At 45.0% G+C, this 72,089-nt stretch overlaps 2 protein-coding genes across 3 annotated transcripts in view; both read right to left on the bottom strand.

Annotated features, from left to right (window-relative positions):
- The window catches only part of LOC110510930, a 20,685-nt gene extending 11,558 nt beyond the window's left edge, over window positions 1-9,127 (bottom strand). The window contains exon 1 of the mRNA XM_021592081.2: window positions 8,961-9,127. Within this exon, the coding sequence (XP_021447756.1) occupies window positions 8,961-9,059 (99 nt within the window). The 5' untranslated portion in view covers window positions 9,060-9,127. The remainder of the gene's footprint in view (window positions 1-8,960) is intronic.
- Window positions 9,128-19,949: 10,822 nt separating this feature from the next.
- On the bottom strand, window positions 19,950-55,382 carry LOC110516815 (synaptophysin-like). Of its 2 annotated transcripts, none has more exons than XM_036947802.1 (7): window positions 55,326-55,382; window positions 39,237-39,302; window positions 28,610-28,734; window positions 28,234-28,432; window positions 24,294-24,485; window positions 20,673-20,987; window positions 19,950-20,090 (listed from the first exon to the last, which is right to left on the bottom strand). In XM_036947802.1, exons 1-6 carry the CDS (start codon window positions 55,341-55,343, stop codon window positions 20,715-20,717), a joined length of 873 nt encoding a protein of 290 aa, XP_036803697.1. In that variant the 5' UTR covers window positions 55,344-55,382; the 3' UTR covers window positions 19,950-20,090; window positions 20,673-20,714. The 2 variants fall into 2 exon arrangements, with proteins under 2 accessions (XP_036803697.1, XP_036803696.1); XM_036947801.1 differs by having other exon boundaries at window positions 20,719-20,987.
- Window positions 55,383-72,089: the final 16,707 nt, after the last annotated feature.

The following is a 72,089-nucleotide window of genomic DNA, read 5'->3' as shown; positions in this document are numbered from 1 at the left end:
AACACAGCAGGAAAGGGTGGCCACAGCACTGAAGGGAGTGATTGAAAAAGCTTCTTCTACTTTCCCCAACAAGTGGTTATCTCCACCCTGCTACCACAAAAGCAACCCAACGTACATGTGGTTATTTCCACCCTGCTACCACAAAAGCAACCCAACGCACATGTGGTTATCTCCACCCTGCTACCACAAAAGACTTCCACCCTGCTACCTACCATACTGCGGGTAAACGCAAGTATTTCCCATGACTGTGCCTCAGAACCAAATGTTTTCCTGGCCCACCACTCCACCCCGGACAGCCTTTATGACCAGGTCCACCTCTACAAGGCAGCAGTGCCCACCTTCGCTCGGACCCTAAAGGACATCGCTCTCAAACGCAGCCCCAACACTTCACACAGGAGCAACAGATCAATAGCCACCCCGCCCAGACCAGCGAGACACTCTCCCAGACCTGCTGGACGCCCCCCTCCCCAGACCCACGCCGAAAGGACCTACATCCAGACCACAACACCACCAGCCACATCCGCACCCCAACCAATCAACACCCCCCCCAAGTCAACCATGCCCACACGCCATTTAGGCCCCCTCAGATCAGACCTATGCCCCTCCTGCCCACCCCATGCACCCCACCCCCGCAAAGAGGGCCCCAACATGGAAGTCACACATATGCCCAGGTAGTGAGAGGCTTCGAGGGGACTCCTATGGTAGGTACACCTATAGCTCATCTCTTGGCAGTAGTACTGTAGACTATTTTATCACTGACCTCAACCCAGAGTCTCTCAGATCGGTCACAGTCAGCCCACTGACACCCCTATCAGACCCCAGCAAAATCACACTCTACTTGAACAGAGCAATACTCAATCATGAGGCATCAAAGCCAAAGGAACTGAGTAATATTAAGAAATGCTATAGATGGAAGGAATGCAGTTTGGAAACCTACCAAAAAACTATTAGGCAGCAACAAATTCAATCCCTATTAGACAACTTCCTGGACAAAACGTTCCACAGTCATAGTGAAGGTGTAAACTTGGCAGTAGAAACCTAAACAGTATATTTGACCTCTCAGCTTCCCTATCAAATCTAAAAATGTCAAACAGAAAATCGAAGAAAATGAACAACCATCACAAATGGTTTGACGAAGAAGAATGCAAAAACATAAGAAAGAAGTTGAGAAACCTGTCCAACCAAAAACATAGAGACCCAGAAAACCTGAGTCTTCGCCTTCACTATGATGAATCACTAAAACAATACAGAAATACACTACGGAAAAAGAAGGAACAGCACGTTAGAAATCAGCTGAATGTAATTGAAGAATCCATAGACTCGAACCACTTCTGGGAAAATTGGAAAACACTAAACAAACAACAACACGAAGAATTATCTATCCAAAATGGAGATGTATGGGTAAACCACTTCTCCAATCTTTGTGGCTCTATAACAAAGAACAAACAGCAAAAACATATACATATACAAGTCTGCAAAAATATCCTCCATGTACAATTTAAAACACCAAATAATGCATGCAGAGCAGAATTAGGCCGATACCCACTAATTATCCAAATCCACAAAAGAGCCGTTAACTTCAACAACCACCTAAAAGGAAGCGATTCCCAAACCTTCCATAACAAAGCCATCACCTACAGAGAGATGAACCTGGAGAAGAGTCCCCTAAGCAAGCTGGTCCTGGGGCTCTGTTCACAAACACACCCTACAGAGCCCCAGGACAGCAGCACAATTAGACCCAACCAAATCATGAGAAAACAAAAAGATAATTACTTGACACATTGGAAAGAATTAACAAAAAAACAGAGCAAACTAGAATGCTATTTGGCCCTAAACAGGGAGTACACAGTGCCAGAATACCTGACCACTGTGACTGACCCAAACTTAAGGAAAGCTTTGACTCAGTGATCATAGCCTTGCTATTGAGAAAGGCCATCGTAGGCAGGCCTGGCTCTCAAGAGAAGACAAGGCTATGTGCACACTGCCCACAAAATGAGGTGGAAACTGAGCTGCACTTCCTTGCCTCCTGCCAAATGTATGACCATATTAGAGAGACATATTTCCCTCAGATTACACAGATCCACAAAGAATTCCAAAAGAAACCCAATTTTGATAAACTTCCAAATCTACTGGGTGAAATTCCACAGTGTGCCATCACAGCAGCAAGATTTGGGACCTGTTGCCACAAGACAAGGGCAACCAGTGAGAACAAACGCCATTGTTCATTTTTTTTGTTTATTTCACTTTGTATATTATCTACTTCACTTGCTTTGGCAATGTTAACATATGTTTCCCATGCCAATAAATTGAATTGAATTGTGAGAGAGAGGGACAGAAAGCCAGAGAGAGAGACAGAGAGAGAGAGAGAGAGAGAGACAGAGAGCCAGAGAGAGAGATGGAGAGAGAGCCAGAGAGAGAAAGGGAGAGAGAGAGAGCCAGAGAGAGAGAGAGAGGGATGGAGGGCCAAAGAGAGAGAGAGGGATGGAGAGCCAGACAGAGAGAGAGAGAGCCAGAGAGAGGGATGGAGAGACAGAGAGCCAGAGAGAGAGAGGGATGGAGAGACAGAAAGAGAGAGAGAGAGAGAGAGAGAGAGAGAGAGAGAGAGAGAGAGAGAGAGAGAGAGCGACAGAGAGAGAGAGAGTGCCAGAGGGAGAGCGACAGAGCCAGAGAGAGAGAGACAGAGAGCCAGAGATAATGTGTGAGTGTGTGTGTGTGTGTGTGTGTGTGTTTGTGTGTGTGTGTTGTATTTTACAGTGATGGACAAAGCCTGCGCCCTCAGAAGCCTGTTGCCATAGCAGCTAGCTCCTCTTCCCAGCAGCAGTAGGTTCTGCTAATTAGATTGTGTGCCGCACCATCTATTGATTCTATTGAACCACGTATTACCAAGCTGAGGTAGCGTAGCTAACGTTACCTAGCTAACTATCTAGCTAGAGAACTACATTTGTTTATGGAAACCAAGCACCTTTCATAATACACTGCCTTAATCATCAGCATCCGGGGAGCAGTTGTTTGGGGTTTAACTGCATTGCTGAAGAGAAGAACAGCAGATTTTTCCACCTTGCGGGCTCAGGGATTCAAACTGGTGACCTTTCGGCTACTGGCTCAACGCTCTTAACCGCTAGGCTACCTGCCGCATGATGATGTAGTTGATGGGAGATGGTCTTCTAGAATCTACATGATGATGTAGTTGGTGGGAGATGGTGTTCTAGAATCTACACGATGATGTAGTTGGTGGGAGATGGTGTTCTAGAATCTACACGATGATGTAGTTGGTGGGAGATGGTGTTCTAGAATCTACACGATGATGTATTTAAGTGTGCAAGACCCTAAATAAGGCAATGTAATGTCAATAACCTGAAAAGCCAGGATCCTAACTAGCAGTCGTAACTGAATGATGCATGTTTATGCGATGCAAGCCAAATAGGTCACATTTTGTGCCAACTCGGATTCATGCCACTTGGAAAACTTGAATAGTTGTCTGGTTTGTGCGCCTCTCATCCCCCACCACCAGTGTTTTACCCCCATAAAGACAGGGCCACGTCCAGTAAAACCTGGACGTGTTTCTCTCATTGAGAATGGTGCACGTCCCTCACTGGAGGCAGAAACTAAAAGGCATCTGCATTTCCTGTGCATCATTTCCAAGAGGCTTCGGTGTTAACAGGAGCAATGACGCACTCTCATCCCTGCGTTAGGCAGGTGGACATCTTGTGTGATGAACATCTTGTGTGATGAACATCTTGCGTGATGAACATCTTGCGTGATGAACATCTTGTGTGATGAACATCTTGCGTGATGAACATCTTGTGTGATGAACATCTTGTGTGATGAACATCTTGCGTGATGAACATCTTGTGTGACATCTTGTGTGATGAACATCTTGTGTGATGAACATCTTGTGTGACATCTTGTGTGATGAACATCTTGTGTGATGAACATCTTGTGTGATGAACATCTTGTGTGACATCTTGTGTGATGAACATCTTGTGTGATGAACATCTTGTGTGACATCTTGTGTGATGAACATCTTGTGTGATGAACATCTTGTGTGATGAACATCTTGTGTGACATCTTGTGTGATGAACATCTTGTGTGATGAACATCTTGTGTGATGAACATCTTGTGTGACATCTTGTGTGATGAACATCTTGTGTGATGAACATCTTGTGTGACATCTTGTGTGATGAACATCTTGTGTGATGAACATCTTGTGTGATGAACATCTTGTGTGATGAACATCTTGTGTGACATCTTGTGTGATGAACATCTTGTGTGATGAACATCTTGTGTGATGAACATCTTGTGTGACATCTTGTGTGATGAACATCTTGTGTGATGAACATCTTGTGTGACATCTTGTGTGATGAACATCTTGTGTGATGAACATCTTGTGTGATGAACATCTTGTGTGACATCTTGTGTGATGAACATCTTGTGTGACGAACATCTTGTGTGACATCTTGTGTGATGAACATCTTGTGTGACATCTTGTGTGATGAACATCTTGTGTGATGAACATCTTGTGTGACATCTTGTGTGATGAACATCTTGTGTGATGAACATCTTGTGTGATGAACATCTTGTGTGATGAACATCTTGTGTGATGAACATCTTGCGTGATGAACATCTTGTGTGATGGACATCTTGTGTGGTGAACATCTTGTGTGATGAACATCTTGTGTGATGAACATCTTGTGTGATGAACATCTTGCGTGATGAACATCTTGCGTGACATCTTGTGTGATGAACATCTTGTGTGACATCTTGTGTGATGAACATCTTGTGTGATGAACATCTTGTGTGACATCTTGTGTGGTGAACATCTTGTGTGATGAACATCTTGTGTGATGAACATCTTGTGTGATGAACATCTTGTGTGATGAACATCTTGTGTGACATCTTGTGTGATGAACATCTTGTGTGATGAACATTTTGTGTGACATCTTGTGTGATGAACATCTTGTGTGACATCTTGTGTGATGAACATCTTGTGTGATGAACATCTTGTGTGACATCTTGTGTGATGAACATCTTGTGTGATGAACATCTTGTGTGATGAACATCTTGCGTGATGAACATCTTGCGTCATGAACATCTTGTGTGATGAACATCTTTTGTGGTGAACATCTTGTGTGGTGAACATCTTGTGTGGTGAACATCTTGTGTGATGAACATCTTGCGTCATGAACATCTTGCGTCATGAACATCTTGTGTGGTGAACATCTTGTGTGATGAACATCTTGTGTGATGAACATCTTGTGTGGTGAACATCTTGTGTGGTGAACATCTTGTGTGGTGAACATCTTGTGTGGTGAACATCTTGTGTGATGAACATCTTGCGTCATGAACATCTTGTGTGGTGAACATCTTGTGTGGTGAACATCTTGTGTGATGAACATCTTGTGTGGTGAACATCTTGTGTGGTGAACATCTTGTGTGATGAACATCTTGCGTCATGAACATCTTGTGTGATGAACATCTTGCGTCATGAACATCTTGTGTGGTGAACATCTTTTGTGATGAACATCTTGCGTCATGAACATCTTGTGTGATGAACATCTTGCGTCATGAACATCTTGTGTGGTGAACATCTTGTGTGATGAACATCTTGCGTGATGAACATCTTGCGTGATGAACATCTTGTGTGATGAACATCTTGCGTGATGAACATCTTGCGTGATGAACATCTTGTGTGATGAACATCTTGCGTGATGAACATCTTGTGTGATGAACATCTTGCGTCATGAACATCTTGTGTGATGGACATCTTGTGTGATGAACATCTTGTGTGATGAACATCTTGTGTGATGAACATCTTGCGTGATGAACATCTTGTGTGACATCTTGCGTCATGAACATCTTGCGTGATGAACATCTTGTGTGATGAACATCTTGTGTGATGAACATCTTGTGTGATGAACATCTTGCGTGATGAACATCTTGTGTGATGAACATCTTGCGTGATGAACATCTTGCGTGATGGACATCTTGTGTGATGAACATCTTGTGTGATGAACATCTTGCGTGATGAACATATTGTGTGATGAACATCTTGTGTGATGAACATCTTGTGTAATGAACATCTTGTGTGATGAACATCTTGTGTGACATCTTGTGTGATGAACATCTTGTGTGATGAACATCTTGTGTGATGAACATCTTGTGTGATGAACATCTTGTGTGATGAACATCTTGTGTGATGAACATCTTGCGTGATGAACATCTTGTGTGATGAACATCTTGTGTGATGGACATCTTGTGTGATGAACATCTTGTGTGATGAACATCTTGCGTGATGAACATCTTGCGTCATGAACATCTTGTGTGATGGACATCTTGTGTGATGAACATCTTGTGTGATGAACATCTTGTGTGATGAACATCTTGTGTGATGAACATCTTGCGTGATGAACATCTTGTGTGATGAACATCTTGTGTGATGAACATCTTGCGTCATGAACATCTTGTGTGATGAACATCTTGTGTGATGAACATCTTGTGTGATGAACATCTTGTGTGATGAACATCTTGCGTGATGAACATCTTGTGTGATGAACATCTTGCGTGATGAACATCTTGCGTGATGGACATCTTGTGTGATGAACATCTTGTGTGATGAACATCTTGCGTGATGAACATATTGTGTGATGAACATCTTGTGTGATGAACATCTTGTGTAATGAACATCTTGTGTGATGAACATCTTGTGTGACATCTTGTGTGATGAACATCTTGTGTGATGAACATCTTGTGTGATGAACATCTTGTGTGATGAACATCTTGTGTGATGAACATCTTGTGTGATGAACATCTTGCGTGATGAACATCTTGTGTGATGAACATCTTGTGTGATGAACATCTTGCGTGATGAACATCTTGCGTGATGAACATCTTGCGTGATGAACATCTTGTGTGATGAACATCTTGTGTGATGAACATCTTGTGTGATGAACATCTTGCGTGATGAACATCTTGTGTGATGAACATCTTGCATGATGAACATCTTGCGTGATGAACATCTTGTGTGATGAACATCTTGTGTGATGAACATCTTGTGTGATGAACATATTGTGTGATGAACATCTTGCGTGATGAACATCTTGCGTGATGAACATCTTTTGTGATGAACATCTTGCGTGATGAACATCTTGCGTGATGAACATCTTGTGTGATGAACATCTTGTGTGATGAACATCTTGTGTGATGAACATCTTGCGTGATGAACATCTTGCGTGATGAACATCTTGCGTGATGAACATCTTGCGTGATGAACATCTTGTGTGATGAACATCTTGTGTGATGAACATCTTGCGTGATGAACATCTTGCGTGATGAACATCTTGTGTGATGAACATCTTGCGTGATGAACATCTTGCGTGATGAACATCTTGCGTGATGAACATCTTGCGTGATGAACATCTTGGGTGATGAACATCTTGTGTGATGAACATCTTGCGTGATGAACATCTTGCGTGATGAACATCTTGGGTGATGAACATCTTGTGTGATGAACATCTTGTGTGATGAACATCTTGTGTGATGAACATCTTGCGTGATGAACATCTTGTGTGATGAACATCTTGCGTGATGAACATCTTGTGTGATGAACATCTTGTGTGATGAACATCTTGTGTGATGAACATCTTGCGTGATGAACATCTTGTGTGACGTAGTCAACCAGGCACAGATAGATGGTTTAAAGTGGTTCTGGCTCCATTTTCATAACAAAGAAATAACATTTTGCGTTGACAACACGTTCACCTAGAAATTATAGAATTGCCAGTAATAATCACAATTTTAAGCATTTCATTAACTAAATATAATTACATTTAGGCTGCAATGTTATTGGTCAAGCGGGTCTGTAATGGTAGCCTAGATAAGGAGAAGAGAGGACCCAATCAAAAATCTGAGGGAACGGATAAACAAACTGGGGGAACGGAGAAACAAACTGAGGGAACGGATAAACAAACTGGGGGAACGGAGAAACAAACTGGGGGAACGGATAAACAAACTGAGGGAACGGATAAACACACTGAGGGAACGGATAAACAAACTGGGGGAACGGATAAACAAACTGGGGGAACGGATAAACAAACTGGGGGAACGGATAAACAAACTGGGGGAACGGATAAACAAACTGGGGGAACGGATAAACAAACTGGGGGAACGGATAAACAAACTGAGGGAACGGATAAACAAACTGGGGGAACGGATAAACAAACTGGGGGAACGGATAAACACACTGAGGGAACGGATAAACAAACTGAGAGAACGGATAAACACACTGGGGGAACGGATAAACAAACTGGGGGAACGGATAAACACACTGGGGGAACGGATAAACCTGACTGTTTTTTCTTCTTCGCCATCACCCCTAAGGGGCTAATTAGCAAAAAAAATAAAGTAGGTTAGCAAAAAAAAATACTAAAAAAATGCAACAACAAAACACTTAAAAGTTAAAAACATGTAGCAATGTCTGCAATATTTACAGAGCTCTGTGTCAAGGATTCCTCACGGCACCATGGCAACTACAGAATAATCAGTTAGCTTATTGATGACTCATCATCCCTGACACGCAACAAACGGAGAAAAACATGCCTCCAAGGATCAACAGCGCATTCAAACAACATAACCCAGCCACAGGAGGCTGGTGAAGGGAGGACTGCTCATCATAACGTCCGGAACGGAGCGAATGGAATGGTATCAAACACATGAAAACCATGTTTTTTTTTATGTATTTGATACCATTCCACTAATTTCGCTCCAGCCATTACCACGAGCCCGTCCTCCTCAATTCAGGTGCCACCAGCCTCCTGTGAACCCAACAATACATAAATATATGTGTCAAGGGTGGTAACGCTGATTCCAACAGAATCTAATAGAATTATGTGATGTGATTATGAGCTGTTGGTGATGCTAGCGTGTCTCGGACTGTCTCTGTGAGTCCATCTCTCTTTTCTTACCTTAGCGTCCAGCCGCAGCGGTGGGAGGAGGACCACGGAGAGAGACAGCAGGAAGAGCACAGAGCTAAAGCTGCAGCTGTTAGTCAGAGGGCCCGACATCCTTCAGGAGAGATGAGGCTGCCCCAACGAGGAGAAAACCAACACTGACTGTCACCCTGTGAGCAAGGAGAGATGAACACAGGAGGGAGGGAGGACACGAGAAAGAGAGGGCGGGGGGAGGAGCTTAGCATACAGAGAGAAGGGGAGGGACATGAGAAAGAGAGGGCGGCGGGAGGAGAGAAAAGGAGAGAGGGATAATGAGAGCACAGAGATGGTGAAGAATACGTGAGGAATATAATAAATGAGTGTCTGAAGAAACACAGATGCTGGATGCCCTATTTGTGTAGGATGGAAACACCATGACAATGCTGTTCCACAGCAGGCAGTGAAATCCATTACGTAGAATCATCGTCTAGACAACCACGAGTCAATCTAATATGTGTACAAGGAGACATACAGCAGATAGGGGAGTGCATGACATCGATAAACGATGAGGAAATGTATGGTTTCGGCGTGCGTGAAAGCTATATTACGGTTTTGACGCCAGGCCTTTGTGAAACTAACAACCACATGTTAAACCACAAACGAGACAGGCACTTCTCTCATGGTTCTGTAAAGGTTCTATAATGGTTCTGTAAAGGTTCTGTGATGTTCTGTAAAGGTTATGTTATGGTTCTGTAAAGGTTCTGTGATGTTCTGTAAAGGTTCTGTGATGTTCTGTAAAGGTTATGTTATGGTTCTGTAAAGGTTCTGTGATGTTCTGTAAAGGTTCTGTGATGTTCTGTAAAGGTTATGTTATGGTTCTGTAAAGGTTCTGTGATATTCTGTAAAGGTTATGTGATGTTCTGTAAAGGTTCTGTGATGTTCTGTAAAAGGTTCTGTGATGTTCTGTAAAGGTTCTGTTATGGTTCTGTAAAGGTTCTGTGATGTTCTGTAAAGGTTCTGTTATGGTTCTGTAAAGGTTATATAATGGTTCTGTAAAGGTTCTATGATGGTTCTGTAAAGGTTCTGTTATGGTTCTGTAAAGGTTCTGTGATGTTCTGTAAAGGTTCTGTGATGTTCTGTAAAGGTTCTGTAAAGGTTATGTGATGTTCTGTAAAGGTTCTGTGATGGTTCTGTAAAGGTTCTGTGATGGTTGATGATTCTGTGAAGATGATGATAAAACTCAACTGAGCCACTACTGCCACCATGTGTCACTATAATATCCAACTGCATACTGCATACTGCATACAAACAGCAAATAACCACAACGTGATTATTAATATTTTATAATTAAGGGCCAATTACATACATTACACCAAATATGCTATAGCTAAAAATAGAGAAAGAGATGGAGAGAAAGAGAGACTGTCATATATATATATATATATACAGTGGGGCAAAAAAGTATTTAGTCAGCCACCAATTGTGCAAGTTCTCCCACTTGAAAAGATGAGGGAGGCCTGTAATTTTCATCATAGGTACACTTCAACTATGACAGACAAAATGAGAAAAAAAATCCAGAAAATCACATTGTAGGATTTTTAATGAATTTATTTGCAAATTATGGTGGAACACAAGTATTTGGTCACCTACAAACAAGCAAGATTTCTGGCTCTCACAGACCTGTAACTTCTTTAAGAGGCTCCTCTGTCCTCCACTCGTTACCTGTATTAATGGCACCTGTTTGAACTTGTTATCAGTATAAAAGACACCTGTCCACAACCTCAAACAGTCACACTCCAAACTCCACTACTAGTTTTTTCCCCTCATCAATCTTCACACAATACCACATAATACGCCATAATGACATCACAATACACCATAATGACATCACAATACGCCATTATGACATCACAATACACCATAATGACATCACAATACTCCATAATGAAACAGTTTAGTTAGATTTTAGAAATGTTTGCAAATGTATAAAAAAAAAAGAAATATTACATTTACATTAGTATTCAGACCCTTTACTCAGTACTTTGTTGAAGCACCTTTGGCAGCGATTACAGCCTTGAGTCTTCTTGGGTATGATGCTACAAGTTTGGCACACCTGTATTTGGGGAGTTTCTCTCAAGCTCTGTCAGGTTGGATGGGGAGCGTCACTTCATAGCTATTTTCAGGTCTCCAGAGATTTTCGATCGGGTTCAAGTCCGTGCTCTGACTGGGCCACTCAAGGACATTCAGAGACTTGTCCTGAAGCCATTCATGTGTTGTCTTGGCTGTGTGCTTAGGGTTGTTGTCCTGTTGGAAGGTGAACCTTCTCCCCAGTCTGAGGTCCTGAGCGTTTTTCATCAAGGATCTCTCTGTACTTTGCTCTGTTCATCTTTCCCTCGATCCTGACTAGTCTCCCAGTCCCTGCCGCTGAAAAACATCCCCACAGCATGATGCTGCAGCACCACCATGATGCTGCCACCACCACAGCATGATGCTGCCACCACCACAGCATGATGCTGCCACCAGCGCCAGGTTTCCTTCAAACATTACGCTTGGCATTCATCAGACAAGATAATCTTGTTTCTCATAGTCTGAGTCCTTTAGGTGCCTTTTGGCAAACTCCAAGCTGGCTGTCATGTGCCTTTTACTGAGGAGTGGCTTCTGTCTGGCCACTCTAGCATAAAGGCCTGATTGGTGGAGTGCTGCAGAGAGATTTGGGTTGGCAGGGTAGCCTAGTGGTTAGAGCATTGGACAAGCAGCCGAAAGGTTGCAAGTTCAAATCCCCGAGCTGACACCAATCTACCAATCTGTCATTCTGCTCCTGAACAAGGCAGTTAACCCACATTCCTAAGCCATCATTGAAAATAAGAATTTGTTGTTAAATATATATATGTTTTTTTGAAGAGTGTCCTTCTGGAAGATTCTCCCATCTCCACAGAGAAACTCTGAACGCTTGGCCGGGCTGCCAGCTCGAGGAAGCGTCTTGGTTGTTTCAAACTTCTTCAATTTAAGAATGATGGAGGCCACTGTGTTCTTGGGGACCTTCAATGTAGCAGAAATGTGCCTCGACACAATCCTGTCTCTGAGCTCTATTCCTTCAACCTCATGACTTGGTTTTTGCTCTGACATGCACTGTCAACTGTGGGACCTTATATAGACAGGTGTGTACCTTTCCAAATCATGTCCAATCAATTGAATTTACCACAGGTGGACTCCAATTAAGTTGTAGAAACATCTCAAGGATGATAAATGGAAACAGGATGCACCTGAACTCAATTTTGAGTCTCATAGCAAAGGGTCTGAATACAAATATGAACATTTGTAGAAACCTGTTTTCGCTTGTGTGTAGATTGATGAAGAAATGTCTTAATTTGATCACTTTTAGAATAAGGTTGTGACGTAACAAAAGGTCAAAAGGTCAAAGGCTTTGAATACTTTCCGGATTCACTGTTATTATCACTGTAAGGTAGTAGTTTCCAGATGTACCGGTTTGTGTCAGGGAATAGGAAACGAGTCTAGAACTAGAAATATTGGGTATTCTGAGAACATTGTAACCGTGTTCGACATTTAGGGAATGTTTTCCTAACTCTTAACACAAAAAAAACACGCAAAATAAGTTCTCAATATGTTTTTAAAAAAAAACAGAACAGTACCAGTCAAAAGTTTGGACACATCTACTCATTCAAGGACAGGTTTCTCAGGGACATATAGAGCGGCAGGTAGCCTCGCGGTTAGAGGTCGCTAGTTCAAATCACTGAGCCGACAAGGTGAAAAGAAATCTGTCGATGTGCCCCTGAGCAAGGCACTTAGCCCTAATTGTTCCAAGGTTTCTGTTGATAGAGAGGACTGCAGTGTGAAGGTAAGAGGACAGGACGGAGAGAGGAGGAGAGAGGAGAGGACTGGCCAGATGAGAGTGGAGAGGATGGTAAAGGGGAGAAGAGGAAAGAGGAGGGGAGAGGACTGGAGAGAGAGGACTGGAGAGAGGAATGGATAGGAGGGGACTGGGGAGAGGAGGGGAGAGAACTGGATAAAGGAGGGGACTGGAGAGAGGAGGGGAGAGGAGAGGACTGGAGTGAGGAGGGGAAAGGAGAAGACGGGAGAGAGGACAGAGAGAGGAGAGGACTGGAGAGAAATGAGGAGAGAGGAGAGGACGGGAGAGGACTGGAGAGAGATGATGATGATGACTGCTAGCTAAGATTTTGAAAGTCTGATGTTGACATGATCAGTCCAATCAATGCTACGGCAGATATAACGTGATTTGACGTAATTCTATCTGTGGCCAATGACCTTGAGCCTTCTTGGATGGGCACTTATAATGTAACTCTAACCCACAGAGCTTGAATGTTAAAGCTCTCCCCGTAGATTTTGCAGTGACGCAGTGTCCCCATGAGTGACAGAACACTGAGCCAATCACGGAGCGACTAGAGAACATTACCAACCCCTTCGCTCTGTATTTCCCGATGGCTGCCCCTCCACCACAGAAAGCACTGAGCTGAAACACCTGCCTTTTGTAGCTGCTTTACTCAAGAAAACAAAACAAGAGACCATGTTTAAATGCCGCTTTATTAACTCAATGATTAAAAAACAACAACATTGTATGCAAACGGTTGTGACACGTATTAATGCCATATCTGGATCAGTATTGGTCTTTTAGGAAATTTTTAGGAAATGGCTACTGTTGACATGGATACTGCAACTGTTATGACTGTTTCTATGGAGACGGTTATCAAAGAGCAAGGTCGGCCTCCCTTGGTGTCATGGCAACACATCCCTGGCGGAAACATCAAATCCACATCCATTTCTGGTTAGTACTAGATTTTAGTTGTAAACCCAACATACCTTCAACTTGAAATGAACCAACCATAAAGTACATTACACTAACCAATGATCAAAGTTGATGAGATGTTGGCCTGAGTGTCTGTATGTTTGTGCTATCATGCAGTCACTCATTGTCATGGCAAACTGGTTAGCTTAACATTGACAATGACAGCAAGAAATTGAGTTGTCAAGGGCACAACAGATTTAGGACCAGGTTAATAAGAGAACAACAGATTTAGGTCCAGGTTGATAAGAGAACAACAGATTTAGGACCAGGTTGATAAGAGAACAACAGATTTAGGTCGAGGTTGATAAGAGAACAACAGATTTAGGACCAGGTTGATAAGAGAACAACAGATTTAGGACCAGGACCAAGAGAACAACAGATTTAGGTCCAGGTTAATAAGAGAACAACAGATTTAGGACCAGGTTGATAAGAGAACAACAGATTTAGGTCCAGGTTAATAAGAGAACAACAGATTTAGGTCCAGGTTAACAAGAGAACAACAGATTTAGGACCAGGTTGATAAGAGAACAACAGATTTAGGTCCAGGTTGATAAGAGAACAACAGATTTAGGACCAGGTTGATAAGAGAACAACAGATTTAGGACCAGGTTAATAAGAGAACAACAGATTTAGGACCAGGTTAATAAGAGAACAACAGATTTAGGTCCAGGTTAATAAGAGAACAACAGATTTAGGTCCAGGTTGATAAGAGAACAACAGATTTAGGACCAGGTTAATAAGAGAACAACAGATTTAGGTCCAGGTTGATAAGAGAACAACAGATTTAGGACCAGGTTAATAAGAGAACAACAGATTTAGGACCAGGTTGATAAGAGAACAACAGATTTAGGACCAGGTTAATAAGAGAACAACAGATTTAGGACCAGGTTAATAAGAGAACAACAGATTTAGGTTCAGGTTGAGGTTGATAAGAGAACAACAGATTTAGGTCCAGGTTGATAAGAGAACAACAGATTTAGGACCAGGATAATAAGAGAACAACAGATTTAGGACCAGGTTAATAAGAGAACAACAGATTTAGGACCAGGTTAATAAGAGAACAACAGATTTAGGACCAGGTTAATAAGATAACAACAGATTTAGGACCAGGTTGATAAGAGAACAACAGATTTAGGACCAGGTTAATAAGAGAACAACAGATTTAGGTCCAGGTTAATAAGAGAACAACAGATTTAGGTCCAGGTTAATAAGAGAACAACAGATTTAGGTCCAGGTTAATAAGAGAACAACAGATTTAGGACCAGGTTAATAAGAGAACAACAGATTTAGGATCAGGTTGATAAGAGAACAACAGATTTAGGTCCAGGTTAATAAGAGAACAACAGATTTAGGACCAGGTTAATAAGAGAACAACAGATTTAGGACCAGGATAATAAGAGAACAACAGATTTAGGACCAGGTTAATAAGAGAACAACAGATTTAGGACCAGGTTGATAAGAGAATAACAGATTTAGGTCCAGGTTGATAAGAGAACAACAGATTTAGGACCAGGACCAATAGAACAACAGATTTAGGTCCAGGTTGATAAGAGAACAACAGATTTAGGACCAGGTTAATAAGAGAACAACAGATTTAGGTCCAGGTTGATAAGAGAACAACAGATTTAGGACCAGGTTAATAAGAGAACAACAGATTTAGGACCAGGTTAATAAGAGAACAACAGATTTAGGTCCAGGTTGATAAGAGAACAACAGATTTAGGACCAGGTTAATAAGAGAACAACAGATTTAGGACCAGGTTAATAAGAAAACAACAGATTTAGGACCAGGTTAATAAGAGAACAACAGATTTAGGACCAGGTTAATAAGATAACAACAGATTTAGGACCAGGTTGATAAGAGAACAACAGATTTAGGACCAGGTTAATAAGAGAACAACAGATTTAGGTCCAGGTTGATAAGAGAACAACAGATTTAGGACCAGGTTAATAAGAGAACAACAGATTTAGGACCAGGTTAATAAGAGAACAACAGATTTAGGACCAGGTTAATAAGAGAACAACAGATTTAGGACCAGGTTAATAAGAGAACAACAGATTTAGGACCAGGTTAATAAGAGAACAACAGATTTAGGACCAGGTTGATAAGAGAACAACAGATTTAGGACCAGGTTAATAAGAGAACAACAGATTTAGGACCAGGTTAATAAGAGAACAACAGATTTAGGACCAGGTTAATAAGATAACAACAGATTTAGGACCAGGTTGATAAGAGAACAACAGATTTAGGTCCAGGTTAATAAGAGAACAACAGATTTAGGACCAGGTTAATAAGAGAACAACAGATTTAGGTCCAGGTTGATAAGAGAACAACAGATTTAGGACCAGGTTAATAAGAGAACAACAGATTTAGGACCAGGTTAATAAGAGAACAACAGATTTAGGACCAGGTTAATAAGAGAACAACAGATTTAGGACCAGGTTGATAAGAGAACAACAGATTTAGGACCAGGTTAATAAGAGAACAACAGATTTAGGACCAGGTTAATAAGAGAACAACAGATTTAGGACCAGGTTGATAAGAGAACAACAGATTTAGGACCAGGTTGATAAGAGAACAACAGATTTAGGACCAGGTTAATAAGAGAACAACAGATTTAGGACCAGGTTAATAAGAGAACAACAGATTTAGGACCAGGTTAATAAGAGAACAATAGATTTAGGACCAGGTTAATAAGAGAACAACAGATTTAGGACCAGGTTAATAAGAGAACAACAGATTTAGGACCAGGTTAATAAGATAACAACAGATTTAGGACCAGGTTGATAAGAGAACAACAGATTTAGGACCAGGTTGATAAGAGAACAACAGATTTAGGACCAGGTTAATAAGAGAACAACAGATTTAGGACCAGGTTAATAAGAGAACAACAGATTTAGGACCAGGTTAATAAGAGAACAACAGATTTAGGACCAGGTTGATAAGAGAACAACAGATTTAGGACCAGGTTGATAAGAGAACAACAGATTTAGGACCAGGTTGATAAGAGAACAACAGATTTAGGACCAGGTTAATAAGAGAACAACAGATTTAGGACCAGGTTAATAAGAGAACAACAGATTTAGGACCAGGTTAATAAGAGAACAACAGATTTAGGACCAGGTTGATAAGATGTCACTGGATTGTTATTTTAAGGCTCAAAACAAAAATACTCATGACAGGGATCAATCCGATCACGTGTTGTAGACAATGTCTTTTAAAGGTTCCTGCGTTCGCCGAGATCACATTTACGGTAAACGCTGCATAAGTCCGCTCAATTAGAAATGACCTGTAAAATGACAACGGTGGCTACAACGCGCGACAGGATTGAATAACGACCCCATAGTCTGGAGGACTCAGGAGACTGAGAAGAGGAAGGGGAAAGAAGAATGACAACCGTTCCCATGACAACATCCTCTTTATTGAAAGTTTGATTCCATAGAAGAAAACAACAACATTTGAATGATTATTTTTGGTCAACCTGTTGTTTTCTCCATAGTCATCTTCATCATCATCATCATCATCACCGATGCTAAATATATATCATATACAAGAAATACAGCACAACCCAAAGGCATTGAGAGTAACACAGGACACATCAAACACCAACAACAGAGTGTCAGAATAGCATATTTAAGAAAAGAGACACTTACGTGGGGCAGAACATTGTGTGAGAGAGAGAGAGAGAGAGAGAGAGAGAGAGAGAGAGAGAGAGAGAGAGAGAGAGAGAAAGATAAAGAGAGAGGGAGAGAGAGAGAAAGGGAGAGGGAGAGAGGGGGGGGAAGTGAGAGGGGGAGAGAGAGAGAGAGAGAGAGAGAGAGAGAGAGGGAGGGAGAGGGAGAGGGGGAGAGAGAGAGAGAGAGGGTGGAGAGACAGAGAGAGAGAGGAGTGAGGGAGAGAGAGAGACAGCGAGAGAGAGAGAGAGAGAGAGAGAGAGAGAGAGAGAGAGAGATAGCGAGAGAGAGAGAGAGAAAGAAACTAACATAACCATCTGCCCAAACATCATCTCAACGCACAGCTGATTATCTCAGTCTGGGTCACACTCATAACCAACCAACTTGCATAAAATACCAATTTAACATGAACAGGAGGGGCATAGTACTAGACGGAACACTCAACCATGCTTCTCTAGTAGCTCATACTGTATTCCTACTGGGATGCATGGAATTTACTGTATTCCTACTGGGATGCATGGAATTTACTGTATTCCTACTGGGATGCATGGATTTGACTGTATTCCTACTGGGATGCATGGAATTTACTGTATTCCTACTGGGATGCATGGAATTTACTGTATTCCTACTGGGATGCATGGATTTGACTGTATTCCTACTGGGATGCATGGAATTTACTGTATTCCTACTGGGATGCATGGATTTTACTGTATTCCTACTGGGATGCATGGAATTTACTGTATTCCTACTGGGATGCATGGAATTTCCTGTATTCCTACTGGGATGCATGGATTTGACTGTATTCCTACTGGGATGCATGGAATTTACTGTATTCCTACTGGGATGCATGGAATTTACTGTATTCCTACTGGAATGTATGGACTTTACTGTATTCCTAGTGGGATGAATGGATTTTACTGTATTCCTACTGGGATGTATGGACTTTACATGTTCAACACCGTTCTTATAGCTTTAGACTGAGGAAAGAAACCTATTGGTCTACTGTTTGATTTATTTCACAGTGAGAGATAGAGTGAGAGATAGAGTGAGAGATAGAGTGAGAGATAGAGTGAGCGATAGAGTGAGAGATAGAGTGAGAGATAGAGTGAGCGATAGAGTGAGAGATAGAGTGAGCGATAGAGTGAGAGATAGAGTGAGAGATAGAGTGAGAGATAGAGTGAGAGATGGAGTGAGAGATAGAGTGAGAGATAGAGTGAGCGATAGAGTGAGAGATAGAGTGAGAGATAGAGTGAGCGATAGAGTGAGAGATAGAGTGAGAGATAGAGTGAGGGATAGAGTGAGCGATAGAGTGAGAGATAGAGTGAGAGATAGAGTGAGAGATGGAGTGAGAGATAGAGTGAGAGATAGAGTGAGCGATAGAGTGAGAGATAGAGTGAGAGATAGAGTGAGCGATAGAGTGAGAGATAGAGTGAGAGATAGAGTGAGAGATAGAGTGAGAGATAGAGTGAGAGATAGAGTGAGCGATAGAGTGAGAGATAGAGTGAGAGATAGAGTGAGAGATAGAGTGAGCGATAGAGTGAGAGATAGAGTGAGAGATAGAGTGAGAGATGGAGTGAGAGATAGAGTGAGAGATAGAGTGAGCGATAGAGTGAGAGATAGAGTGAGAGATAGAGTGAGAGATAGAGTGAGCGATAGAGTGAGAGATAGAGTGAGAGATAGAGAGAGAGATGGAGTGAGAGATAGAGTGAGAGATAGAGTGAGCGATAGAGTGAGAGATAGAGTGAGAGATAGAGTGAGCGATAGAGTGAGAGATAGAGTGAGAGATAGAGTGAGAGATAGAGTGAGAGATAGAGTGAGAGATAGAGTGAGAGATAGAGTGAGCGATAGAGTGAGAGATAGAGTGAGAGATAGAGTGAGAGATAGAGTGAGCGATAGAGTGAGAGATAGAGTGAGAGATAGAGTGAGAGATAGAGTGAGAGATAGAGTGAGAGATAGAGTGAGCGATAGAGTGAGAGATAGAGTGAGAGATAGAGTGAGAGATAGAGTGAGCGATAGAGTGAGAGATAGAGTGAGAGATAGAGTGAGAGATGGAGTGAGAGATAGAGTGAGAGATAGAGTGAGCGATAGAGTGAGAGATAGAGTGAGAGATAGAGTGACAAAACCAAGCGAGAACACAACAGAACAAGCAGATGAATAAAATACAATTGTAACGAAACATATATTTTTAAGTTGTTGCACGGAGGAGGAATTGGAGTTTGTCAGAATTATTGTTTACGAATGATTTATTTACTAAACTCTGAATCTGAACATTAGAATAGTTCCATACATAACATTACAAAATGTTTGTCTATTTAGTTGTTCATAGTGATATCTATACAGCACATACGTTCTCTCAACAATCTAATATTACTATTGTCAACATTATAATCCATTTTTAAATAGATGTGTTTTTTATAATAACATTTTCCATATGGTACTATGTTCAAGTTTATATTCATATGTACTCTTTTTTTTCACCACAATAACTAACATCTAATCTCTCCCCCTCCCTGTTCCCTCACTTCTTTTTGTTTAGGTAACTCTCCCCCCGTCCCCCATTTACTCAGCACACAGATAGATGCGCAAACAGACACACAGGAAGGAGTGCGGCATTGTGGGTACTGTAGTTTCCAGGCACCACACTCCTCCCCCCGTCACTCTGCTGACTCTCTGTGGAGAGGAAAAGAAGACAGGAAACATTAAGAGAGAGGGGTGTTTTAAATCTGACCCTACGAGGTCCGCTGTACTGTTCTACCTGATAACTAATTGCATCCACCGGTGTCCCAGGTCTAAATCAGTGTCTGATTACAGGGGAACAATGGGAGAGAGAGAAAAAAGCAGTGGCACTGGCTTGTAGGTCCAGATTGTGAATTTGAGAGTTAAAGGAGATGAGCTGCAACGCCACCAACACTCCATTCTAACCTCCTGTTGCTCCTGACTGAGTGGAACTAAACACGTGGAGGTAGTGAACAAAACTAAATAATGGAGAATCCTATTTGGGTTCACATACAGTATATATTTATTATGCTAAAGCTTTAAATGAAAACCAAATCAACTGAGTTTAAAGTAAAAAAATAAATCAGTATATATATATGAATATATAATAATATAATATATAAAATAAATATAAAATATTATTCATAACATCTCATAATAATTCCTCATAATATCAGTAAGGCTGTCTAATAAAATATATTAAAGTAAAATAATTATAATAAAATAACAATGTGAAAACAATATAATGTGACTCGCCAGCCGTCAGCCGCCTCCACACTTCCTATTTCCTCCTCGCCCTCACATCTGATTGGCGAAGGAGGTGGGTGTGTGTCCATACTCTCCGCCCTCCTGGTTGTAGCCCTGCTGCTGCTGGTTGTATTCTGGCTTGTAGTCCCCCTGGGCGCTGGCGTAAGGGTCCTGCTCGTACCCCGCCTGCTGGCCGTACGAGTCTGGGGCGGGCTGCTTCTCCTGGGGAGGAGGGGCGCGCATGAAGGGGGCGATGATGCCGGTCTCCTTAAAGACGAACCACAGGTTTCCTCCCCACAAGACCAGGTTCATGAAGCCAAAACACTTGTGGGAGAGAGAGAAGGCAGCCAGAGAGAGAGAGAGAGGGGCAGTGAGAGAGGCAGAGAGAGAGAGAGGCAGAGAGCGATAGGCAGAGAGAGAGAGAGAGAGAGAGAGAAAGAGAGAGAGAGAAAGAGAGAGAGAGAGAGAGAGAGAGAGGTAGAGAGAGAGAGGCAGAGAGAGAGAGAGGCAAAGACAGAAAGAGGTAGAGAGAGACAGAAAGAAAGGGAGGCAGAGAGAGAGAGAGAGAGAGAGAGAAAGAAAGAGTGAGAGCGGGGGTCAGTTATATTACTATTAGATATATAAGACTAGATATGTGGGGGACGGGGACATTCTGAAATTGCATTTTTGTGCCCCCCAGTTTTATAATTGGAATGCGATACACAACGAGGCAACGGTGTGCTTTAGGACCATGCGGACGCCTCCAAGCAGTCGGGGAAGCTGTTTGGAGTGTTTATCCGACTGGATAAAAATAATAATAAAAATAAGTTACGTCCCCCCCCAATTCTAAAACCAATGTTGCGACCCTGGGTCTAGATACTGGATGGGAAGGAGAGGAAGGGAGGAGAGGAAGGGAGGAGAGGAAGAGAGGAGAGGAAGGGAGGAGAGGAAGGGAGAGAGAGGAAGGGAGAGAGAGAGAGGAAGGGAGAGAGAGAGGAAGGGAGGGAGGAGAGGAAGGGAGGAGAGGAAGGGAGGAGAGGAAGAGAGAAAGGAAGGGAGGAGAGGAAGCGAGGAAACGTAGGGAGGAGAGGAAGGGAGGAGAGGAAGGGAGGAGAGGAAGAGAGGAAGAGAGAGAGGAAGGGAGAGAGGAAGAGAGGAGAGGAAGGGAGGAGAGGAAGAGAGAGAGGAAGGGAGAGAGAGAGGAAGGGAGGAGAGGAAGGGAGGAGAGGAAGAGAGAGAGGAAGGGAGAGAGGAAGAGAGGAGAGGAAGAGAGAGAGGAAGGGAGAGAGGAAGAGAGGAGAGGAAGGGAGGAGAGGAAGCGAGGAAATGTAGGGAGGACAGGAAGGTAGTAGAGAAAGGGAGGAGAGGAAGAGAGGAGTGGAAGAGAGAGAGGAAGGGAGAGAGAGAGGAAGGGAGGAGAGGAAGCGAGGAAACGTAGGGAGGAGAGGAAGAGAGGAGAGGAAGAGACATAGGAAGGGAGGAGAGGAAGGGAGGGGAGGAGAGGCAAGGACAAGGGGAGATCTCTCATGACATTAACAGGGATCCAGGGAGATCTCTCATGACATTAACAGGGATCCAGGGAGATCTCTCAGGACATTAACAAGGATCCAGGGAGATCTCTCAGGACATTAACAAGGATCCAGGGAGATCTCTCAGGACATTAACAAGGATCCAGGGAGATCTCTCATGACATTAACAAGGATCCAGGGAGATCTGTCAGGACATTAACAAGGATCCAGGGAGATCTCTCAGGACATTAACAAGGATCCAGGGAGATCTCTCATGACGTTAACAAGGCTCCAGGGAGATCTCTCAGGACATTAACAAGGATCCAGGGAGATCTCTCATGACGTTAACAAGGATCCAGGGAGATCTCTCATGACGTTAACAAGGCTCCAGGGAGATCTCTCAGGACATTAACAAGGATCCAGGGAGATCTCTCATGACGTTAACAAGGATCCAGGGAGATCTCTCATGACGTTAACAAGGATCCAGGGAGATCTCTCAGGACATTAACAAGGATCCAGGGAGATCTCTCAGGACATTAACAAGGATCCAGGGAGATCTCTCATGATGTTAACAGGGATCCAGGGAGATCTCTCAGGACATTAACAAGGATCCAGGGAGATCTCTCATGACGTTAACAAGGATCCAGGGAGATCTCTCATGACGTTAACAAGGCTCCAGGGAGATCTTTCAGGACATTAACAAGGATCCAGGGAGATCTCTCATGACGTTAACAAGGATCCAGGGAGATCTCTCATGACGTTAACAAGGATCCAGGGAGATCTCTCAGGACATTAACAAGGATCCAGGGAGATCTCTCAGGACATTAACAAGGATCCAGGGAGATCTCTCATGACGTTAACAGGGATCCAGGGAGATCTCTCATGACGTTAACAGGGATCCAGGGAGATCTCTCAGGACATTAACAAGGCTCCAGGATCCAGGGAGATCTCTCATTACGTTAACAAGGATCCAGGGAGATCTCTCAGGACATTAACAAGGATCCAGGGAGATCTCTCATGACGTTAACAGGGATCCAGGGAGATCTCTCAGGACATTAACAGGGATCCAGGATCCAGGGAGATCTCTCATGATGTTAACAGGGATCCAGGGAGATCTCTCAGGACATTAACAAGGCTCCAGGATCCAGGGAGATCTCTCATTACGTTAACAAGGATCCAGGGAGATCTCAAAGGACATTAACAGGGATCCAGGATCCAGGGAGATCTCTCATGATGTTAACAAGGATCCAGGGAGATCTTTCAGGACATTAACAACGATCCAGGATCCAGGGAGATCTCTCATGACGTTAACAAGGATCCAGGGAGATCTCTCAGGACATTAACAGGGATCCAGGATCCAGGGAGATCTCTCATGACGTTAACAATGATCCAGAGAGATCTCTCAGGACATTAACAAGGATCCAGGATCCAGGGAGATCTCTCATGACGTTAACAAGGATCCAGGGATATCTCAAAGGACATTAACAGGGATCCAGGGAGATCTCTCAGGACATTAACAAGGATCCAGGGAGATCTCTCAGGACATTAACAGGGATCCAGGGAGATCTCTCAGGACATTAACAAGGATCCAGGGAGATCTCCCAGGAAATTAACAGGGATCCAGGATCCAGGGAGATCTCTCAGGACATTAAGAAGGATCCAGGGAGATCTCTCATGACATTAACAAGGATCCAGGATCCAGGGAGATCTCTCAGGACATTAACAAGGATCCAGGGAGAGCTCTCATGACGTTAACAAGGATCCAGGATCCAGGGAGATCTCTCATGACATTAACAAGGATCCAGGATCCAGGGAGATCTCTCATGACATTAACAAGGCTCCAGGATCCAGGGAGATCTCTCATGACATTAACAGGGATCCAGGGAGATCAAAAAGACATGGGAGAAGTCAACAGTGATTGATTGCAGATCAATCATTAATATCTCACTTCAATTAATATAATGTAAGATCTCTGTTACAATGAATGCCTATGGAAAGGTATTGCTTTGACAGAGTGATCGCCCACCGGAACTATTAATAAGTAGACAATATTATTGTAATGCAACCGAACACAGCAGAGACACTCACATTGTAAAATCCCTGCTACAATAAACTGTTATAGTGAGCCAAAGCAGACACTCACAACGGAGGTGTTGAGTCCAGACATGACAGGGTCGTGAACTTCACGACAGAGGTTCCCCTCCTCATCGCAGGCTGAGATCATATCCACCACCTTCTCAGGGTCCGTGGACGCCTTGACATCCGACAGGCCCTTAGCCCACGCAGCGGAGCTGACCAACCACATGAAGGTGAACACACACGTCACGCCAAAATCCTGCGGTAAACGGGGAATGAGAGATCAAACTCATAGAATGACATATTGAACACCTGACCAAGATGGCCACCGTTATCCTTCTAGAGCTATGCAGTTCTATGACATCAGACCCTTTATAGAACACCTGACCAAGATGGCCACCGTTATCCTTCTAGAGCTATGCAAGTCTATGACATCATTCCCTTTATAGAACACCTGACCAAGATGGCCACCGTTATCCTTCTAGAGCTATGTGGGCTATGACATCAGATCCTCAAGAGAACACCTGACCAAGATGGCCACCGTTATCATTCTAGAACTATGCAGGTCTATGACATCAGACCCTCTAGTGAATTACAACACACAGGAAGACCGAGAGGGTGTTAAATGATAAATGATGTCAACTGCTAAAATAGATGGCAGAAGGCCACAGACTGTTCAGCAGGCATGTGTTTAAGATGAAAAAAGGGCACCCACTGGCGTACCCCCGCCCCATCGAAAATTCATAACACACTAACTACCTCTACTTGGAATGATCATAGGCCTATTTATTTTGAACTATATTGTGGTTAGCTAAGGTCTACACTACCTGTGTTGCTGCTGCACTTGACACATATGTACAACTAGGGGGTAGGGGGTGGGGTAGGGGGAGGGGTAGGGTAGGGGGTGGGGTAGGGGGTGGGGTAGAGGGTGGGGTAGGGGGTGGGGTAGGGGGAGGGGTAGGGTAGGGGGTGGGGTAGGGGGTGGGGTAGGGGGTGGGGTAGGGGGTGGGGTAGGGGGTGGGGTAGAGGGTGGGGTAGGGGGAGGGGTAGGGTAGGGGGTGGGGTAGGGGGTGGGGTAGAGGGTGGGGTAGGGGGTGGGGTAGGGGGAGGGGTAGGGTAGGGGGTGGGGTAGGGGGTGGGGTAGAGGGTGGGGTAGGGGGTGGGGTAGGGGGAGGGGTAGGGTAGGGGGTGGGGTAGGGGGAGGGGTAGGGGGTGGGGTAGGGGGTGGGGTAGGGGGTGGGGTAGAGGGTGGGGTAGGGGGAGGGGTAGGGGGTGGGGTAGGGGGTGGGGTAGGGGGTGGGGTAGGGGGTGGGGTAGAGGGTGGGGTAGGGGGAGGGGTAGGGTAGGGGGTGGGGTAGGGGGAGGGGTAGGGTAGGGGGTGGGGTAGGGGTAGGGGGAGGGGTAGGGGGAGGGGCAGGGTAGGGGGTAGGGTAGGGGGAGGGGTAGGGGGAGGGGTAGGGTAGGGGGTGGGGTAGGGGGTGGGGTAGAGGGTGGGGTAGGGGGTGGGGTAGGGGGAGGGGTAGGGTAGGGGGTGGGGTAGGGGGAGGGGTAGGGTAGGGGGTGGGGTAGGGGGTAGGGGGAGGGGTAGGGTAGGGGGTGGGGTAGGGGGAGGGGTAGGGTAGGGGGTGGGGTAGGGGGTGGGGTAGAGGGTGGGGTAGGGGGTGGGGTAGGGGGAGGGGTAGGGTAGGGGGTGGGGTAGGGGGTGGGGTAGAGGGTGGGGTAGGGGGTGGGGTAGGGGGAGGGGTAGAGGGTGGGGTAGGGGTGGGGTAGGGGGTGGGGTAGGGGTAGGGTAGGGGGTGGGGTAGGGGGTGGGGTAGAGGGTGGGGTAGGGGGTGGGGTAGGGGGTGGGGTAGGGGGTGGGGTAGAGGGTGGGGTAGGGGGTGGGGTAGGGGGTGGGGTAGTGTAGGGGGTGGGGTAGAGGGTGGGGTAGGGGTAGGGGGCGGGGTAGGGGGTGGCGAACTTGACGATGTTACCACGACTTGCGGGCAGAACAATAACGACAAAGACGGTATATACACTGAACACAAACATTTGCAACAATTACAGTTCATATGAGGAAATCTATTGAAATACATTCATTAAGCCCTAATCCATGGATTTCACATGACTGAGAATACAGATATACATCTGTTAGTCGCTGATACCTTTAAAAAAAGGTAGGGGCGTGGATCACAAAACCAGTCAGTATCTGGTGTGACCACCGTTTGCCTCATGCAGCGTGACACATCTCCTTCGCATACAGTTGATCAGGCTGTTGATTGTGGCCTGTGGAAACTTGGAATGTTGTCCCACTCCTCTTCAATGGTTGTGTGAAGTTGCTGGGAACTGGAACACCCTGTGTTACACGTTGATCCAGAGCATCCCAAACATGCTCAATGGGTGACATATCTGATGGGTATGCAGGCCATGGAAGAACGGAGACATGTTCAGCATCCAGGAATTGTGTACAGATCCTAACGACACGGGGCCGTGCGTTATCACGCTGAAACATGATGGCGGCGGATGAATGGCACGACAATGGGCCTCAAGATCTCGTCATGATTTCTCTGTGCATTAAAAATTGCCATCGATAAAATGCATTTGTGTGAATTTTCCGTAGCTTATGCCAGTCCATAGCACAGGAGGCTGAGAAAGGCTCATAATAATATCCGGAATGGAGCAAATGGAATGGTAGCAAACACCTGGAAACCATGGAAACCATGTGTTTGATGTATTTGATACCATTCCACCTATTCCGCTCCAGGCATTACCACGAGCCCGCTCTCCCCAATTAAGATGCCACCAACCTCCTGTGGCCCATACCATAACCCCACCATGGGGCTCTCTGTTCACAACACTGACATCAGCAAACCGCTCGCCCACACAACGCCATACACGCTGTCTGCCATCTGCCCAGCACAGTTGAAACAGGGATTCATCCGTGAAGAGTACACTTCTCCAGCGTGCCAGTGGCCATCGAAGGTGAGCATTTGCCCACTGAATTTGGTTACAACACCGAGCTGCGGTCAGGTCACGACCCTGGTGAGGATGACAAGCACACAGATGAGAGTCCCAGTGACTGTTTCTGGAAGTTTCTGCAGAAATTCTTTGGTTGTGAAAACCCACAGTTTCAACAGCTGTCCGGGAAGCTGGTTTCAGATGATCCGCAGGTGAAGAAGCCGGATGTGAAGGTCCTGGGCCAAATTCTCTAAACTGACATTGGAGGCGGCTTATGGTAGAGAAATTAACATTAAGTTCTCTGGCAACAGCTCTGTTGGACATTCCTGCAGTGAACATGCCAATTGCAATCTCCCTCAACTTGAGACATCTGTGGCATTGTGTTGTGTGACAAAACTGCACATTTTAGAGTGGCCCAGCACAAGGTTTACTTGTGTAATGATCACGCTGTTTAATCAGCTTCCTGATATGCCACACCTGTCAGGTGGTTGGATTATCTTGGCAAAGGAGAAATACTCAGTAACAGGGATGTAAACACATTTTTGCACAACATTTTAGAGAAATAAGTTTTTTTTTAAACTTTTTCTTCCCAACTTCATGGTATCCAATTGTTAGTAGTTACTATCTTGTCTCATCGCTACAACTCCAATACCGGCTCAGGAGAGACGAAGGTCTGGTTAACCTTGGTTAGCGTGCACTGCGCCCGGCACGCCACAGGAGTCGCTAGTGCGCGATGAGACAAGGATAACCCTCCCTAGCCCGGACGATGCTAGGCCAATTATCCTCCCGGTCGTGGCCGGCTGCGACAGAGCCTGGGCGAGCGCCTCAGTGCAGTGCCTTAGACCACTGCGCCACCCGGGAGGCCAAATAAGCTTTTTTTTTGTGCTTATTTCAAACATGGGACCAACACTGTTGCGTTTATATATTTTTTCAGTATATATATTTAAAAACAAATTCATTCACCACCCAAAGGGCACCTGGTGAATGGGAGTGCAAGGGGCAGCAGCTCTTATCTGTCTTGTCTTATCATGCCTGTACACACTATTCCCTTGGGACTCTCCCCCACTCACGATGAGTGGTCCCTTGTTGTTCTCTCGGTACTTCTCCAGGGCGAAGACGTAGACGCTGAGCGCAGCCATGGAGTAGAGGAAGGCAAACACACCGATGGTGACGAAGAACTCTGCTGAGGAAGAGTAGTCACCAACCAGGAAGAGACGCTCGGGTGGACCCCCTTTACAGGTTGGGGCGTCAAAGTATACTTGATGAAGCCTGAAGAAAGAGAGGAGCAGGAGGATAGTCACGGACCTTGTGATATGGAATAGTGTTTTGGAGGAAGTTCCATCATTAACCATACTCGCATGATGAACAATCCTTGAGTCTATAAGTCAGCAGGCCATAACAGTCCTGTTCCTGATCAACAGAGAGAACAGAGAAACCTTGACTAACCTGAAAGGATACTCAAATTCCACCCATATACTCAGGTCGCTCTCGGTCCTGTTTTTACACTCCACACTCATCTTGAACATCCCGGAGTAACTCCCACATGTTGAGAATGCAAAGATGGCAAAGATCTGCAGGAAAGGAGAGAATAGAAGAGATAAGAGGATAGGAGAGGAGGAGTGAAGAAAATAGAGAAGGAAAGGAGAGGCGACGCGAGGAGAGGAGAGGAGAGGCGAGGCGAGGAGAGGAGAGGAGAGGAGAGGAGAGATAAGAAGAGGATAGGAGAAGAGAGGAGAGAAGAGAGAAGAAGAGGATAGGAGAGGAGAGAAGAGAGAAGAAGAGGATAGGAGAGGAGAGAAGAGAGAAGAAGAGGAGGGAAGAGAGAAGAAGAGGATAGGAGAGGAGAGAAGAGAGAAGAAGAGAATAGGAGAAGAGAGAGAAGAAGCGGATAGGAGAGGAGAGGAGAAAGAAGAAGAGGATAGGAGGAGAGAGAAGAAGAGGATAGGAGAGGAAAGAGAAGAAGAGGATAGAAGAGGAGAGGAGAGGAGAGAAGAGAGAAGAAGAGGAGGGAAGAGAAAAGAGAAGAAGAGGAGAGGAGAGGAGGAAAGAGAGAAGAAGATGAGGAGAGGGGAAGAGAAGAAAAACTCAGGGCCAGGAGAATAAAGAATAACAGTGTGATTTCAACACTCAGAGACACTGAGGGACTGATATGTGCAGTGTGAAAGCCAAGTTAACACTCTCCAAGTTCAACACACTTCAATTCATTTGAAAGTTATGGTTGACTAATTGACAATAAAACTCACAAACAAGGGATCAACAACACCACACAACACAAAAAAACATACCTTCACAAGTACAACTGTCTCTTTCACTTTTGATTCTAACATAAACTCAGCAAAAAAAGAAATGTCCTCTCACTGTCAACTGCGTTTATTTTCAGCAAACTTTAATTAACATCTGTAAATGTTTGTATGAACATAACAAGATTCAACAACTGGGACATAAACTGAACAAGTTCCACAGACATGTGACTAACAGAAATGTAATAATGTATCCCTGAAAAAAGGGGGGGTTCAAAATTAAAAGTAACAGTCAGTATCTGCTGTGGCCACCAGCTGCATTAAGTACTGCAGTGCATCTTCTCCTCATGGACTGCACCAGATTTGCCAGTTCTTGCTGTGAGATGTTACCCCACTCTTCCACCAAGGCACCTGCAAGTTCCCGGACATTTCTGGGGGGAATGGCCCTAGCCCTCACCCTCCGATTCAACAGGTCCCAGACGTGCTCAATGGGATTGAGATCCGGGCTCTTCTCTGTCCATGGCAGAACACTGACATTCCTGTCTTGCAGGAAATCGCGCACAGAACAAGCAGTATGGCTGGTGGCATTGTCATGCTGGAGGGTCATGTCAGCATGAGCCTGTAGGATACCACATGAGGGAGGAGGAAGTCTTCCCTGTAACGCACAGCGTTGAGATTGCCTGCAATGACAACAGGCTCAGTGTGATGATGCTGTGACACACCGCCCCAGACTATGACGGACCCTGCACCTCCAAATCGATCCCGCTCCAGAGTACAGGCCTCGGTGTAACGTGCAATCCAAGATGGCGTAGCAGTGCAGACGTGTTTTGTCGTTGTCCTGTGTAAATATTTTTTTGTTGTTTTTGTATATATTTCAATATTTTTCAATATCTTTTCCATTTTAAAATTCAATATACCTTCCGGCAACCCGCCTCACCCAATGTGCTATTTTTAGACCTTATAGCTAGAACCTCCATCAGAAGCTAGCCACCAGATGCTAACCAGCTAATTAGCTACTAGCTATTTAGTCATTGTTAGCCACTCTTAGCGGCCTTTACCTTTAGCTCAGACACCAGCCGCTTTTAGCCTGGATAATACCCGCCAGTCTGCACAGAGCGATATCAACGGGACGGCTTTTCTCCACTACATCACCAGATTCCTGCCGTAAGCGCTGGACCATTACTCCAGATCATCGCAGCTAGCTAGCTGCCCCGAAGCTAGCCTTCAGCCAGGCCCATTCTCCCAGCCTGCTCAGTGGACACTATGATCACTCGGCTACACAGCTGATGCCTCCCAGACTCTTCACTAACACGACTAGAAGCCACTACATCACCGGATTCCTGCCGTAAGCTCTGGGCCTTTGCATCGGATCATCGCAGCTAGCTAGCGATAGTGGCTAACACCCTTTTCCGAAGCTAGCACCAGTTAGCCTCGAGCCAGGCGCATCTCCCGGCTAGCAAACAAAATGACTCCAGCTACAATACCTCTTTTGCCAATTGGCCTGGACCCTTTGTCTACACGGAGCCCTGCCGATCCGTCACGACTAGTCTGCCAACGTAACTCCGTCTGATGTGTCCTCAACCGGCCTTTGTCGGACGTCGGTGAAGTAGCTTCTGCTAGCCCCAGCCTGCTAACTTTATGAACACTGTGTCTCCCACATGCCTAGCGTAGTAACGACTACCCAGCGGCTTCCCTGTTTCATCTACTGCTGACCCCTGGACCCTATGATCACTTGGCCACATAGCTGATGCCTGCTGGACTGTTCATTAATCACAGTACTCCATTTTTGTTTATTTTGTTTATCTGTCGGCCGCAGCCTCGAACTCAGGCCCTGTGTGTAGTTAACCAACCCTCTCTGTCCATTCATCACCATTTTACCTGTGTGTTGTCTTAGCTGATTAGCTGTTGTTGTCTTTCCCATTGTTGTCTTAGCTAGCTCTCCCAATCAACACCTGTGATTGCTTTATGCCTCGCTTTATGTCTCTCTCTAATGTCAATATGCCTTGAATACTGTTGTTTAGGGTAGTTATCATTGTTTTATTTTACTGGGGAGCCCCTAGTCCCACTCAACATGGCTCAGAGGGCTCTTTTGTCCCACCTCCCACACATGCAGTGACCTCACCCAGCATAACTACTGCCTCCAGAGATGCAACCTCTCTTATCGCCACTCAATGCCTAGGTTTACCTCCACTGTACCTGCACCCCACCATACCCCTGTCTGCACATTATGCTCTGAATCGATTCTACCATGTCCAGAAATCTGCTCCTTTTATTCTCTGCCCCAACGCACTAGACGACCAGTTTCGATAGCCTTTAGCCGTACCCTCATCCTACTCCTCCTCTGTTCCTCTAGTGATGTAGAGGTTAACCCAGGCCCTGTGTGTCCCCAGGCGCTCTCATTGGTTGACTTCTGTAACCGTAAAAGCCTTGGGTTCACGCATGTTAACATCAGAAGCCTACTCCCTAAGTTTGTTTTACTCACTGCTTTAGCACACTCTGCCAACCCTGATGTCCTTGCCGTGTCTGAATCCTGGCTTAGGAAGGCCACCAAATATTCTGAGATTTCCATCCCCAACTACAAAATTTTCGGTCAAGATATAACTGCTAAAGGGGGAGGAGTTGCAATCTACTGCAGAGATGGCCTGCAAAGTTCTGTCATACTTTCCAGGTCTATGCCGAAACAGTTTGAGCTTCTATTTAAAAAAATGAATCTCTCCAGAAATAAGTCTCTCACTGATGTCGCCTGTTATAGGCCCCCCTCAGTTCCCAGCTGTGCCCTGGACACCATATGTTAATTGATTGCCCCCCCATCTATCTTCAGAGTTCGTTCTGTTAGGTGACCTAAACTGGGATAACCGGCCATCCTACAATCTAAGCTAGATGCCCTCAATCTCACACAAACCCACCAGGTACAACCCTAAGTCCGTAAACAAGGAACCTACCAGGTAAAACCCTAAATCCGTAAACATGGGCACCCTCATAGATATTATCCTGACCAACTTGCCCTCTAAATACACCTCTGCTGTCTTCAACCAGGATTTCAGCGATCACTGACTCATTGCCTGCATCCATTATGGGTCCGCGGTCAAATGACCAGCCCTCATCACTGTCAAACACTCCCTAAAACACTTCTGTGAGAGGGCCTTTCTAATCAACCTGGCCCGGGTATCCTGGAAGGATATTGACCTCATCCCGTCAGTAGAGGATGCCTGGTTGTTCTTTAAAAGCGATTTCCTCACCATCTTAAATAAGCATGCCCCATTAAAAAAAATTGAACTAAGAACAGATATAGCCCGTGGTTCACTCCAGATGTGACTGCCCTCGACCAGCACAAAAACATCCTGTGGCAGACTGCAATAGCATCAAATAGTCCCCGCGATATGCAACTTTTTAGGGAAGTCAAGAACCAATATACACAGTCAGAAAACTTAAGGCTAGCTTTTTCAAACATAAATTTGCATCCTGCAGCACTAATTCCATAAAGTTCTGGGTACTGTAAAGTCCATGGAGAATAAGAGCACCTCCTTCTGTGACACTGTAAAGTCCATGGAGAATAAGAGCACCTCCTTCTGGGACACTGTAAAGTCCATGGAAAATAAGAGCACCTCCTCCTGGGACACTGTAAAGTCCATGCTAGCTCTGAGGCTAGGAAACAATGTCACCACTGATAAATCCACGATAATCGAAAGTTTCAAGAAGCATTTCTCTACGGCTGGCCATGCTTTACTCCTGGCTACCCCAAACCCGGCCAACAGCTCCGCACCCCCTGCAGCTACTTGCCCAAGCCTCCCCAGCTTCTCCTTCACCTAAATCCAGATAGCAGATGTTCTGAAAGAGCTGCAAAACCTGGACCCGTACAAATCAGCTGGGCTAGACAATCTGGACCCTCTCTTTCTAAAATTATCCGCTGCCATTGTTGCCACCCCTATTATTAGTCTGTTCAACCTCTCTTTCGTATCGTCCGATATTCATAAAGATGGGAAAGCTGCCGCGGTCGTCCCCCTCTTCAAAGGGGGGACACTTTAGACCCAAACTGTTACCGACCTATATCTATCCTAGCCTGTCTTTCTAAAGTCTTCGAAAGCCAAGTTAAAAAACAGATCACTGACCATTTCGAATCCCACCGTACCTTCTCCGCTGTGCAATCTGGTTTCCGAGCTGGTCACGGGTGCACCTCAGCTACACTCAATGTACTAAACAATATCATAACCGCCATCGATAAAAGACAATACTGTGCAGCCGTCTTCATCGACCTGGCCAAGGCTTTTGACTCTGTCAATCACAACATTCTTATCGGCAGACTCGACAGCCTTGGTTTCTCAAATGACTGCCTCGCCTGGATCACCAACTACTTCTCAGATAGAGTTCAGTGTGTCAAATCGGAGGGCCTGTTGTCCGGACCAACAATTATCGGGCCGACTCTCTTCTTTGTACACATCAATGATGTCGCTCTTCCTGCGGGTGATTCCTTGATCCACCTCTACGCAGACGAGACCATTCTGTACACATCTGGCCCTTCTTTCTCTATACTTCTGGCCATTCTTTGGACACTGTGTTAACTAACCTCCAAACGAGCTTCAATGCCATACAACTCTCCTTCCGTGGCCTCCAACTGCTCTTAAATACGAGTAAAACTAAATGCATGCTCTTCAACCGATCGCTGCCCGCATCCACCCGCCCGACTAGCATCACTACTCTGGAAGGTTCTGACTTAGAATATGTGGACAACTACAAATACCTAGGTGTCTGGCTAGACTGTAAACTCTCCTTCCAGACTCATATTAGGCATCTCCAATCCAAAATTAAATCTAGAATTGGCTTCCTATTTCGCAACAAAGCATCCTTCACTAACGCTGCCAAACATACCCTCGTAAAACTGACTATCCTACCAATCCTCGACTTCGGCGATGTCATTTACAAAATAGCCTCCAACACTCTACTCAGCAAACTGGATGCAGTCTATCACAGTGCCATCCATTTTGTCACCAAAGCCCCATATACCACCCACCACTGCGACCTGTATGCTCTCATCGGCTGGCCCTCACTACATATTAGTCGCCAGACCCACTGGCTCGAGGTCCTCTATAAGTCTTTGCTAGGTAAAGCTCCGCCTTATCTCAGCTCACTGGTCACTATAACAACACCCACCCGTAGCACGTGCTCCAACAGGTATATTGCGCTGGTCATCCCCAAAGCCAACACTTACTTTGTCCGCCTTTCCTTCCAGTTCTCTGCGGCCAATGGCTGGAACGAATTGCAAAAATCGCTGAAGTTGGAGACTTATATCTCCCTCACTAACTTTAAGCATCAGCTGTCTGAGCAGCTTACCGATCGCTGTACCTGTACATAGCCCATCTGTAAATAGCCCATCCAACTATCTACCACATATTGTTTTTATTAACTTTGCTGCTCTTTTGCACACCAGTATTTCTACTTGCACATCATCATCTGCTCATCTATCACTCCAGTGTTAATTTGCTAAATTGTAATTACTTCGCTCCTATGGCCTATTTATTGCCTTACCTCCTTACTCCATTTGCACACACTGTATATAGATTTTTCTATTGTGTTATTGACTGTACTTTATCCCACGTGTAACTCTGTGTTGTTGTTTTTTGTCGCACTGCTTTGCTTTATCTTGGCCAGGTTGCAGTTGTAAATGAGAACTTGTTCTCAACTGGCCTACCTGGTTAACTAAAGGTGAAATAAATGTTGTTTTTTAATCCTTTGACGATAAACGCGAATCTAACCATCACCCCTGGTGAGACAAAACCGTGACTCATCAGTGAAGAGCACTTTTTGCCAATCCTGTCTGGTCCAGCGACGGTGGGTTTGTGCCCATAGGCGAAGTTGTTGCTGGTGATTTCTGGTGAGGACCTGCCTTACAACAGGCCTACAAGCCCTCAGTCCAGTCTCTCTCAGCCTATTGCGGACAGTCTGAGCACTGATGGAGGGATTGTGCGTTCCTAGTGTAACTCGGGCAGTTGTTGTTGCCATCCTGTACCTGTCCCGCAGGTGTGATGTTTGGATGTACCGATCCTGTGCAGGTGTTGTTACACGTGGTCTGCCACTGCGAGGACGATCAGCTGTCCGTCCTGTCTCCCTGTAGCACTGTCTTAGGCGTCTCACAGTACGGTCATTGAAATGTATTGCCCTGGCCACATCTGCAGTAATCCACCTCATGGTAAAGTATTCAACCGTGTAGTAAAGTAATCAACCTAGTAGTAAAGTAATCAACCCTGTAGTAAAGTATTCAACCGTGTAGTAAAGTAATCAACCTAGTAGTAAAGTAATCAACCCTGTAGTAAAGTAATCAACCCTGTAGTAAAGTAATCAACCTTGTGGTAAAGTAATCAACCTTGCAGTAAAGTAATCAACCTTGTAGCAAAGTAATCAACCTTGTAGTAAAGTAATCAACATTGTAGTAAAGTAATCAACCTTGCAGTAAAGTAATCAACCTTGTAGTAAAGTAATCAAGTAGTAAAGTAATCAACCTTGCAGTAAAGTAATCAACATTGTAGTAAAGTAATCAAACTTGTAGTAAAGTAATCAACCTTGCAGTAAAGTAATCAACCTTGCAGTAAAGTAATCAACCTTGCAGTAAAGTAATCAGCCTTGTAGTAAAGTAATCAAGTAGTAAAGCAATCAACCCTGCAGTAAAGTAATCAACCTTGCAGTAAAGTAATCAACCTTGTAGTAAAGTAGTAAAGTAATCAACCTTGCAGTAAAGTAATCAACCCTGTAGTAAAGTAATCAACCTTGCAGTGAAGTAATCAACCTTGCAGTAAAGTAATCAACCCTGTAGTAAAGTAATCAACCTTGCAGTGAAGTAATCAACCTTGTAGTAAAGTAGTAAAGTAATCAACCTTGCAGTAAAGTAATCAACCTTGTAAAGTAATCAACCTTGAAGTAAAGTAATCAACCTTGAAGTAAAGTAATCAACCTTGTAGTAAAGTAATCAACCCTGTAGTAAAGTAATCAACCTTGCAGTAAAGTAATCAACCTTGTAGTAAAGTGATCAACCTTGTAGTAAAGTAATCAACCTTGTAGTAAAGTAATCAACCTTGTAGTAAAGTAATCAACCCTGTAGTAAAGTAATCAACCTTGTAGTAAAGTGATCAACCTTGCAGTAAAGTAATCAACCTTGAAGTAAAGTAATCAACCTTGTAGTAAAGTGATCAACCTTGTAGTAAAGTGATCAACCTTGTAGTAAAGTAATCAACCCTGTAGTAAAGTAATCAACCTTGTAGTAAAGTAATCAACCCTGTAGTAAAGTAATCAACCTTGTAGTAAAGTGATCAACCTTGCAGTAAAGTAATTAACCTTGTAGTAAAGTAATCAACCTTGTAGTAAAGTAATCAACCTTGTAGTAAAGTAATCAACCCTGTAGTAAAGTAATCAACCTTGTAGTAAAGTAATCAACCCTGTAGTAAAGTAATCAACCTTGTAGTAAAGTGATCAACCTTGCAGTAAAGTAATCAACCTTGTAGTAAAGTAATCAACCTTGTAGTAAAGTAATCAACCTTGTAGTAAAGTAATCAACCCTGTAGTAAAGTAATCAACCTTGTAGTAAAGTAATTAACCTTGTAGTAAAGTAATCAACCTTGTAGTAAAGTGATCAACCTTGCAGTAAAGTAATCAACCTTGTACTGTAATAGGAGGAAGAAATGTATTCATGAAAACAAACCCACTGGGCACCTCAAACCCACTGGGCACCTCAAACCCACTGGGCACACAATGGTTGAATCAATTATGTTTCCACCTCATTTCAATGCCATCTGTCTGTCTACTGGTGTGTGTGTGTGTGTGTGTGTGTGTGTCTGTGTGTGTGTGTGTGTGTGTGTGTGTGTGTGTGTGTGTGTGTGTGTGTGTGTGCGTGCGTGCGTGTGTGTGTCTGTGTGTACATGCTTGTGTGGGAGGGGAAACAGCCTGGGGGCCACTCACGACTCCAAGCGACAACAAACACAATAATCTCACCGGCCATCCTATTGAAGTAGCCTTCCAGATTAGGAAGCACTGCTGCTACCCGTCTAGGTCTAATCCCACTGGTTTCTGCTTTCAGAATCTATGTTACATAGAATACACACAAAACGGTGAAACGCATGGTCAGTTTGGATAACCAAACTGTAGTTATTCATTATCTTGGTGTTGATGTGTGTCACCAGAGTCATCTAGCTGGTACTGTTGTAGTATTCCCTGGACAGACTGTGATGACCTGGGCAGGGTGTCATGAGTCACCGCGGCCACCACATGTCGCCATGACTCTCTCAGGTTATGTTGTTGTTGTTGTTGTTGTTGTTGTTGTTGTTGTTCCGGTTAATTACGTATTCAAAAAGCACATCAACAGATAAGACGGAAGTGAATCTGAAGTGTTGTAGGACGAGAGGTCCCACTGGTACGGCGCTGCCTTTCAATTGTTTGTTTTTTTTGCATTAAACTTTCAGTTTGTCAGTTGTGACTCACGTAGAAGTCAATCTCTCATGAGGATAGTTTGTCTCCTGTTTTGTGTGAGGGCCATAGTACAGCGTACAGGGTTCTAGCAGCCCTGGTTGGCGAATCACTGCAGTAGGCGAATACCACTGAAATAGTGCTGTCTGCTACTCTAGAATACCACTGAAATAGTGCTGTCTGCTACTCTAGAATACCACTGAAATAGTGCTGTCTGCTACTCTAGAATACCACTGAAATAGTGCTGTCTGCTACTCTAGAATACCACTGAAATAGTGCTGTCTGCTACTCTAGAATACCACTGAAATAGTGCTGTCTGCTACTCTAGAATACCACTGAAATAGTGCTGTCTGCTACTCTAGAATACCACTGAAATAGTGCTGTCTGCTACTCTAGAATACCACTGAAATAGTGCTGTCTGCTACTCTAGAATACCACTGAAATAGTGCTGTCTGCTACTCTAGAATACCACTGAAATAGTGCTGTCTGCTACTCTAGAATACCACTGAAATAGTGCTGTCTGCTACTCTAGAATACCACTGAAATAGTGTTGTTTGCTACTCTAGAATACCACTGAAATAGTGCTGTCTGCTACTCTAGAATACCACTGAAATAGTGCTGTCTGCTACTCTAGAATACCACTGAAATAGTGCTGTTTGCTACTCTAGAATACCACTGAAATAGTGCTGTTTGCCACTCTAGAGATAGACACATGACATTTGATATAACTAAGTAGTCTTGGCTTGTGCAAACTGCAACAGCAGCAACAGCACATACTAGCAGGAGCCTGTCTCCTGTTTCTGTACACCTCCTGGATAGTGTCATGACGTTGGCCTGTTGGGGATGTTTCCCCTTTCCCCCCGTTTCTCTCTCTCTCTACTCTAGAGTTGACTTTTGAAAAGCCCTTTGTTAACATAGCGATTCTGGTAACATCAAAAGATGGGAAACGGAACCATATTTCATTAATCCAACCAGTTGAAAATATAAGTTGGTACTTAATGAATATGATGTCAGATCAGTTGGCGTCTGAGACATGGTTACTGATGATAGGATGACATAAACTATATCTTGGAAAGTCTACACATTCTAGTTATCAGACTCACATGGAATTGTTGTACATTTTGAATGTTTAAATATGAAACTAACTGACTAACTCTGGGCCTAGTGTTGTTCCTGGTCAGAGACCAACTCTGGGCCTATTGTTGTTCCTGGTCAGAGACTAACTCTGAACCTAGTGTTGTTCCTAGTTAGAGACTAACTCTGGACCTATTGTTGTTCCTAGTTAGAGACTAACTCTGAACCTAGTGTTGTTCCTGGTCAGAGACTAACTAGAGAGAGAGAGAGAGAGAGAGAGAGAGAGAGAGAGAGAGAGAGAGATGACTTACCCATTCTAGAGCTTTGATGAAGCCCAGGGGAACTTTGAGGACTCTGAACTGTCCGCCGGCAACCAACTGGAAAATAAAATAAATCATATAAACAGACCCATCATCCTATCAACAGACCTATCACCCTATCAACAGACCCATCATCATATCAACAGACCCATCATCCTATCAACAGACCTATCATCCTATCAACAGACCCATCACCCTATCAACAGACCCATCCTAATATCAACAGACCCATCATCCTATCAACAGACCCATCATCCTATCAACAGACCCATCATCCTCATATCAACAGACCCATCATCCTCCTATCAACAGACCCATCATCCTATCAACAGACCCATCATCATATCAACAGACCCATCATCATATCAACAGACACATCACCCTATCAACAGACCCATCGTCCTCATATCAACAGACCCATCATCATATCAACAGACCCATCATCCTATCAACAGACCAATCATCCTCATATCAACAGACCCATCATCCTATCAACAGACCCATCACCCTATCAACAGACCCACCACCCTATCAACAGACCCATCACCCTATCAACAGACCCATCATCCTATCAACAGACCCATCACCCTATCAACAGACCCATCATCCTATCAACAGACCCATCATCCTATCAACAGACCCATCACCCTATTAACAGACCCATCATCCTATCAACAGGCCCATCATCCTATCAACAGACCCATCATCCTATCAACAGACCCATCATCCTCATATCAACAGACCCATCATCCTATCAACAGACCCATCATCATATCAACAGACCCATCACCCTATCAACATACCCATCATCCTATCAACAGACCCATCATCCTATCAACAGACCCATCATCCTATCAACAGACCCATCACCCTATCAACAGACCCATCATCCTATCAACAGACCCATCCTCCTATCAACAGCTCCATCATCTTCCTATCAACAGACCCGTCATCCTATCAACAGACCCGTCATCCTATCAACAGACCCATCATCCTATCAACAGACCCATCATCCTATCAACAGACCCATCATCCTATCAACAGACCCATCATCCTATCAACAGACCCATCATCCTATCAACAGGCCCATAATCCTACCAACAGACCCATCATCCTATCAACAGACCCATTCTCATATCAACAGACCCATCACCCTATCAACAGACCCATCACCCTATCAACAGACCCATCATCCTCATATCAACAGACCCATCATCCTATCAACAGACCCATCACCCTATCAACAGACCCATCATCCTATCAACAGACCCATCATCCTCATATCAACAGACCCATCATCCTATCAACAGACCCATCACCCTATCAACAGACCCATCATCCTATCAACAGGCCCATCATCCTATCAACAGACCCATCATCCAATCAACAGCTCCATCATCCTATCAACAGACCCATCATCCTCATATCAACAGACCATCATCCTATCAACAGGCCCATAATCCTACCAACAGACCCATTATCATATCAACAGACCCATCACCCTATCAACAGACCCATCACCCTATCAACAGACCCATCATCAGACCCATCATCATCCTATCAACAGACCCATCCTCATATCAACAGACCCATCATCCTATCAACGGACCCATCATCCTATCAACAGACCCATCATCCTATCAACAGACCCATCATCCTCATATCAACAGACCCATCATCATATCAACAGACCCATCACCCTCATATCAACAGACCCATCATCCTATCAACAGACCCATCACCCTATCAACAGACCCATCATCCTATCAACAGACCCATCCTCATATCAACAGACCCATCATCCTATCAACGGACCCATCATCCTATCAACAGACCCATCATCCTATCAACAGACCAATCATCCTCATATCAACAGACCCATCATCCTATCAACAGACCCATCATCCTCATATCAACAGACCCATCACCCTATCAACAGACCCATCATCCTATCAACAGACCCATCACCCTATCAACAGACCCATCATCCTATCAACAGACCCATCATCCTCATATCAACAGACCCATCATCCTATCAACAGACCCATCACCCTATCAACAGACCCATCATCCTATCAACAGGCCCATCATCCTATCAACAGACCCATCATCCTATCAACAGACCCATCATCCTCATATCAACAGACCCATCATCCTATCAACAGACCCATCATCATATCAACAGACCCATCACCCTATCAACATACCCATCATCCTATCAACATACCCTTCATCCTATCAACAGACCCATCATCCTATCAACAGCTCCATCATCTTCCCATCAACAGACCCATCACCCTATCAACAGACCCATCACCCTATCAAGAGACCCATCATCCTATCAACAGACCCATCACCCTATCAACAGACCCATCATCCTATCAACAGACCCATCATCCGCATATCAACAGACCCATCACCCTATCAACAGACCCATCATCCTATCAACAGACCCATCATCCTATCAACAGGCCCATCATCCTATCAACAGACCCATCATCCTATCAACAGACCCATCATCCTCATATCAACAGACCCATCATCCTATCAACAGACCCATCATCATATCAACAGACCCATCACCCTATCAACATACCCATCATCCTATCAACAGACCCTTCATCCTATCAACAGACCCATCATCCTATCAACAGACCCATCACCCTATCAACAGACCCATCATCCTATCAACAGACCCATCATCCTATCAACAGCTCCATCATCTTCCTATCAAAAGACCCATCACCCTATCAACAGACCCGCCATCCTATCAACAGACCCATCATCCTATCAACAGACCCATCATCCTATCAACAGACCCATCATCCTATCAACAGACCCATCATCCTATCAACAGGCCCATCATCCTATCAACAGACCCATCATCCTCATATCAACAGACCCATCATCCTATCAACAGGCCCATAATCCTACCAACAGACCCATCATCCTATCAACAGACCCATTCTCATATCAACAGACCCATCACCCTATCAACAGACCCATCACCCTATCAACAGACCCATCATCCTATCAACAGACCCATCATCCTCATATCAACAGACCCATCATCCTATCAACAGACCCATCACCCTATCAACAGACTCATCATCATATCAACAGACCCATCATCATATCAACAGAACCATCATCCTATCAACAGACCCATCACCCTATCAACAGACTCATCATCATATCAACAGACCCATCATCATATCAACAGAACCATCATCCTATCAACAGACCCATCACCCTATCAAAAGACCCATCACCCTATCAACAGACCCGCCATCCTATCAACAGACCCATCATCCTATCAACAGACCCATCATCCTATCAACAGACCCATCATCCTATCAACAGACCCATCATCCTATCAACAGGCCCATCATCCTATCAACAGACCCATCATCCTCATATCAACAGACCCATCATCCTATCAACAGGCCCATAATCCTACCAACAGACCCATCATCCTATCAACAGACCCATTCTCATATCAACAGACCCATCACCCTATCAACAGACCCATCACCCTATCAACAGACCCATCATCCTATCAACAGACCCATCATCCTCATATCAACAGACCCATCATCCTATCAACAGACCCATCACCCTATCAACAGACTCATCATCATATCAACAGACCCATCATCATATCAACAGAACCATCATCCTATCAACAGACCCATCACCCTATCAACAGACTCATCATCATATCAACAGACCCATCATCATATCAACAGAACCATCATCCTATCAACAGACCCATCACCCTATCAACAGACTCATCATCATATCAACAGACCCATCATCATATCAACAGAACCATCATCCTATCAACAGACCCATCATCGTATCAACAGACCCATCATCCTATCAACAGACCCATCATCATATCAACAGACCCATCATCATATCAACAGACACATCACCCTATCAACAGACCCATCGTCCTCATATCAACAGACCCATCATCATATCAACAGACCCATCATCCTATCAACAGACCCATCATCCTCATATCAACAGACCCATCATCCTATCAACAGACCCATCATCCTATCAACAGACCCATCACCCTATCAACAAACCCATCACCCTATCAACAGACCCATCATCCTATCAACAGACCCATCACCCTATCAACAGACCCATCATCCTATCAACAGACCCATCATCCTCATATCAACAGACCCATCATCCTATCAACAGACCCATCACCCTATCAACAGACCCATCATCCTATCAACAGACCCATCCTCATATCAACAGACCCATCATCCTATCAACGGACCCATCATCCTATCAACAGACCCATCATCCTCATATCAACAGACCCATCATCATATCAACAGACCCATCACCCTCATATCAACAGACCCATCATCATATCAACAGGTCCATCATCCTATCAACAGACCCATCATCATATCAACAGACCCATCATCATATCAACAGACCCATCATCCTATCAACAAACTCATCATCCTCATATCAACAGACCCATCATCCTCATATCAACAGACCCATCATCATATCAACAGACACATCATCCTATCAACAGACCCATCGTCCTCATATCAACAGACCCATCATCATATCAACAGACACATCATCCTATCAACAGACCCATCGTCCTCATATCAACAGACTCATCATCATATCAACAGACCCATCATCCTATCAACAGACCCATCATCCTCATATCAACAGACCCATCATTCTTATATCAACAGACCCATCATTCTCATATTAACAGACCCATCATCATATCAACAGACACATCATCCTATCAACAGACCCATCGTCCTCATATCAACAGACCCATCATCATATCAACAGACCCATCATCCTATCAACAGACCCATCATCCTCGTATCAACAGACCCATCATTCTTATATCAACAGACCCATCATTCTCATATTAACAGACCCATCATCCTCATATCAACAGACCCATCATTGTCACTGTTATATTTTGTGTTTTCTTTATTATTTTGGTCAGGCCAGGGTGTGACATGGTTTTATTTATGTGGTGTGTTTTGTCTTGGGGTTTTTGTAGGTATTGGGATTTTGGTTTAGTGGGGTTCTCTAGCAAAGTCTATGGCTGTCTGAATTGGTTCTCAATCAGAGGCAGGTGATTATCGTTGTCTCTGATTGGGAACCATATTTAGTCAGCCATATTCTTTGAGTGTTTCGTGGGTGATTGTTCCTGTCTTTGTGTTTGTTGTCACCAGATAGGCTGTTTAGGTTTTCACGTTACGTTTGTTGTTTTTGTGTTGTTCGTTTTTTTGGTCTTCATTAAATATGTATCAAGAATACCACGCTGCATGTTGGTCCGACTCTCTTTCACCTAAAGAAAACCGTGAACAGAATCACCCACCACAACACGACCAAGCGGCGTGGTGACAGGCAGCAGCAGCAGGAGCTACAAAGTCTGGAGTATACGACTTGGGAGGAAATAGACAGGTGGGCGGTCGACCCAGGGAGAGTGCCGGAGCCCGCCTGGGATTCGCTGGAGCAGTGCGAGGAGGGGTATAGGAGAATGGAGTTGGAGAAACAAGCACGGCGGCGCGGAAGGAAGCCCGAGAGTCAGCCCCAAAAATGTATTGGGGGGGGGCTCAGGGAGAGTGTGGCAGAGTCAGGGTTCAGACCTGAGCCAACTCCCCCTGTTTATCGTGAGGAGCCAAGGAGGAGCTCAGAACCAGAGCTGGTGTTGGAGGTGAGCGAAGCAGAGACTGTGAAGGAGTTAATGGGGAAATTGGAGGAGAGAGTTATGAGGGAGTTGCTGTGTTGGTGCTTTAGGTACGGAATTCGCCCGACGGAGCGTGTCGGGATTTGATGGCACCTGGGTCAGCGCTCCATACTCGTCCTGAGGTGCGTGTTAGTCGGCTGGTGAAGATTGTGCCAGCCTCACGCACTAGGCCTCCTGTGCACCTCCCTAGCCTTGCACGTCCTGTGCCAGCCCTGCTCTCAAGATCTCCAGTACGCCTTCACGGTCCGGTCCATCCTGTGCCACCTCCACACACCAGCCCTCCGGTGGCAGCTCCCCGCACCAGGCTTCCTGTGCGTGTTCTCGGCCCAGTACCACCAGTACCGGCACCACGCATCAGGCCTACAGTGCGCCTGTCCAGCACTGCCAGAGCCTTCCTCCTCTCCAGCTCTGCCGGAGTCTCCTGCCTATCTAGCGCTGCCAGAGCCTTCCTCCTCTACAGCGCTGCCGGAGTCTCCCGCCTGTTCAGCGCAGTCAGAGCCAGCGTGGTCTGAGCCAGCGTGGTCTGAGTCTCCCGCCTGTTTAGCGCTGCCAGAGCCTTCCTCCTCTCCAGCGCTGCCGGAGTCTCCTGCCTGTTCAGCGCAGTCAGAGCCTTCCTCCTCTCCAGCGCTGTCGGAGTCTCCCGCCTGTTTAGCGCTGCCAGAGCCTTCCTCCTCTCCAGCGCTGTCGGAGTCTCCCGCCTGTTCAGCGCAGTCAGAGCCTTCCTCCTCTCCAGCGCTGTCGGAGTCTCCCGCCTGTTCAGCGCAGTCAGAGCCTTCCTCCTCTCCAGCGCTGTCGGAGTCTCCCGCCTGTTTAGCGCTGCCAGAGCCTTCCTCCTCTCCAGCGCTGTCGGAGTCTCCCGCCTGTTTAGCGCAGTCAGAGCCTTCCTCCTCTCCAGCGCTGTCGGAGTCTCCCGCCTGTTTAGCGCAGTCAGAGCCTTCCTCCTCTCCAGCGCTGTCGGAGTCTCCCGCCTGTTTAGCGCAGTCAGAGCCTTCCTCCTCTCCAGCGCTGTCGGAGTCTCCCGCCTGTTTAGCGCAGTCAGAGCCTTCCTCCTCTCCAGCGCTGTCGGAGTCTCCCGCCTGTTTAGCGCAGTCAGAGCCTTCCTCCTCTCCAGCGCTGTCGGAGTCTCCCGCCTGTTTAGCGCTGCCAGAGCCTTCCTCCTCTCCAGCGCTGTCGGAGTCTCCCGCCTGTTTAACGCTGCCAGAGTCTTCCTCCTCTCCAGCGCTGTCGGAGTCTTCCGCCTGTTTAGCGCTGCCAGAGCCTTCCTCCTCTCCAGCGCTGCCGGAGTCTCCTGCCTGTTCAGCGCAGTCAGAGCTGCCAGTCTGCATGGATCAGCCAGAGCTGCCAGTCTGCATGGATCAGCCAGAGCTGCCAGTCTGCATGGATCAGCCAGAGCTGCCAGACTGCATGGAGCAGCCAGAGCCGCCAGTCAGCCAGAATCTTCCAGATCCGCCATTCAGCCAGGATCCGCCAGTCAGCCAGAATCTTCCAGATCCGCCATTCAGCCAGGATCCGCCAGTCAGCCAGAATCTTCCAGATCTGCCATTGTGATGTCATTATGGGGTATTGTGATGTCATTATGGGGTATTGTGATGTCATTATGGGGTATTGTGATGTCATTATGGGGTGTGTAGATTGATGAGAAACATGTTTTATTTAATCCAGTTTAGAATAAGGCTGTAACGTAACAAGATGTGGAAAAACTCAAGGGGCCTGAATCCTTTCCGAACGCTCTGTATGTATATACAATATATCTTTCTAGGCTGAATGACTCTGGTGTTTCTACAGGCTGATTACATGGTATATCCTACATAAAACACATCGCTTTTCACACACAGGTAGTCATTGTTTTCCTGTGATGATTTATTCACCATCATAATAATTATTTTCCTGAGATGATATAATCACTCATATCATCATCCACAGTAAAGACATGGTACTAATGAAATGGCTATTATCATTACAACATATTAGCAACCGGTCAGAGTGTCAGAGTGTCAGAGGGTCAGAGTGGAGATGGAGGCCATATTTGCGTTCTAATGCATACCTTTTCCACTAGGGGGAGAGTAGCTTACCAAGCAAGAGGAGGCTTGTGTAGTGTATATCCACTAGGGGGAGCCAGAGTAGCTTACCAAACAAGAGGAGCCTTGAGTAGTGTATATCCACTAGGGGGAGCCAGAGTAGCTTACCAAACAAGAGGGGCCTTGTGTAGTGTATATCCACTAGGGGGAGCCAGAGTAGCTTACCAAACAAGAGGAGTCTTGTGTAGTGCATATCCACTAGGGGGAGCCAGAGTAGCTCGCCAATCAAGAGGGGCCTTGTGTTTTGTATATCCACTAGGGGGAGCCAGAGTAGCTTACCAAGCAAGAGGGGCCTTGTGTAGTGTATATCCACTAGGGGGAGCCAGAGTAGCTTACCAAGCAAGAGTGGCCTTGTGTAGTGTATATCCACTAGGTGGAGCCAGAGTAGCTTACCAAGCAAGAGGGGCCTTGTGTAGTGTATATCCACTAGGTGGAGCCAGAGTAGCTTACCAAGCAAGAGGAGCCGAGGCACTCTTTTTGACTAGCTAGCGATGACGTTTGAACTTCCGGATCCGGTGTTATATGCCTGTTGACAAATGCTAGCTACATGTCAGGCTAGTCTGGTGTTATATGCCTGTTGACAAATGCTAGCTACATGTCAGGCTAGTCTGGTGTTATATGCCTGTTGACAAATGCTAGCTACATGTCAGGCTAGTCTGGTGTTATATGCCTGTTTACAAATGCTAGCTACATGTCAGGCTAGTCTGGTGTTATATGCCTGTTGACAAATGCTAGCAACGTGTCAGGCTAGTCTGGTGTTATATGCCTGTTGACAAATGCTAGCTACATGTCAGGCTAGTCTGGTGTTATATGCCTGTTGACAAATGCTAGCTACATGTCAGGCTAGTCTGGTGTTATATGCCTGTTGACAAATGCTAGCTACATGTCAGGCTAGTCTGGTGTTATATGCCTGTTGACAAATGCTAGCTACATGTCAGGCTAGTCTGGTGTTATATGCCTGTTGACAAATGCTAGCTACATGTCAGGCTAGTCTGGTGTTATATGCCTGTTGACAAATGCTAGCTACATGTCAGGCTAGTCTGGTGTTATATGCCTGTTTACAAATGCTAGCTACATGTCAGGCTAGTCTGGTGTTATATGCCTGTTGACAAATGCTAGCTACGTGTCAGGCTAGTCTGGTGTTATATGCCTGTTGACAAATGCTAGCTACATGTCAGGCCAGTCTGGTGTTATATGCCTGTTGACAAATGCTAGCTACATGTCAGGCCAGTCTGGTGTTATATGCCTGTTGACAAATGCTAGCTACGTGTCAGGCTAGTCTGGTGTTATATGCCTGTTGACAAATGCTAGCTACGTGTCAGGCTAGTCTGGTGTTATATGTCTGTTTACAAATGCTAGCTACGTGTCAGGCCAGTCTGGTGTTATATGCCTGTTGACAAATGTTAGCTACATGTCAGGCTAGTCTGGTGTTATATGCCTGTTGACAAATGCTAGCTACGTGTCAGGCTAGTCTGGTGTTATATGCCTGTTGACAAATGCTAGCTACGTGTCAGGCTAGTCTGGTGTTATATGCTTTACGCCACATCTTTTTATATCCATATGATGTGAAAATGATACCAATATAGACGTTGTAATGGTATGCCTCACTTAAAATTGATCTGGGATCCCAACAAAATAATGGGGTCCTATTGATCTGGGATCCCAACAAAATAATGGGGTCCTATTGATCTGGGATCCCAACAAAATAATGGGGTCCTATTGATCTGGGATCCCAACAAAATAATGGGGTCCTATTGGGTAGCCTAGTGGTTAGAGCATTGGATTAGTAACCGGAAGGTTGCAAGATCAAATCCCCGAGCTGACAAGGTACAAATCTGTCGTTCTGCCCTAGAACAGGCAGTTAACCCACTAGGCTGTCATTGAAAGTAAGAATTTGTTCTTAACTGACTTGCCTAGTTAAATAAAGGTAAAAATATATATATGGGATCCCCAAAAAATAATGGGGTCCATCCAAAGCATAAACTACACAGTTGTTACAATAGTTGACATATTTGATAGCCTTCATGTTCCTGTTCAATACTAATGGAAACCTTTATTTTCCTCAAAAGGTTATTCTGGCCTTGATGACGGCAAGAACATATCCACCTACCGCCACGCAAGAGCCATAACGTCGGTTCTGACCAGCACAAGCTGGCTCGAGAAAAGCACTCCTGAGCGCCAGATATACCGTTAGGAGCTTCGTGTAATTGAAATGCAGTGCGCTCTGCACCAGTGTCCATACCCCCCGAAAAAAAAATCATTTCTAATACAACTAAGCCCATGGCAGCCCCCTGACAATAGCAGCGGGTCCCTCCACTGGGCCATGGCCAGTAGCCTTGACAGGGACACCTGAAGCTACCAGCTTAGGCTGCAAGATGTGTCCAGGTTAGTGGCTAGAAGGGCCCTGTTGTCCCAGGTCCCCACAGGCAGGTTTTTGCAAGCGATGACAGAGATTTGTTTCCTATGGGCCTGGCCCCTGGGAGGGCCAATCAGATAGCTAGGGATTTACCTCTGAATGTTTTTGCTAGAATTCGGCCTGCAAGTTCTCCCTCCATGACTGGGCTGTTTGAGGATAAGTGGCAAGATAAAGGACTCGTTCCTTTTCAGTTCTCTGCGAGGGACATCCTTACAGGAGCTTGTGAAGCAGGGGAGGACATTCCTCATGTTAAACTATCCCTGGAAGGTGTCCCTCCCTGCGTGTCATTTGGGAATTGTAGGGAGCCTCACCGGGGACCCCGGTTGTGCTGTTTCTAGAAAGGTATATGTCGTCTCAGGGTCTCTCAGGGTCTCTAAACCACATGGGACTCGAAGGTGAGCTTGCGTCCAAATGTGTCCCTCGCCCCGAAAGTCCTACGGGTCCGTCTCCTCTGAGTTGTTTCCACTACCTCCTTCTGCTTCTGAAGAGCAACAGAGGTCCTGGCCTGTGTTCGGTGCTTTATGAGACAGGGGGGGGGTCACTAGGTACTGCTGCTAGTATAACACACAGGGTGATGGGACAGGGGAGGGTCACTAGGTACTGCTGCTAGTATAACACACAGGGTGATGGGACAGGGGAGGGTCACTAGGCACTGCTGCTAGTATAACACACAGGGTGATGAGACAGGGGAGGGTCACTAGGCACTGCTGCTAGTATGACACACAGGGTGATGAGACAGGGGAGGGTCACTAGGCACTGCTGCTAGTATAACACACAGGGTGATGAGACAGGGGAGGGTCACTAGGCACTGCTGCTAGTATAACACACAGGGTGATGAGACAGGGGAGGGTCACTAGGTACTGCTGCTAGTATAATGCACAGGGTGATGGGACAGGGGAGAGTCACTAGGCACTGCTGCTAGTATAACACACAGGGTGATGGGACAGGGGAGAGTCACTAGGTACTGCTGCTAGTATAACACACAGGGTGATGAGACGGGGGGGGGTCACTAGGCACTGCTGCTAGTATAACACACAGGGTGATGAGACAGGGGAGGGTCACTAGGCACTGCTGCTAGTATAACACACAGGGTGATGAGACAGGGGAGGGTCACTAGGTACTGCTGCTAGTATAATGCACAGGGTGATGAGACAGGGGAGGGTCACTAGGTACTGCTGCTAGTATAACACACAGGGTGATGAGACAGGGGTAGTAAAACACACAGGGTGATGAGACAGGGGAGGGTCACTAGGCACTGCTGCTAGTATAACACACAGGGTGATGAGACAGGGTGAGGGTCCCTAGGCACTGCTGCTAGTATAACACACAGGGTGATGGGACAGGGGAGGGTCACTAGGCACTGCTGCTAGTATAACACACAGGGTGATGAGACAGGGGAGGGTCACTAGGCACTGCTGCTAGTATAACACACAGGGTGATGAGACAGGGGAGGGTCACTAGGCACTGCTGCTAGTATAACACACAGGGTGATGAGACAGGGGAGGGTCACTAGGCACTGCTGCTAGTATAACACACAGGGTGATGAGACAGGGGAGGGTCACTAGGTACTGCTGCTAGTATAATGCACAGGGTGATGGGACAGGGGAGAGTCACTAGGCACTGCTGCTAGTATAACACACAGGGTGATGGGACAGGGGAGAGTCACTAGGTACTGCTGCTAGTATAACACACAGGGTGATGAGACGGGGGGGTCACTAGGCACTGCTGCTAGTATAACACACAGGGTGATGAGACAGGGGAGGGTCACTAGGCACTGCTGCTAGTATAACACACAGGGTGATGAGACAGGGGAGGGTCACTAGGTACTGCTGCTAGTATAATGCACAGGGTGATGAGACAGGGGAGGGTCACTAGGTACTGCTGCTAGTATAACACACAGGGTGATGAGACAGGGGTAGTAAAACACACAGGGTGATGAGACAGGGGAGGGTCACTAGGCACTGCTGCTAGTATAACACACAGGGTGATGAGACAGGGTGAGGATCCCTAGGCACTGCTGCTAGTATAACACACAGGGTGATGAGACAGGGGAGGGTCACTAGGTACTGCTGCTAGTATAACACACAGGTTGATGAGACAGGGGAGGGTCACTAGGTACTGCTGCTAGTATAACACACAGGGTGATGAGACAGGGGAGGGTCACTAGGCACTGCTGCTAGTATAACACACAGGGTGATGAGACAGGCGAGGGTCACTAGGTACTGCTGCTAGTATAACACACAGGGTGATGAGACAGGGGTAGTATAACACACAGGGTGATGAGACAGGGGTAGTTTAACACACAGGGTGATGAGACAGGGGTAGTATAACACACAGGGTGATGAGACAGGGGAGGGTCACTAGGCACTGCTGCTAGTATATCACACAGGGTGATGAGACAGGGGAGGGTCACTAGGCACTGCTGCTCGTATATCACACAGGGTGATGAGACAGGGGAGAGTCACTAGGTAGTGCCCCGTGTTCGCAATTACAAGACTGCTGCATCTGGCAGAGTCAGTTCTGGATGGTCTGCCATGTACTGTTTCATTTAGTGTCTGTTGGGGTCGGCTTGGGGTGTGATTATATTTCCCTATTGGCCATGTATAGGAGCCATGCATAGGAGCCATGTATAGGAGCCATGTATAGGAGCCATGTACAGGAGCCATGTATAGGAGCCATGTATAGGAGCCATGTATAGGAGCCATGTATAGGAGCCATGTATAGGAGCCATGCATAGGAGCCATGTATAGGAGCCATGTATAGGAGCCATGTATAGGAGCCATGCATAGGAGCCATGTATAGGAGCCATGTATAGGAGCCATGTATAGAAGCCATGTATAGGAGCCATGTATAGAAGCCATGCATAGGAGCCATGTATAGGAGCCATGTATAGGGCAGTGCCGTGTATTCATTGTTGTTGTCCCCCCCCCCCCACACACACAAATAATGTATGCTTGTATCTTTCGTCTCTCTGTGTTTAATAATTTTCCTTCAATTCGCAAGAAGCAGAATGTACAGCACCTCCACGGAGAAAGCATCTGTGTGAGCGAAACAGCGCCTCTGTCTCTGTATGTGAAGGCCATTTATCTGATGCCGTCTGGTCAAAAAGAGTATGACATTGTTGCTGCCCATAGCATTGAGTGCAAGGGAAGCCAGAGAGCATTTTGGCCTCCCTTGATTAAAAAAAATATATAAAAAAATAATAGCCAATCAGCATTGAGCTAACTGAGTAAGCTCAACTGTGAATGGTTCTGGCGCACCAAAGAAACGTATCAAGGGAAGCCAGCTTGGATTTGGCTTCACTCCGATCACATCGCATTGAGAGCAATATGTCATTGACAGAAACAACTTGAATTGTTGCATCCCATTGTGCTGTTGTCCGCCGGTGGCTAGCTAGCTAGCGAAAATTATCCCTTCCCTAAATTAGTCACGGATGGAGATAGGAATTTGGACTTGGGGTTTTACTTAAAAGAAAATTCCACCCCGAAACTTTCAAGACATGTAACTTTCAAAATACAGAAATCATCCAGTATGATGCATCACGTGATGGAAACACCACTTCATATGATTAAAAGGATCATTTCTGTATTCTTAAAGTTACACATCTTGCAAACTTGACTGCAGACAAGGGAAAAAAAATGTGGGACTATGACAACAATGGACTAATAACCAAAATATAGTTTTTGGGTGGAGTTTCCCTTTAATTCTCAGTACTGCCCAATGCTTTTAACTGTGATTCTGATCCAAACATTCATTCATACATTGTTGTACCCATGGCCTTAGAGGATGGAAGTTCAACATGTAGCTAGACGTAGAAGGATAATGTTATCTAGATAACGTTACCCTTGAAAGGAAGTAAAACTAGCGAGCAAGCATTTTAGCCTGGTAGCCTAGGACAACAAAAGATAAAAGCATGTACTGTATGACAGAGTCATAGACTGTTTCGTCAACATGAAAGAGAGGAGGATGTCATTGGTGTTTCTCTACAAGTAGGGTGGGTCAACATGTTTTTCTACTTGCACAAACGCACGCACGCACACAGAAATCAGAACCATGGACAGTCACGTCCTATTTAGCTTACCTTGATTGGGCTAAATAGTTTTTGATATCTTTTAGTTGTCCCTGCGTTAGAATAAGCATAAGTAATTTGATGATGTTGACATGTTAAAAGTTGAAATAGTGATGAACTAGTGGAGGCAGCTCCTGTTTCTGACTTGTGGTAACTCTCTGTCGTTTTAATCAAATTTTAGTAGTCCGAACATGTTATAAACATTCAGTTGCTTGGCCATGCTGTAGGTCATGTAACTGTTTGTTACATACAATATGCTTTGAGGACTTCGGGGTTTTGTGATGAAACAAAGATGTGGTTGAATTTATCCTGCCACTGTGTCTTCTTATTGTCTCTGCCTTTAGGACTACAGTATATATCAGGGTGTCAGTGGAACGGATGTGAAACGGCTAGCTTAGTTAGCGGTGCACGCTAAATAGCGTTTCAATCGGTGACGTCACTCGCTCTGAGACCTTGAAGTAGTGGTTCCCTTTTGCTCTGCAAGGGCCGCGGCTTTTGTGGAGCGATGGGTAACGATGCTTCGTGGATGACTGTTGTTGATGTGAGCAGAGGGTCCCTGGTTCGTGCCCGGGTATGGGCGAGGGGACGGTTATACTGTTACAGTGGTGCCGTGACCGTTCTTCTGGATCGGATCATCCTTCGCTGGATTTCCATTTCAGAACTTCGCTGTGGTTGCTGTTGAAGAATCAGATAAGACGTTGCTGGTGCAGTTTATGGCGATATCGCATTTCGCCACAAGAGGGCGCCACTAGAACGTTTTATTATCGACATTTATGATTTCTCTGGCTGAGGCTCTTCACAGATAAACGATAACTTTTGTGTTACCTGTTTAATTGCAATTCTAATGTATATCTGATATAAGTAGGGTGAGTTTTACCAGTGAACAAGCAGCGTGCGTGAGTGCAGAGTTGGATGGTGAGACGTGCATTGCATGACGTGCAATTTTGTGCCGTTCCTAACAGAATAAATCTACATGACTGGTGCTACATGTTGGAGTTCCGTGTCGATGACTGATTGTACACAACGCAAGAAGAGTACTGTTACATCAAGGCATATGAACTAACAGGTTATAGAGCAAACAACGCAATTATCACAACACATAGGTTGTAAAATGGGCTTTTATTTTCTGTCTTGTCTTCCCCGGTGATGCTATCCATGGATCACTATTAATATAGGGAATGAAATTGAGCTGACATCTTACAACGCAATCTCAGAAATGACAACTGCACAGAGCCGCTTTATTAGAAGATCGTGTAATTCCAGGATTGCAGGAAAAATGTGTTGTTTTTTTCACCCGTATGAGCCAATACATATTTGGACCATGGATAAACAAACATATTTCGTTCCATAATTTATATGGTCCACATTTGTGCGTACATTTATATTATGGGCAAACAGCTCATATCACCGTCTTTCATAGACCACGAATGGGTGTATTTGTCATAATATATTTTGTTGAGGGGGAAATATGTTGTCTTCTAATAATTTAACCGGTATAATCACAAGATACATTTCCCCCCTGATTTAACACAGACATGCATAACCATCCATCCCCTCAGTAATCATGGATGTCAGGTATATCATTCAACATATCGCGGCGCAGCATAACGGGGCTTTCCTCGGTTTTACCAGACAAATCTAATATCCCAGATAAGGATCTAGGAACGCCCCTCACCGCCTATTCATCATACGTGTAACAGTTGGAATTTAAACAGAGTAGATGTCAGTTATTTTTCTAGATGTTCAGAGCCCCTACCTGATTCACAATGTCCATCTTGGCTGCCTTGCTCGTTGGTATGAGGAATTGCGGAACGGGGGGGTGGGGGGTTGGGGGGGGGATCGTCAGAACCGACCGTCCTCGGTGGAGGAAGGAGAAGGATACGGGAACTGCTCAAGATGGAATGTGATAAGCAAAAGACACACAACACGAGTTGCCACGACCATCAGACTGGATCATACATAGACTTGTAGATAAATACAAATGTCTTTGTTTATGGTTCTTAGACGTGGAGGAGAGCCAGATGATACACATTTGTTTTTGGAAACTATTTTCTGCCTTTACTAAGCTGGTATCTTTCTGATATTTGTTTTCGTTTAATAATGAATTTCCCCACTGCCTGACCAGGGTGCTGCTGTCCATGGTTCTGAAATGTTTATGTGTGAGCCAATAGTGGGAAGTCATATTTTTTTAAAGGGTAGGAAGCCTGAGTTTTAAAATCACCAACATAACAACAACACAGTGTAGTAACTTAGTTGTAAGTCACGATCTGGTTACCTATAACTGCAAACAGTCCAGGGGGCGACAAGGCCTGTAAGGACCTGCCTTGTTGCTAGTGTTGTTAAGAAGGTAGAAACTAGGGCCTGTAAGGACCTGCCTTGTTGCTAGTGTTGTTAAGAAGGTAGAAACTAGGGCCTGTAGGACCTGCCTTGTTGATAGTGTTGTTAAGAAGGTAGAAACTAGGGCCTGTAGGACCTGCCTTGTTGATAGAGTTGTTAAGAAGGTAGAAACTAGGGCCTGTAGGACCTGCCTTGTTGATAGTGTTGTTAAGAAGGTAGAAACTAGGGCCTGTAGGACCTGCCTTGTTGATAGTGTTGTTAAGAAAGTAGAAACTAGGGCCTGTAGGACCTGCCTTGTTGATAGTGTTGTTAAGAAGGTAGAGACTAGGGCCTGTAGGACCTGCCTTGTTGATAGTGTTGTTAAGAAGGCAGAAACTAGGGCCTGTAGGACCTGCCTTGTTGATAGTGTTGGTAAGAAGGTAGAAACTAGGGCCTGTAGGACCTGCCTTGTTGATAGTGCTGTTAAGAAGGTAGAGACTAGGGCCTGTAGGACCTGCCTTGTTGATAATGTTGTTAAGAAGGTAGAGACTAGGGCCTGTAGGACCTGCCTTGTTGATAGTGTTGTTAAGAAGGTAGAAACTAGGGCCTGTAGGACCTGCCTTGTTGATAGAGTTGGTAAGAAGGTAGAAACTAGGGCCTGTAGGACCTGCCTTGTTGATAGAGTTGTTAAGAGGGTAGAAACTAGGGCCTGTAGGACCTGCCTTGTTGATAGTGTTGGTAAGAAGGTAGAAACTAGGGCCTGTAGGACCTGCCTTGTTGATAGAGTTGTTAAGAGGGTAGAAACTAGGGCCTGTAGGACCTGCCTTGTTGATAGTGTTGTTAAGAAGGTAGAAACTAGGGCCTGTAGGACCTGCCTTGTTGATAGTGTTGTTAAGAAGGTAGAGACTAGGGCCTGTAGGACCTGCCTTGTTGATAGTGTTGTTAAGAAGGTAGAAACTAGGGCCTGTAGGACCTGCCTTGTTGATAGTGTTGTTATGAAGGCAGAGCAGCGCTTTATTATGGACAGACTTCTCCACATTTTAGCTACTCTTGTATCATGCCTTATTCCTCTCTCTGCACAGCACTGTGCACTCCTGCCATCATCATCATGCACACCTGCTTCCCTCGTCACGTGCATCAGCAAATTATTGGCCTCACCTGGACTCAATCACCTGTTTCATTACCTCTCCTAAATTGTCAGTTCCCCAGTCTCTGTTCCCGCTGCTGTATTGATTGTCGTATGTCCTTGTGTTACCCGGCGCTGACGCTGTTGCTATCCTCTTCTATGTCCGTTCCAATTTAAATGTTGACCTTGTTTCTCAGGCTGCGTATGTTCACATGGGCTATTTCTTTTTAGCACTTTTCTGGGTTGCTTGATTGTTTTTAATGCTTTACTGGGAAGCTTATCAGAGGTAGACTTAGTCATGTTATTTACATTGGAACTGATAGTGCAGGGTGAGCTGCATAAAGTGGTCTTCCTACTATTGCACACCGCCTCAGTGCTAACAGTGTAACTAACAGTGTAACTCTGGTTTATAGGCGCATGATTACTGCTTACAATAGCTGTAGGATAAACAGATGTTTTCGGTGCAATTAGGGGTACATAAATTAAGTTACTTACATTGTGTTTGCCAACGCTCCTAGGATCATGAAGCCTCATTGTCACAATGGTAGGGATTAGCGGAGCTGGTCTTGGGTCATTGTTTTAATGAAGTCTTGAAATGTGTGGACAGGAGTCCAGGAGCCAAGCTGATTTGGATGGTCTCCGTCATTCCTGTAGAGAAGGTATTCCCAAACTGGGGTACACACAATGCCGTTGAGGGTACGCCAAACCAAAAAATGTGATTCACATTTTCAAACAGTCCAATTATATTTTCCAACGGGGCTATACATTTGGGAATTTTTTTTTCTCTTCTCGCCTGAGTAGCCCCGTTTCACTGCCTAAAATAAAACCATCTAGTGTTCAGCGGAATAACAACACAATGTCAAATACAGGTAGCCTAGTCAAATAATTAACATCCAATCACATTAACCTGTTACTCTCTCACGGGACTTCCACTAATGGTCTGTATGTAGCCAAACGTAGCTGCTGCTCATGTTGGAATCTGTACTGATGCCGGAAAAGCCATGACAGGGAGACATAGTGGAGTGGTAACGCACGTGCAAGCAGTTGCTCCCCACACCAGGCTCTTGGGTACACTGCAGCATCCACAGAGAGGCTCTTGGGTACACTGCAGCATCCACCGAGAGGCTCTTGGGTACACTGCAGCATCCACAGAGAGGGTCTTGGGTACACTGCAGCATCCACAGAGAGGCTCTTGGGTACACTGCAGCATCCACCCAGAGGCTCTTGGGTACACTGCAGCATCCACCTAGAGGCTCTTGGGTACACTGCAGCATCCACCCAGAGGCTCTTGGGTACACTGCAGCATCCACAGAGAGGCTCTTGGGTACACTGCAGCATCCACCGAGAGGCTCTTGGGTACACTGCAGCATCCACCGAGAGGCTCTTGGGTACACTGCAGCATCCACCCAGAGGCTCTTGGGTACACTGCAGCATCCACCTAGAGGCTCTTGGGTACGAGAGGCTCTTGCTGGGAATGTCTGACAGCTGGAAAGACGTTTTGGACACTAGAGTGAAAATGGTTAACTTTGTTAATTTAAAACAAGGCCCCTGAACTCTCGTGTATTTTCTGCACTATGCAATGATGTGGGTTTGATGAGGGTGGGAGCTCTGATGATCTGAACCCGAGGTAGAAGCCAACGGAGAGGGAGTCAGGACAGAGGATGAATGGGAAGCCCCCGAGGAAGAAGGTGCCGGAACCTCTGGTTCCAGGGTGGAAAAGCTGTTTCTGGTCTGTGTCAGGTCCGGGCTCAACATCTCCAAGGAGACTCCCGTTGCCAGAGGATGCTTTCTTCGACTTCCATGGCGAGTGACGTATCTCCATGGCTGGTTGGTTGGGTCGAGAACAGCTCCATCCTCCAGGGAATGGGGAGACCCCTTCAGGGATGAAACTCTGCTGTTGTGGAGAGCCGACGCGGCAGCAACACTTCCATCAGACCAGAGCGGAATCTGGCTACTGAGGTGAAAGAAAAATAAAAAGTAAGCGGGTGTGGATTCCCCGGTAGCTTGTGTAGGTTTGCTACTTGCTTGCTAAGAGTAGCCAGGAACGTTAGCAGGATGGCAGGGATAACGTTAGCAGGATGGTAGGGCTAACATTAGCAGGGTAGTAGGACTAAAGTTAGCAGGATGGTAGGGGTAACGTTAGCAGGATGGTAGGGATGACATTAGCAGGATGGTAGGGCTAACATTAGCAGGGTAGTAGGGCGAACGTTAGCAGGATGGTAGAGCTAACGTTAGCAGGATGGTAGAGCTAACGTTAGCAGGATGGTAGAGCTAACGTTAGCAGGATGGTAGAGCTAACGTTAGCAGGATGGTAGAGCTAACGTTAGCAGGATGGTAGGGCTAACGTTAGCAGGATGGTAATGCTAACGTTAGCAGGATGGCAGGGATAACATTAGCAGGATGGTAGGGCTAACATTAGCAGGGTAGTAGGGCGAATGTTAGCAGGATGGTAGAGCTAACTTAGCAGGATGGTAGAGCTAACGTTAGCAGGATGGTAGGGCTAACGTTAGCAGGATGGTAATGCTAACGTTAACAGGATGGCAGGGATAACATTAGCAGGATGGTAGGGCTAACATTAGCAGGGTAGTAGGGATAACGTTAGCAGAATGGTAGGGATGACATTAGCAGGATGGTAGAGCTAACATTAGCAGGGTAGTAGGGCGAACGTTAGCAGGCTGGTAGAGCTAACGTTAGCAGGATGGTAGAGCTAACGTTAGCAGGATGGTAGGGCTAACGTTAGCAGGATGGTAGAGCTAACGTTAGCAGGATGGTAGGGCTAACGTTAGCAGGATGGCAGGGCTAACGTTAGCAGGATGGTAGAGCTAACGTTAGCAGGATGGTAGGGCTAACGTTAGCAGGATGGTAATGCTAACGTTAGCAGGATGGTAGGGCTAACGTTAGCAGGATGGTAGGGCTAACGTTAGCAGGATGGCAGGGCTAACATTAGCAGGATGGTAGAGCTAACGTTAGCAGGATGGTAGGGCTAACATTAGCAGGGTAGTAGGGCTAATGTTAGCAGGATGGTAGGGATGACATTAGCAGGGTAGTAGGGCGAACGTTAGCAGGATGGTAGAGCTAACGTTAGCAGGATGGTAGAGCTAACGTTAGCAGGATGGTAGGGCTAAAGTTAGCAGGATGGTAATGCTAACGTTAGCAGGATGGTAGGGCTAACGTTGGCAGGATGGTAGGGCTAACGTTAGCAGGATGGCAGGGCTAATGTTAGCAGGATGGTAGGGCTAACATTAGCAGGATGGAACGTTAGCAGGATGGTAGGGCTAACGTTAGCAGGATGGTAGAGCTAACGTTAGCAGGATGGTAGGGCTAACATTAGCAGGGTAGTAGGGCTAATGTTAGCAGGATGGAACGTTAGCAGGATGGTAGAGCTAACAAGCAGGATGGTAGGGATAACGTTAGCAGAATGGTAGGGATAACATTAGCAGGATGGTAGGGCTAACGTCAGCAGGATGGTAGAGCTAATGTTAGCAGGATGGTAGAGCTAACGTTAGCAGGATGGTAGGGCTAACATTAGTAGGATGGTAGAGCTAACGTTAGCAGGATGGTAGGGCTAACGTTAGCAGGATGGCAGGGCTAACGTTAGCAGGATGGTAGGGCTAACATTAGCAGGATGGAACGTTAGCAGGATGGTAGGGCTAACATTAGCAGGATGGTAGGGCTAACGTTAGCAGGATGGTAGGGCTAACGTTAGCAGGATGGTAGTGCTAACATTAGCAGGATGGTAGGGCTAACATTAGCAGGATGGTAGAGCTAACATTAGCAGGATGATAGGGCTAACAACCTTGCAAGTTGATTGATGAAACCAAACAAGTGCAAACAATTTGGTTGACTTTGAAGTTACACATTTAAAGTTATTAGTGTTGGTGCTTACATTATCAGGGAATAGACTGGCTTGCCAGGTCCTACATATTACATCACCCCCTGGATTTTTCCCCGACATAACTTTGGCATTCTTCGGAATTCTAATCAGTTTTATGTAATAACTCAAAAATAGAAATGGGAGGTGTAACTTTGCATTGGGAATTTTGATGTTTATGCTAATGCAGATCCATATGTGTATTGATTCTGTGGTCATGCTACTACATTCTTTATATCATGCTTCTATGTTCTATATATCATGCTTCTATATTCTCTCTCTCTCTCTCTCTCACTAGGGGACATAGGGCACTACTTTAGACCAGGGTCTCACACACCTTTGTGTGTGTAGTGGTTATGAATCTCCCTTTATTATCAGAGTCATAGGGTCACTCTCATGGCCCTGGGGTGTCCTGAATCTCCCTTTATTATCAGAGTCATAGGGTCACTCTCATGGCCCTGGGGTGTCCTGAATCTCCCTTTATTATCAGAGTCATAGGGTCACTCTCATGGCCCTGGGGTGTCCTGAATCTCCCTTTATTATCAGAGTCATAGGGTCACTCTCATGGCCCTGGGGTGTCCTGAATCTCCCTTTATTATCAGAGTCATAGGGTCACTCTCATGGCCCTGGGGTGTCCTGAATCTCCCTTTATTATCAGAGTCATAGGGTCACTCTCATGGCCCTGGGGTGTCCTGAATCTCCCTTTATTATCAGAGTCATAGGGTCACTCTCATGGCCCTGGGGTGTCCTGAATCTCCCTTTATTATCAGAGTTACAGGGTCACTCTCATGGCCCTGGGGTGTCCTGAATCTCGCTTTATTATCAGAGTTACAGGGTCACTCTCATGGCCCTGGGGTGTCCTGAATCTCCCTTTATTATCAGAGTTACAGGGTCACTCTCATGGCCCTGGGGTGTCCTGAATCTCCCTTTATTATCAGAGTCATAGGGTCACTCTCATGGCCCTGGGGTGTCCTGAATCTCCCTTTATTATCAGAGTTACAGGGTCACTCTCATGTCCCTGGGGTGTCCTGAATCTCCCTTTATTATCAGAGTTACAGGGTCACTCTCATGGCCCTGGGGTGTCCTGAATCTCCCTTTATTATCAGAGTTACAGGGTCACTCTCATGGCCCTGGGGTGTCCTGAATCTCCCTTTATTATCAGAGTCATAGGGTCACTCTCATGGCCCTGGGGTGTCCTGAATCTCCCTTTATTATCAGAGTCATAGGGTCACTCATGGCCCTGGGGTGTCCTGAATCTCCCTTTATTATCAGAGTCATAGGGTCACTCTCATGGCCCTGGGGTGTCCTGAATCTCCCTTTATTATCAGAGTTATAGGGTCACTCTCATGGCCCTGGGGTGTCCTGAATCTCCCTGTATTATCAGAGTTATAGGGTCACTCTCATGGCCCTGGGGTGTCCTGAATCTCCCTTTATTATCAGAGTCATAGGGTCACTCTCATGGCCCTGGGGTGTCCTGAATCTCCCTTTATTATCAGAGTCATAGGGTCACTCTCATGGCCCTGGGGTTTCCAGAATCTCCCTTTATTATCAGAGTCATAGGGTCACTCTCATGGCCCTGGGGTGTCCTGAATCTCCCTTTATTATCAGAGTCATAGGGTCACTCTCATGGCCCTGGGGTGTCCTGAATCTCCCTTTATTATCAGAGTCATAGGGTCACTCTCATGGCCCTGGGGTTTCCAGAATCTCCCTTTATTATCAGAGTTACAGGGTCACTCTCATGGACCTGGGGTGTCCTGAATCTCCCTTTATTATCAGAGTCATAGGGTCACTCTCTTGGCCCTGGGGTGTCCTGAATCTCCCTTTATTATCAGAGTTATAGGGTCACTCTCATGGCCCTGGGGTGTCCAGAATTATCATAATGTCATTCCTCTCAAATGCGCGAAGAGTCTGGTGAACCAATGTTTCAAACTTGGCCTTCATTAGCCAATAAGGAAAGACTGGGAGAAACTGGAGAAACTAACCAATCCCCACAACACCTTCCCTCTAACCCAAGACTTGCAGTTTTTTGACTCGCTGAAATTAAATTATCATAAATACTTTACTAAGTAGGTCACTCCCACATAATGCTATGGTCACTTCAACTAAGGCCAAGTTTGAATGGTTGATATTCCAGGCAGGCATATATGCGCTGTGCGCAATAGCTTGGGGAGGAGGTTAACTGAAAACACTACTCAGTCCCTCAGGCCCTCTCCCCAGGTCAGGCAGCAGCAGACGGCTCCATGGTGAGAGTTGACTATCCCCTTCCACTTGAGGATCTTTGCTGTGACTTCACATGGAACCGTAAACAGTGGGTGTCTCAGTGTGCTGAAGTCAGCAGAAACACAACCATTAGTGCAGCAAAAGGATGTTACTGCAGAGAGAGTATGTGTGGTAGTTAGAGGGATTGTCATTGGTCTTTAGTGATTGGGAATGGGACACCCAATAGCCTAATGAAAGATCCTTAGAAGAAGAGAAGGAGATGAGAGATGTTATTATTACATATGATTTAACAAACTCAGCAGTGTGAAACTGTGATATATACTGAACAGGACTACTACAGGTGTACAGGACTACTACAGGTGTACAGACTACTACAGGTGTATAGACTACTACAGGTGTATAGACTACTACAGGTGTACAGGACTACTACAGGTGTACAGGACTACTACAGGTGTACAGACTACTACAGGTGTATAGACTACTACAGGTGTATATACTACTACAGGTGTACAGGACTACTACAGGTGTACAGACTACTACAGGTGTACAGGACTACTACAGGTGTATAGACTACTACAGGTGTATAGACTACTACAGGTGTACAGGACTACTACAGGTGTATAGACTACTACAGGTGTACAGGACTACTACAGGTGTATATACTACTACAGGTGTATATACTACTACAGGTGTATAGACTACTACAGGTGTATATACTACTACAGGTGTACAGAGTACTACAGGTGTACAGGACTACTACAGGTGTATATACTACTACAGGTGTACAGAGTACTACAGGTGTATAGACTACTACAGGTGTACAGAGTACTACAGGTGTATAGACTACTACAGGTGTACAGAGTACTACAGGTGTATAGACTACTACAGGTGTACAGAGTACTACAGGTGTATATACTACTACAGGTGTATATACTACTACAGGTGTATAGACTACTACAGGTGTACAGGACTACTACAGGTGTATATACTACTACAGGTGTACAGACTACTACAGGTGTATAGACTACTACAGGTGTATAGACTACTACAGGTGTACAGGACTACTACAGGTGTACAGACTACTACAGGTGTATAGACTACTACAGGTGTACAGGACTACTACAGGTGTATAGACTACTACAGGTGTATAGACTACTACAGGTGTACAGACTACTACAGGTGTACAGGACTACTACAGGTGTACAGAGTACTACAGGTGTACAGACTACTACAGGTGTATATACTACTACAGGTGTACAGGACTACTACAGGTGTACAGACTACTACAGGTGTACAGACTACTACAGGTGTACAGAGTACTACAGGTGTACAGGACTACTACAGGTGTACAGAGTACTACAGGTGTACAGGACTACTACAGGTGTATAGACTACTACAGGTGTATAGACTACTACAGGTGTACAGACTACTACAGGTGTACAGACTACTACAGGTGTACAGAGTACTACAGGTGTACAGACTACTACAGGTGTAGTAGTCTATACACCTGTAGTACTCTGTACACCTGTAGTAGTCTATACACCTGTAGTACTCTGTACACCTGTATTAGTATATACACCTGTAGTAGTCCTGTACACCTGTAGTACTCTGTACACCTGTAGTAGTATATACACCTGTAGTAGTCTATACACCTGTAGTAGTATATACACCTGTAGTAGTATATACACCTGTAGTAGTCCTGTACACCTGTAGTAGTCTATACACCTGTAGTAGTCCTACTACTACAGGTGTACAGACTACTACAGGTGTATAGACTACTACAGGTGTACAGACTACTACAGGTGTATAGACTACTACAGGTGTACAGACTACTACAGGTGTACAGAGTACTACAGGTGTACAGACTACTACAGGTGTACAGACTACTACAGGTGTACAGACTACTACAGGTGTACAGAGTACTACAGGTGTACAGACTACTACAGGTGTATATACTACTACAGGTGTACAGACTACTACAGGTGTATAGACTACTACAGGTGTACAGACTACTACAGGTGTATAGACTACTACAGGTGTACAGACTACTACAGGTGTACAGAGTACTACAGGTGTACAGACTACTACAGGTGTATATACTACTACAGGTGTACAGACTACTACAGGTGTATAGACTACTACAGGTGTACAGACTACTACAGGTGTACAGAGTACTACAGGTGTACAGACTACTACAGGTGTATATACTACTACAGGTGTACAGACTACTACAGGTGTATAGACTACTACAGGTGTATAGACTACTACAGGTGTACAGAGTACTACAGGTGTACAGACTACTACAGGTGTATATACTACTACAGGTGTACAGGACTACTACAGGTGTACAGACTACTACAGGTGTACAGGACTACTACAGGTGTACAGACTACTACAGGTGTATATACTACTACAGGTGTACAGGACTACTACAGGTGTACAGGACTACTACAGGTGTACAGACTACTACAGGTGTACAGGACTACTACAGGTGTACAGACTACTACAGGTGTATATACTACTACAGGTGTACAGGACTACTACAGGTGTACAGACTACTACAGGTGTATAGACTACTACAGGTGTACAGACTACTACAGGTGTATAGACTACTACAGGTGTACAGGACTACTACAGGTGTACAGACTACTACAGGTGTATATACTACTACAGGTGTACAGACTACTACAGGTGTATAGACTACTACAGGTGTACAGACTACTACAGGTGTATATACTACTACAGGTGTACAGGACTACTACAGGTGTACAGACTACTACAGGTGTATATACTACTACAGGTGTACAGACTACTACAGGTGTATAGACTACTACAGGTGTACAGACTACTACAGGTGTACAGACTACTACAGGTGTATAGACTACTACAGGTGTATAGACTACTACAGGTGTACAGAGTACTACAGGTGTACAGAGTACTACAGGTGTACAGGACTACTACAGGTGTACAGACTACTACAGGTGTATATACTACTACAGGTGTACAGACTACTACAGGTGTATAGACTACTACAGGTGTACAGACTACTACAGGTGTACAGACTACTACAGGTGTATAGACTACTACAGGTGTATAGACTACTACAGGTGTACAGAGTACTACAGGTGTACAGAGTACTACAGGTGTACAGGACTACTACAGGTGTACAGGACTACTACAGGTGTACAGAGTACTACAGGTGTACAGGACTACTACAGGTGTACAGGACTACTACAGGTGTACAGAGTACTACAGGTGTACAGGACTACTACAGGTGTACAGAGTACTACAGGTGTATAGACTACTACAGGTGTATAGACTACTACAGGTGTACAGAGTACTACAGGTGTACAGAGTACTACAGGTGTACAGGACTACTACAGGTGTACAGGACTACTACAGGTGTACAGAGTACTACAGGTGTACAGGACTACTACAGGTGTACAGGACTACTACAGGTGTACAGAGTACTACAGGTGTATAGACTACTACAGGTGTATAGACTACTACAGGTGTACAGAGTACTACAGGTGTATAGACTACTACAGGTGTATAGACTACTACAGGTGTACAGACTACTACAGGTGTATATACTAATACAGGTGTACAGGACTACTACAGGTGTATATACTAATACAGGTGTACAGGACTACTACAGGTGTATAGACTACTACAGGTGTACAGGACTACTACAGGTGTACAGAGTACTACAGGTGTACAGAGTACTACAGGTGTACAGAGTACTACAGGTGTATTGACTACTACAGGTGTACAGACTACTACAGGTGTACAGAGTACTACAGGTGTACAGAGTACTACAGGTGTACAGAGTACTACAGGTGTACAGGACTACTACAGGTGTACAGAGTACTACAGGTGTATAGACTACTACAGGTGTATAGACTACTACAGGTGTATAGACTACTACAGGTGTACAGGACTACTACAGGTGTACAGGACTACTACAGGTGTACAGAGTACTACAGGTGTATAGACTACTACAGGTGTACAGGACTACTACAGGTGTACAGGACTACTACAGGTGTACAGAGTACTACAGGTGTATAGACTACTACAGGTGTACAGGACTACTACAGGTGTACAGGACTACTACAGGTGTATAGACTACTACAGGTGTACAGGACTACTACAGGTGTACAGGACTACTACAGGTGTACAGAGTACTACAGGTGTATAGACTACTACAGGTGTACAGGACTACTACAGGTGAATAGACTACTACAGGTGTACAGGACTACTACAGGTGTACAGAGTACTACAGGTGTACAGAGTACTACAGGTGTATTGACTACTACAGGTGTACAGGCTACTACAGGTGTACAGAGTACTACAGGTGTATAGACTACTACAGGTGTACAGGACTACTACAGGTGTACAGACTACTACAGGTGTATAGACTACTACAGGTGTACAGGACTACTACAGGTGTACAGGACTACTACAGGTGTACAGGACTACTACAGGTGTACAGGACTACTACAGGTGTACAGAGTACTACAGGTGTATAGACTACTACAGGTGTATAGACTACTACAGGTGTATAGAGTACTACAGGTGTATAGAGTACTACAGGTGTATAGACTACTACAGGTGTATAGACTACTACAGGTGTATAGAGTACTACAGGTGTACAGACTACTACAGGTGTACAGAGTACTACAGGTGTACAGACTACTACAGGTGTATAGACTACTACAGGTGTATAGACTACTACAGGTGTATAGACTACTACAGGTGTACAGACTACTACAGGTGTATATACTACTACAGGTGTACAGGACTACTACAGGTGTACAGGACTACTACAGGTGTACAGACTACTACAGGTGTACAGGACTACTACAGGTGTACAGACTACTACAGGTGTATATACTACTACAGGTGTACAGGACTACTACAGGTGTACAGACTACTACAGGTGTATAGACTACTACAGGTGTACAGACTACTACAGGTGTATAGACTACTACAGGTGTACAGGACTACTACAGGTGTACAGACTACTACAGGTGTATATACTACTACAGGTGTACAGACTACTACAGGTGTATAGACTACTACAGGTGTACAGACTACTACAGGTGTATATACTACTACAGGTGTACAGGACTACTACAGGTGTACAGACTACTACAGGTGTATATACTACTACAGGTGTACAGACTACTACAGGTGTATAGACTACTACAGGTGTACAGACTACTACAGGTGTACAGACTACTACAGGTGTATAGACTACTACAGGTGTATAGACTACTACAGGTGTACAGAGTACTACAGGTGTACAGAGTACTACAGGTGTACAGGACTACTACAGGTGTACAGACTACTACAGGTGTATATACTACTACAGGTGTACAGACTACTACAGGTGTATAGACTACTACAGGTGTACAGACTACTACAGGTGTACAGACTACTACAGGTGTATAGACTACTACAGGTGTATAGACTACTACAGGTGTACAGAGTACTACAGGTGTACAGAGTACTACAGGTGTACAGGACTACTACAGGTGTACAGGACTACTACAGGTGTACAGAGTACTACAGGTGTACAGGACTACTACAGGTGTACAGGACTACTACAGGTGTACAGAGTACTACAGGTGTACAGGACTACTACAGGTGTACAGAGTACTACAGGTGTATAGACTACTACAGGTGTATAGACTACTACAGGTGTACAGAGTACTACAGGTGTACAGAGTACTACAGGTGTACAGGACTACTACAGGTGTACAGGACTACTACAGGTGTACAGAGTACTACAGGTGTACAGGACTACTACAGGTGTACAGGACTACTACAGGTGTACAGAGTACTACAGGTGTATAGACTACTACAGGTGTATAGACTACTACAGGTGTACAGAGTACTACAGGTGTATAGACTACTACAGGTGTATAGACTACTACAGGTGTACAGACTACTACAGGTGTATATACTAATACAGGTGTACAGGACTACTACAGGTGTATATACTAATACAGGTGTACAGGACTACTACAGGTGTATAGACTACTACAGGTGTACAGGACTACTACAGGTGTACAGAGTACTACAGGTGTACAGAGTACTACAGGTGTACAGAGTACTACAGGTGTATTGACTACTACAGGTGTACAGACTACTACAGGTGTACAGAGTACTACAGGTGTACAGAGTACTACAGGTGTACAGAGTACTACAGGTGTACAGGACTACTACAGGTGTACAGAGTACTACAGGTGTATAGACTACTACAGGTGTATAGACTACTACAGGTGTATAGACTACTACAGGTGTACAGGACTACTACAGGTGTACAGGACTACTACAGGTGTACAGAGTACTACAGGTGTATAGACTACTACAGGTGTACAGGACTACTACAGGTGTACAGGACTACTACAGGTGTACAGAGTACTACAGGTGTATAGACTACTACAGGTGTACAGGACTACTACAGGTGTACAGGACTACTACAGGTGTATAGACTACTACAGGTGTACAGGACTACTACAGGTGTACAGGACTACTACAGGTGTACAGAGTACTACAGGTGTATAGACTACTACAGGTGTACAGGACTACTACAGGTGAATAGACTACTACAGGTGTACAGGACTACTACAGGTGTACAGAGTACTACAGGTGTACAGAGTACTACAGGTGTATTGACTACTACAGGTGTACAGGCTACTACAGGTGTACAGAGTACTACAGGTGTATAGACTACTACAGGTGTACAGGACTACTACAGGTGTACAGACTACTACAGGTGTATAGACTACTACAGGTGTACAGGACTACTACAGGTGTACAGGACTACTACAGGTGTACAGGACTACTACAGGTGTACAGGACTACTACAGGTGTACAGAGTACTACAGGTGTATAGACTACTACAGGTGTATAGACTACTACAGGTGTATAGAGTACTACAGGTGTACAGAGTACTACAGGTGTATAGACTACTACAGGTGTATAGACTACTACAGGTGTATAGAGTACTACAGGTGTACAGACTACTACAGGTGTACAGAGTACTACAGGTGTACAGACTACTACAGGTGTATAGACTACTACAGGTGTATAGACTACTACAGGTGTATAGACTACTACAGGTGTATAGAGTACTACAGGTGTACAGACTACTACAGGTGTACAGAGTACTACAGGTGTACAGAGTACTACAGGTGTATAGACTACTACAGGTGTATAGACTACTACAGGTGTATAGAGTACTACAGGTGTACAGACTACTACAGGTGTACAGAGTACTACAGGTGTACAGACTACTACAGGTGTATAGACTACTACAGGTGTACAGAGTACTACAGGTGTATAGACTACTACAGGTGTATAGACTACTACAGGTGTATAGACTACTACAGGTGTACAGACTACTACAGGTGTACAGACTACTACAGGTGTATATACTAATACAGGTGTATATACTAATACAGGTGTATAGACTACTACAGGTGTATATACTACTACAGGTGTATAGACTACTACAGGTGTATATACTACTACAGGTGTATAGACTACTACAGGTGTATTGACTACTACAGGTGTACAGAGTACTACAGGTGTATAGACTACTACAGGTGTATAGACTACTACAGGTGTATATACTACTACAGGTGTATAGACTACTACAGGTGTATAGACTACTACAGGTGTACAGACTACTACAGGTGTACAGACTACTACAGGTGTATATACTAATACAGGTGTATATACTAATACAGGTGTATAGACTACTACAGGTGTATATACTACTACAGGTGTATAGACTACTACAGGTGTATAGACTACTACAGGTGTACAGACTACTACAGGTTTACAGACTACTACAGGTGTATATACTACTACAGGTGTATAGACTACTACAGGTGTACAGACTACTACAGGTGTATAGACTACTACAGGTGTATATACTAATACAGGTCTATATACTAATACAGGTGTATATACTAATACAGGTGTATTGACTACTACAGGTGTATATACTAATACAGGTGTATATACTAATACAGGTGTATTGACTACTACAGGTGTATATACTACTACAGGTGTATATACTAATACAGGTGTATTGACTACTACAGGTGTATATACTACTACAGGTGTATATACTAATACAGGTGTATTGACTACTACAGGTGTATATACTAATACAGGTGTATTGACTACTACAGGTGTATATACTAATACAGGTGTATAGACTACTACAGGTGTATTGACTAATACAGGTGTATATACTAAAACAGGTGTATTTTCTAATACAGGAGTATAGACTACTACAGGTGTATTGACTAATACAGGTGTATTGACTACTACAGGTGTATATACTAATACAGGTGTATTGACTACTACAGGTGTATATACTACTACAGGTGTATATACTAATACAGGTGTATTGACTACTACAGGTGTATATACTAATACAGGTGTATTGACTACTACAGGTGTATATACTAATACAGGTGTATAGACTACTACAGGTGTATTGACTAATACAGGTGTATATACTAAAACAGGTGTATTTTCTAATACAGGAGTATAGACTACTACAGGTGTATTGACTAATACAGGTGTATTGACTACTACAGGTGTATATACTAATACAGGTGTATTGACTACTACAGGTGTATATACTAATACAGGTGTATTGACTACTACAGGTGTATTGACTACTACAGGTATATTGACTAATACACATACAACCACATGACAGCCCAGAGTCATCAGTCAGCCTGCATGACCTTATCAGACCAGAGAGCTGTGGCTTTTACCTGTCCGATTCAGAAGGAAACCTGTCTTCAATGCCATTCAGAACAATACTCCTCTTAATCATAATAAGATAAATACAATTTTCAGAAAAGGTGTTTTTAACCATAATACACGGTGCTACCCTATCACTAGTCAATAATACACAGTGTTATACTATCACTAGTCAATAATATACGGTGCTA

Source organism: Oncorhynchus mykiss, chromosome 16 (assembly GCF_013265735.2).
Source record: "Oncorhynchus mykiss isolate Arlee chromosome 16, USDA_OmykA_1.1, whole genome shotgun sequence".
Lineage (NCBI taxonomy): Eukaryota > Metazoa > Chordata > Actinopteri > Salmoniformes > Salmonidae > Oncorhynchus > Oncorhynchus mykiss.
Note: the sequence above shows the minus strand (reverse complement) of the source record. Positions and strands in the feature narration are given on the sequence as shown.

Excerpts from the sequence above, each read along its gene's own strand:
- LOC110516815 (XM_036947801.1), bottom strand. Across the intron at positions 28,735-39,236 it reads TCATCAAAGCTCTAGAATGG|ATCTTTGCCATCTTTGCATT; the intron begins GTAAGTCATCTC and ends CCTTTCCTGCAG. Across the intron at positions 28,433-28,609 it reads GAATTTGAGTATCCTTTCAG|GCTTCATCAAGTATACTTTG; the intron begins GTTAGTCAAGGT and ends CTCTTTCTTCAG.